The 64,784-nt window shown below is 39.2% G+C and overlaps 1 protein-coding gene across 1 annotated transcript; it reads right to left on the bottom strand.

Annotated features, from left to right (window-relative positions):
* Nucleotides 1–5,380: 5,380 nt before the first annotated feature.
* On the bottom strand, nucleotides 5,381–32,295 carry LOC145770975 (C-Jun-amino-terminal kinase-interacting protein 1-like). Its single transcript, XM_082582716.1, has 5 exons — nucleotides 32,164–32,295; nucleotides 28,181–28,316; nucleotides 27,961–28,070; nucleotides 11,286–11,444; nucleotides 5,381–5,626 (listed from the first exon to the last, which is right to left on the bottom strand). The coding sequence occupies exons 1-5, from the start codon at nucleotides 32,293–32,295 to the stop codon at nucleotides 5,381–5,383; spliced, it is 783 nt and encodes a 260-aa protein (XP_082438842.1).
* Nucleotides 32,296–64,784: the final 32,489 nt, after the last annotated feature.

Genomic DNA, 64,784 nt, shown 5'->3' with positions numbered 1-64,784 from the left:
TGTTTATCTCACGCTGTGCCTCCCGGTTGTTACACCTATGACTATGTTGGTGTCCGACGTTTTTTCGTAAACAGTTTTTCGTAAAACAATTGTTCGTAAAATCAATTCTTTGTAAAGCAATTATTCGTAAAGCAATTCTTCGGGCATGCAATTGACCGTAATACTAATTGTTCGTAAACAAATGTTCATAAAAGTTAGGCTACAACTTAAAAAAAAAACAGTTACAATTGTTTACGAACAATCAATTAGGATAGCCTATATGCTAGAGATGTGCTAATTGTGCTTAAAGACGTGCTGTACCTGTAGAGTGTAGACGAGCAGACAGAGTGTAGAGTCCCTGATTCAGAATGGCATTACAGTTTGTGAGCAGCGAAAAAGGAAAGCCAAAACTTTTGTATAGTGGCCAGCTTTATTACAAAGATTATAGTGCACTTAACGCACACGGGCAAGAAACTACTTATTGGAAACGTGAGCATTTTAATAAGAAATGTCCTGCACGAGTAACAACTGCTATGGCAGCCATTGTACAATCCAGAGGTGAGCACAATCATGCTGGAGATGCTGGTCATGTCGAAGCAGCAAAGGTTATGGAAAATATTCGTTGTGCAGCAAAAGACAGTCGTGATGCCCCAAGTTACCTCGTCTCAGGAAAAACTATTGGACTCAGTCAAGCCACGGCAGCAAAACTGCAAAGTGTGCAGAGCATGAAAAGGGCAGTCACCCAAGTGCGATTGAAGGAAAATGCAGGCCCGGCAATCCCACATTCTCTCCGTGACATTGTGCTTCCAGTAGAGTACAAGCAAACGTTTGCTGGTGTAACATTCTTAGCTTATGATTCTGGGCCTGGAGATAACCGTATGGTCTTCTTTGCCACTGAAAGAAATCTTCAGCTCCTTGCCCGTTCGAAGCACTGGTATGCTGACGGCACGTCCGAACTTGGCGTCAAGACTTTCAAAACGATGAAATTTGTGATTACTTGCGTGGAATTGCACACAATACTTCATACTAAACTTGGCTTGTGGACAATTTGTACGAAGTTACTCAAAGTAGTATTGGTAGTGTAAGCAAAGAATTGCTAAACACAGACAATTGTTGTATTCCAACAAATAACAAAAAATGCGCTTTTTCATTGTGCTTATTTTTTTGTGTCGTCGTAACTTGGTTATTCATGAAAATTTGCATTACGCACCTTCATCGGAAATTGCAAGACAAACCTTGCTGTTGCGAAAAATTGTTCACGAACAATTCACCTATCACCTCTTTACGAACAATTCACCTATACGAAGAATTGATGTATACGAAGAATTGCTTTACGAAGAATTGCTTTACGAAGAATTGATTTTACGAACAATTGTTTACGAACAATTGCTTTACGAACAACTGTTTACGAACAATTCACCTATAACCGACTATGTTACATGTGACTATGTTATGTTACACCGGTTGTTACACCTATGACGGATCTGTCTGATTCACGGTCTCTCGATCTGTATTTCCCGTTCTCCACGAGTTTTGTTAAAGTGGAAGGCCGCCGACACTGTCTTTGCCTTGCTGAGTTGTAGCTTTCATTTCTGGAGGTATGTTGATAGTGTTTGCATGTCTTGGCTGAGGTTCCTCTCCACTGACAGCCAATTTCCCGCTGAGTTCAAGAGTGCCAGGTCGTCTGCGTAAGCATATTTCCTGGAGATGGTGGGGAGCAAGTCATAGGTGTATGTGTTGAACAGGAGAGGAGCCAGGACTGAGCCCTGTGGGACGCCGTTTTTAAGTCGGCGTAGTCTGCTTCGAAGACAGCTACTGGTTGTGAGGGTGAAACTGCGGTTTTGCACATGTTCCATCATCATATGGACCATGTGTCTGTCAGGGAGCAGACTGAGTAACTTGCAGGAAAGACCGCTATGCCATACGGTATCATAGGCAGCTGTGAGATCAACAAACACTCGCCAGCCTTCTTTTTAGCCGAAAAACTGTCCACAATGTTTTGGGTCATGAGTGTGACCTGATCTACAGTTGATCGTCCGTGTCGGAAGCCAGCTTGTTCACGGGGGAGCTGCGGATCTATTATTGGTTCGACACGGGCGTTTGGGCGGTAGCTCTTCGGATCCCCTGGGGGGCTTCGACTTAGGAACTGCAACCACAAGGGCTCTTCTCCAGATTCTGGCAATTCTCAGATGGCGCAAACAGCAGGAAAGGAAGTCTTTTAACCAGGACTTTAAGGAGGCAGCAGCATGGAGTATCAACTCCGGGCATAGGTGGTCAGGGCCCGAGGCTTTACCTGGCTTTATGTGCTGGAGGGCGGCGGAAAATTAATCCGGGGTGAACTCACCCGAGATGTTATTCCCGTGTGGGGTTTACCCTCCAGAGGTCCTTCATTGAGACGGATCTGTCTGATTCACGGTCTCTCGATCTGTATTTCTCGTTCTCCACGAGTTGTGAGGCCATAGAATTTGCTGAAGAGGACATTTTTGACGAGAGGCACGTGATCTTAAAGTTAAGTTGTTCAATGTACATCATGCTATGCGGCTGGAGTGCGTGAAGTCGATTGATTCAACAGTTTCTGTCCAACAATCCTTCCTCTTTGAGTCCAGCCTTGCCAACAGGGCTGTGGCTGATCTGTTTCTGTTGGTGTTGCCCTGGGAGGCGTGGAGGAAGTCGGAGTAAAGGCTTTCGCACTCCTTATCTCAGCAAGGCATGTCGTTCTTTTGTCGGCCGCGGGGATGGATTGTTTTTCCGCTGATGTTATTGCATCACAAAAGTCCTGGTAGGCTTCTTCCACGTTGTTGTTGTGTGGGGATGGGATATACTGTGTGGCTTCGTTGCTGAAGAGGCTATAGTACTCCCAGTTAGCCATTCTGGACAGGCATTGTGAGCGTTGGAGCCGTGATGAGCGAGGGTCAATGTTGGGACTGGGGAAACTTCTCTAGCACATGTCTGTACGGTTATCAATTATCGGGGTCATCACTTGCAAAATCGGAAAAAACACAAAATTGGAAAATGTACTGCAAGTATCTGAAAAGCACTTGCCCTAGGTTTTTTGCATTAAGTCATCACCTTTATGCTCGTTGGACATCAGTTCACATTCGTGATATTGAAGCATTTGAGCAAACTGATCCCACTTTGAAAACACATTTTGCTGAAGGGAAGTTTGTGGTTGCAAAATCCGGTAAGAGGTTTTCTGCAATGGCACTTGACCAGAATTATGAGCAGTGCAATGCCGTTGTTAAAGGTAAAGGAGATATTATAGATTTGTTTCAAAACGAAGGAGCTTTGAAACGATGAATGATTTCTCAACCAATGATTGTAGAAACGGTGACAAAATTTCAAGACGAAATTAGCTTTAGTGACAAAAACTCCAATGGCTACATCACGAAGAAAGCGAAGGTTATCACGAGAGGTTTCGTGAAGAATTGATTTGTTTGGTACAAACGTTTGAAGAGCTTGGAAACCCTTTCATCGACTCGTCTGGAAAAATTTTGACAATGTGCTCAAGGCAAGCCTCCAATGATGAAGGTGTGCAACAGCTTCTAAACTTTCATAACTTTGGGAAAACAAAATTTGAATCCTTTGTATCTTCCAGTTTTCTTGAAGATGAAAAGTTTGGAGAGCCAATAACCAAAGTATCGTTAGACTTGTTCAGCAAAACGCGAACACCAAAGAAGAACACACAACCCATAGTCAAATATATATTATCCCTTCTTCATTGAGTGTTTGTTTCAAGCTATGTTCGTGGCAAATATGCTTTAAAGCTGTTATTTAAGCACGAAGTATCATTGTACCCTGTAGCATTATCTGCGAAGGGTTCTTTGAGATCTACGACAAAACCGGCTCTCCTCACAGTTTTAGAACGCTTTGGATGTCCACAATGTAATGTACCAAGTTGTAACGTCTATGTTATAGACGGTTCAGCACTCATGCAAATAATAAAACCCAGAGGTAATGTGAAAACATTTGAAGAAAACATTTTTTAAATCATTATCTCTTACGTTACTGGCAAGGCAGCAAAGAACAATCGTGTTGACATTGTCTTCGATATATAACTGGAAAATAACATCAAATATTCTGCAAGAAACAGGCAACGATCTGGATGTTACGTGGCTGTCATAAGTAATACTCGTCTTTCTCTCAACTGGTCTGAGTTGTTGAGAAATGACAGCAACAAAACTGCGTTATATCAACTGGTTCAACAAGCTGTGATAACTTCAGTCGATCCAAACTTGTCTACGATTGTTGTTACACCGTTAGATACAGCTCTTAGCAATCAAACATTGGACATGTCTGAGATTTTCTCGTGTGATCACGAAAGAGGAAGAAAACCGCTAGTTTTTTCATCTTGAATTGACAGTGTTAAGACTCAGACATTGCATAATCTGGTGTCGTGTAGGCCTATTCATTTGATTTGTAGCTCATAATTACATATTATTTTAAATTTTAAAGTGGCATGGCTGAAAGGGAAATTCACCCCTGGTAGTTACTCTTCTGGTTATACCCTTGATGACGTCATTATTGCGTCATACTGTACTGGTAATATTGTTATTGCTTGCAATTGCAAAATTGTAGGCATTTGCAAAACTCATAATGATAGTAAGCTAGTTGATCGCTTTTTTCGGAATAAACTTACCTTTGAACCATAAACAGACATAACTCAGCAACAACACTACATTTAACATTATAAAAACAAAAAACAAAAAGCGAACGTTTTCGGCTAGTCATATAGCCCTTTTCAAGCCTATAAGGCTTGAAAAGGCTCTATTATAGGCTTGAAAAGGGCTATATGACTAGCCGAAAACGTTCGCTTTTTGTTTTTTGTTTTTATAATGTTAAATGTAGTGTTGTTGCTGAATTATGTCTGTTTATGGTTTAAAAGAGTTACCTCTCTACCCAAATTGTAACTTACCTTTGGTTCCTGAATTTCAAGTTATCTAGTCTTAATAATGTAATGATGACGTCATAAAAGATGCAATCATGACGAAACTACTTTTGGGAATTGTGAAATGGTTTTAGTAACCGGTACTCCAACTAAAGCCAACAGCAAATGACCAAAATAGGTTTAAAAAAATAATGACGTCATCAATCAAATTATTTTGTGTTTGTTTTGTCTCACTTATTTGTGTGTGCTTTTTAAGTAAAAATATGCAAAAATCAAACATTTAAGTGCACAAAAATGCCGTAAAAAGAGCTGAAACGTGATTTCTGGGGAAATCCCCGATTTGGGCGTGATCAACGGACCCAAAAAGTTGCAGCACCCACTAAAATCAAAGTTGGGTTGACCAACTGCAAAAATATGCAAAAAACAACGTGTCACACGTTTAGCCTAAAGATTCCCCTAAGGGCTTGAACTAACATACAATAGCCTAATAATCTTGCCTGAAATTGGACATGCCTATCATTCGATATAAATGTCTTCAATGGGATGTGCACTGTTCATATATTTTCTGTAAAACGAAGCAAAAGCTTTTTTAACAGTTTCTGCTAGAGGTCGTGTTGATGTCTTGGAAACAAAAACGAGGCATGCGAATCGTGACGGCGATTCAGGATGACGTGTAATGAAAGCAAAGTACTTCTCGTTCTTTGAATGGTGACCACAAAAAGAGACGTTGCGCAATCGAAAGTAGTTGGTGTGTGCTTTCACCTGTAAACACAGTAGGCTACCATTTAAACGACTTCAGCATTTTATTCAAGTGAAGATCAAGCTAAACTTGACAAATTAGTTACAGTAAGTATATTTTATTAAAAAATCAAAGTACCAAGACCAGTGCTGTCAATTTTTGGGGAAAATGCACGACACACACTCCGTGAATTTAACAATTCGACTACAACTTCGGCTCAAGGCTCGCAAGACTTTTTTAACTTCTAAATTTTGGAAAAAAAAATTAATAGTCCAATGAAAGCGCATTTGATTAGACTAGAGCAGTGCTTTCCAACTAGTGGATCGGGACCCACTGGTGGGTAACGAAACTATTCTAGGTTGCAGGGTATGAGATGGAATGAAATGGAAGACGTTTTTTCCATCTTGTAGAAACTGTAGTAGCCTACTAGCCTAGTAGTCTACGTTGGAGAAGATAAAAAATAACGAAAATAGGCTACTTGAGAAAATACATCGCGGACAATTGGTGTAATAAAAGCACAAGTTAAAGTCATCATCATCGGATGATATGGTTGAAGCTAGTCCTGCGTGATTTTCACAAAAAAACACTAGTACTAGTGGGTGGCAGCCACAAAAAATTGCATAAGCTGCATTGCATGTATCAGTAGCTTGATGGCAAAAAAAAAACACGCAAGAAATTAAAATTGCAACGAATAAAATCATTCACCTTCATCCAAGTAAGTTGAGATTGCAACGAGATAAGATAATAAATTCTGCCACATTACAAAGTAAGTTATTATTGTATGTAACTAATATTGATAAAGAAAATTAGCCTAATTATGGGTAGCGACATGGCAGTAGAAAAGCAGTCAAATAAATGAACGAATAGTTCTACTACAGGAATGAGATGATAAATGAAAATTCTTTAAAGACTTTAACGAATGGCTCAACACTTCCAACAAATAATTAATCAAAGCATCGTGAATAGCAATAGATTCCAACACCTGTAACTCTTATAATCGACTTTAACGTACTTCACTCACAGCTTATCGTACAACTTTAATCTCGATTACAACTTATAATAGCAACAACTCTCATCTACTCGTATTCAACAACTTCAACTTCAATTGAACTCTAAATCAACAATCGTCTCAATATAATCTCTACCTTTATTACTATATCAATTACGCAATTTACGCCACTATTTATAGCAGGTTTGTTTTGACCAGTAACTTCAAAAATATAGGACAATGTTACGTAATAAGAACTCATTGTTTTGAACAAGTCTTCCTACCCTTAAACATCTTTCATCATCATCATCATCCTCATTGGCCATGCCTGAATAAAGCGTCGGCTACCGTGAGTCTCCACAACGATCGATTGTTCATGGTTCTTACTAAGTTTACAGAATCTTGGTTTGTCCATGTTGAAAGATTTTTGAAGATTTCGAAACGAGGACGCCCCCGCTGTCTCTGACCAGGAAGTCGCTCCATCATTACCAAATGTTCAATTCCGCGTTGGCGGTAGACATGGCCGATAAATGTCATTTGCCTTTTTTGATAACAACCTACCACCTGACAAATTGTTCCATCTAGTTGGAGAAGCTTCTAGTCTTGCACAATGCACATGTGCAGAATCTTCTAGAAATCCGTTGCATAATAAAGATTTCGCAATCAGAGGTCACTATAGGACAGTAACCGATAATAACACTTTGTAAGAATTATACAATTAAAACAGTACGCTTGGTCAAGGCACATAATGTAGCCTGACGTGAAGCTTTGCTTATTGATTGTGACAATTGGATAGTGACAAAGTAATTTGTTCATTCATACAAAGGTAACAGCTAGGTTGCTTCGGGTAGCCGCCGAATATAATTAATCTTTTTATAAAACTGCCCATATGAAACTGGAAGACCGAAAGAATGGTGAAATGACATTGAAGAAAAGATTATCATCACCTGTGGATAAGAATAGCTAAACAATGACGTCATGTTTTTTAAGTACTGAAGCAAAATGACAAGACTAAAACTTATTCAAACAAATACATCAGCTAAGATTTTTTATTCGAATAAGCTTTAACTGCTAAAGGAGGAATGGTGTGAAAACATATGTAGATCCCATTTTCAGCAGTGGCACGACTGGCTGATGATGATGATAACACTACTCATACTGTATCAACATAATTCAGTTCTTTTCCCAAAATTAACTGTTTTTGTTTATTTATACAACTGTAGCATGTTAATTTGGGCAGTCACAAAATATGAAAATATTTAAATCAAATTAGTCTTTATATGAAACTGCCCAAATTGGCATAATCCAGTTGCACAAAACTAACAAATTTTATTATTGTGTTTATTCATGCAACTAGAAAATGTTGTTTCGGGTAACCACAATATACGAAATTATTTTAATCTGATTAATCTTTTCATGAAACTGTCTAAAATTCAGGGGTGACGAACCTTTTTTCAGTCTCGGGCCACTTTGTCAATTACACATGAGTTATCGGGCCACACAACTTTTTAATTGTAACCTACTATGAAATCTTTTAGAAGCGACTCAAGATATTATTCATGAAAAGTAACAAACGGCAGATGAAAGTAATAAAACCCACACAGTTGAAATTATCTTATTTTTATTTTTTACTGCTGTATGTTTCGATTCTGCGTAAGCCTTACGCAGAATCGAAACATACGACAGTAAAAAATCAAAAAAAATCAACTTGAGCAAAAAGGATAGAGCAACAGTACTTGCACTGATAATGAAGACAATTTAATTTTCGAAGCGTTTGCTTTCATATGAGTATGATTTCTTCTTTTTTTGGCTCTATCTTTTTTGCTCAAGTTGACTAAATGTTTCTACCATTATACTCCGAAGCAACAAATCAGTTAATGAAATTTCTTTTTCAAACAACAAACAAAAGCCCATGCGAATCATCTACAGCTGAAGCTATCTAATGCAGCATTAATTGAAGCATAAAATATTAAAAAATAACATTGAAGCATTGCATCTTTTGCTTAGTGGGATTTTTGGAAAGTTTTTTGCTTGAATAAGCGTTCAGTATTAGGTCGAACAGACGATGTGGCAACTCTCAACTGCATACTATGATTTTCATCTGTCAGCCTCGACCTGTAACGTCTTTTTGTAAAGTGCATTTTAGAAAAGAACTGTTCGCATAGGTACGTGCTGCCGAAAACATATGACCATTTGAGATTGTCAAATTGTTTTGGGGCCGCACAAAATTCTTTGACGGCCGCATGCGGCCCGCGGGCCGCAGGTTCGTCACCTCTGGTCTAAATCAACATACTAGAGTTTTTTCCAGAATCAAAATTAATTTTATATATTCAGGCAACTATAGCCTAACATGTTGAGTTATGCAGCCAAAACATGAGATTATTTAAATCAAATTAGTCTTCACATGAAACTGCTCAAAATGACAATCCAGCTTCCCAAAACTAACTGAATTATGTTATTCAGCTACTGTGACATGTTAATTTGAGCAGCCTCAAAACATGAAATTATTTGAATCTGATTAATTGTTTTATGAAACTATGCAAGCCAAGATAATTCATTTGTCTCAAGCTTGATTTTGTGCATTCATACAAATTACAACTGCAACGATAAGATGTTGACTTGTGCAGCCACAAAATATGAAATTACTTGAATCAAATTCTTCTTCTTCAACAAATTGATCATGTTTGATCAGCTGTGATCTCCCAATCTCCCATATAAACTGCCTTCATTTGGTTCTGTCTTTTGTTTTTATTGGTGCTTCCGACATGCTTTTTATTCCTGTAATTTGCTTGATATATATTTCATTTTTTGTCGTCCTTTTGTTCGTTTGCCTTGCACCATTCCAGTCAACATTGAATTTTCCAACGAGTTGCTTCTTGCTATGTGTCCGAAATATCTCAATTTTCTGAGGTTAATGTTGTTAATCAGACTCCATTTATCGTCTATTTGTTGGGAAACAAATTTATGTGTTTTTATTTCCATCCAGCTTTGTTTGTTTGTTTGTTTATCTTTATCCTGCATTGCGGGAAAGCGGACTTGAGCGCTATGCATCGGTGTACGCCTTCCGACGTACACCTGACCCACGCTGCAGCCGACGACAATGTCTGTTTCCCGTTGTCTACTCTGCTTATGACTTAAATTTGGAACTACCCATTACTCGAAATCGATCACTGGGTAGAGGCAATTATCGTAAAGTTTCTTGCCCAGAGAAACAACAGCAGGTGCGGGTGGCTGGAGTCGAACACGCAGGCTCTCGACTGTGAGCCCAACGCGCTAACCACTCGGCCACTGATGCGTAATAGTCTTCTATGACACCACATTTCAAAACTTTTTAACTTTTTAATGTCACGTTTTTTGCATGTCCAAATATCACATCCATATGTATCAATTGGGAAAACGAGAGTTCGCAGCAATCTTAATTTTGTGTTTTTACTAATCGATCTCTGTTTCCACACCGTTGCAAGTGACGTCATAGCTGTTTTTGCCATAGCAATTCGCCTTCTAATTTCCGTGCTATCATCGTAAGTGTCTGTTATGACACTGTCCAGATAGCATAAATTACTTACATTTTCAACAACATTATCACCAATGTATAAGCTTAGACAAATTTCATCTTTTTTGCTTATGGCCATCACTTTTGTTTTTGTGGGATGTAATTGCACACCACATTCTTCACTTCTTGACTTGACTCTATTCAAAAGTTCTTGCAGTTCCGTTACACTTCCACCAACCAATACTATGTCCTCAGCATATCGAAAGTTGGTTATCATTTTTCCTTCAATTTTCACAGAACAACTGTCTCACGCTTTGAATCTTGGCACAGAATACACTGATTCCAGTCTATAATTTTATTTGTGTTGGGGACGGACAACTTGAAACCTGTAGAGTCTTCGACTCTTCGGAGTCTTCGACTCATGGACTTCGAGTCTTCGACTTCGACTTTCACTCATGTTGTGTTTATCCTGAGGAGACAGAAGAAATACCACATCAATATACCACCTCCATCAAAATAATATCAAATAAATTCTCAGTCAAAAGGATATGCGTAATTGCATATGCATATACTTCGAAAACTATACAAGTATAGAAATCTCTGAAAAAGTGTTAGGGGACTGGTTAGCCGTTTACTTGTGCTTCCTGTATTTAAGTAGTAATGTAACAAAATATAATTTCGGCGGCCATTTTGAAAAAGGCGGCCGAGAGAAAGGAACTGGCCACCCTAGTATCGTTAGTGCCGAAGGTTTAGTACAATGAGAACCTTATCTTATCATCCCCGGTGCATGGATCAACTATGAGAATCACCTTTACCTTTTTTTACTGTATGTCGTTACTGTATGTCGTGATGTTTGACGTTTTCTATCTTGCATCCAAAAATCTGCCTTCCGTTCCATCTTATATTCCATTCCATGTCGGGTAGAAATTTGCAGTGTAGTGCGGGCAACGGACAAGTTTTTTCTATCTTTGACATCACTGATAGAAACAATCGCGGCGGCAAAAATGTATAATTTCATGCTTTGCTGACTCCTTCAAATATTTGACAAAATTGTTCAAACTACATTACCAAATTACCAAGAAAGTTAAAATTGTCTATCTTGATAGACTAGTCGAACTTTGCAACAGAAAATACTATCGCTGTATTAAAAAACGCCACATGTGGTGAATTATTATTTATAAACACCGTCTATTCTTTTTACCTGAACGTTTGAACTAAAACACTTGCTAGATTTTTCACGTGCACCAGAGACTTGTTTCAGCATGGATTGGTCCATCATTCTAATTCCGCTAGAGCTAATACTTAAACAAACATAGGCTGGTGGCAACCTATGCAATGTGGCTCTACGTGCATGGGCAACCTGAAGGAAAGATAAGTAAAGTGATAAATAATTTTCAGAAGCTTTCTGTCACAGCGAAGCACACATACGTTGGATGAATACAAATAGATTAAAACAACCAATCAGAAAAAAGTGAAATTTTAGACCCATTAATATTACTAAAAGCGTTTTATTTACTCCATAAAAATCTTTCTCTGGCATTTTGTGTTAAACAGGTTTATTTGCTCTACTTGTGACCACTGGAACATCATATTATAACAGATTAAGTCTCGCTTTTACCAGCATGATCATTACTTATTTCAAAAGTGTAGATAGAACGATCTGTTAGAGCCTAATGCTGCGGATTTGATGTGGTGAATGGTGATAGCGGTTTGTTACGAGCTTTCGGAACACAATTTCTTTGTCATGTGCAACGAGTGGTGTTGGAGTCAGACTATTGTTGTTTGGTAAGAGCATCTTTTTTTGGCTTGAAGTAGCTGTTATAGGCTAAATGCGTGTGTTGAGTTTGTAACCTATGCTGTCAAGCGTGATTACTGTGATTTGTCAATTGATTTGGTAGATTAAGCGTCGCAATTCTTCCCTCTCGTTATTGATCGTTGGACCTTGTTTGGTTATTAGATTTTTTTTTGCTGGTCTCTGTCGTTTTTGGAAGGTGTTCTGGAGATTCCGTGAGCGCTGGAAGAGGCCGATTGGCATGTTAAAGTGTTAGATGAATCTCTTCATTTTACAGCCTGCATCGTCGCTCATAAAAGGGAAATTCGAAGTATACTGGGTTCTGTGGTGCTTGGGGATTCTGTCTATTTTGCTGGCGTTGTCATCGTCAGGGGAAGGGTTACCTGAGGAAATCCTTGGATGCATCCGTTGTCCTCGGTCGTCTTCTCTAAGTCCGTCAAGTGTGGTGTTGCTCTGTTGGGTAAAGAACATCTATCCTTTCATATCTGTACTTTGTTTTGGAGTATGGTCTTCTTGGTACTTGTGTGCAGGGCCGAGTGGAAATGGGGAAGTAGTTTAGCATTCGCTTTATTTTGGTAGAACTCTTCGTGAACTGTGCTGACTTTGTCGATCTTTATGGTGAAGTCGAGTAGTGAGATGGCGTTGTCTGCTGTTTGCGGTTCATATGTTGAAATTAATTGCCGGGTGTGCTTCGTTAACCCTTAAACTGTAATTAATGTCCTATGACACAAACAGCGATTAGGGGCCTAAAAAGCCCGATAGGCTACTAACATACAAAGAAAAAAGTAAGTTAATTGTATTTCAGTTCGTTATTTCAAGATTAGTGTTGTTTTAGAACATGATCTTAGACTAAACTTGCCTATAATTATCGCCTAAATATACATATTCTCCCTATCCTGTCAAAATCAAAGAACCGTGATAGCCTAATATAAAAAAGTACATGGAACAGCTACCGGTAGGCCTACTGTAAATACAGTAATAACATAGCAAAATAATTGAACGGTGCTAGTATGCTCAGTATAAGCAGTACCGGTAACCAATGGTTGAAAGCAGAGAAGTAGCTAGAAATAAATGTTAGGGGGCGAAAGCGGCAGCTGTTCAGGGGTCAAACATATTAATATTAGAAACAAAGAGTTTATTTTAAAATTTAGCATCTGATTCTGAATGCAACCAAACAATTATGAAACATCCTTCAACATGTAATAAAATGTCATTAAAACGTAGTAATAGTATTAAAACGTTTACTTTTTTGAGGAGAGGGAGCGATTGCGGACTGGGATTGAGATCCTCCTTAAAATATCTGGTTACGGCCTGGAATGGCTGATCAGTGTCAACACCTAACGTTTCACACATGCGACATATTTTGGTTTTCTACCGAGTGGACTTCACAAATGTTTCCTTGACATTTCTGGCTTGTTTGTTAATACTCTTCCTGTCTTTGGTTTGCAGACACAAATAACACCGCTTCCGTTTGAGCACTGTCGCAACCTCAGCTCTTGGCATACTGTACCTGCACCAGCGTTCTGTAGTGAATATCCCATTTGATCGATTTGTGATCTCTGCATCTATCAGTTGTTCTAAAAGATGTCAGAAACAGTTTTGCCTTGTTTCATTTGCCTGTTTTCCATCCGGGATAAAAAAAATCCAAATAAAGAAAAAGCAACTCTTTCAACATTCTCTAAGTTATGAAAAAAAACATCATCTCTGATAGTGAGAGATGCAAGTTTGTCATTTGCGCATCGTGGTGTTCTTGTATCTTTGTCGTCAAAACACATGAAACGTGTCAAGGGGATGAGCCGATACTACGGCATTTTAGATCTGAATTTTGAAGATCTACGTACCAAGTAGTTCTATTTCAAGTAACCAGCATTGATAACAAGCCCAATGTAAGTCATTAATTTTGTTCTATCTGTCACCCTCCTCTTTTATAGGCTACAAGATATCCGTTTTTCAGCAAAGACCAGCTCAGCTTCTTTGTTTGTGTGCGTTACAATGATGTCTAGAACTTTTATCAAATAGGCTGCGTAGCCGCAATTGCAAAGCTTGCAGAATATCAGTTATTAGCCTACTCCTGGTATTACAATTTGGGTAGAGAGGTAACTCTTTTAAACCATAAACAGACATAACTCAGCAACAACACTACATTTAACATTATAAAAACAAAAAACAAAAAGCGAAAAGCGAACGTTTTCGGCTAGTCATATAGCCCTTTTCAAGCCTATAAGAAAATACATTATTAAAAGAAATGCTAAAGAATCATATAGTATCACAGCAAAAATATGGTCAAAGCTAAACATTTGAGAAACTGCCTCGCTCACACAAAATGATAACTGAAAATTACACAGCACAACGGGTCAAGTATTTCAGAGGTAAAATTAATTGATTGTTCAGACAAGGACTCAGGCAGATTACGCAAGAAAGACAGAAGCACAAGAGATAGTGGCACAAAACAAAGTAAATGCGAGAAACACAAGACGTGATAATTCAATCAAAAAAACTGCTAAAAGGTAAGAAGCTCCGCAAGCAAATAATTGCCTGTTGAGCCCTGGGTTTAAAGATTTGATGATCAATGCCTCGTGAATCTTGGTGTCGAATTCGGACAAACACTTACGAACAATTTTGAAAGACTGCAAAGACGGTTTATTGTTAGAGCACGATTGGCAGTTTCTAATATGGTCTTTAATTGCACTGTTTTTATTAAAATTAGCTAAATTCAAATGCTCTCCCACTCTCGTCACCAAATGTCGTGTGGTCATACCAACGTATGGTCATACTATGGTCAGATGGTCATGTCGTGTGGTCATACTTTAAACCCAGGGCTCAACAGGCAATTATTTGCTTGTGGAGCTTCTTACCTTTTAGCAGTTTTTTTGATTGAATTATCACGTCTTGTGTTTCTCGCATTTACTTTGTTTTGTGCCACTATCTCTTGTGCTTCTGTCTTTCTTGCGTAATCTGCCTGAGTCCTTGTCTGAACAATCAATTAATTTTACCTCTGAAATACTTGACCCGTTGTGCTGTGTAATTTTCAGTTATCATTTTGTGTGAGCGAGGCAGTTTCTCAAATGTTTAGCTTTGACCATATTTTTGCTGTGATACTATATGATTCTTTAGCATTTCTTTTAATAATGTATTTTCTTATAGGCTTGAAAAGGGCTATATAACTAGCCGAAAACGTTCGCTTTTCGCTTTTTGTTTTTTGTTTTTATAATGTTAAATGTAGTGTTGTTGCTGAGTTATGTCTGTTTATACTCCTGGTATGTTAATGTTAGTTGACTTTGCACGTGAATGAATGATAGTGTGTTGCTGCATCCTTCCTTTTTTCAGGTGGTGTAGGCTACACTGTAGACTGCGATATACTGTACAGTAGTTACATCTCGTGCAGTGTGTATCACCAACAACTTGTGCTGATCTTTCTTCATCTGAACCACCTGCTGCTTCTTTATTCTTTTACTTAAATCTTCCTCTAGGCTAGTAGGCTACATCTGCCTCTCAATGAGAACTATCAGAGGGCACATATTCATCTCCTGACGACGTTTCGCTGTTGTCAATATCCCTGATGTTCAACTTAAAGCATTTGAAATACATTTCTATCTGCCATTTTTTAAATTCAATAAAGTAAATTAACAAAAAGGACTGATTGTTTGGAGATGTACATTGTATAAGGTACGTTGTGTAACAAGTAGATCAAATTCTAAAGTTCATTCTAAATAACAAAACGGGCCTCGGTGGCCGTTATCATAAATTGAAATGTGCTCTGGTTTTAGACATAGGCTATTAAATTTTTTGGGGCTTGTTAACTCTCGAAGTCTGGTTTTAAGTTTTGCAGAAGAAACTATTTGCGGCATTTTTGAAGCAACAGCTCTAAAAATCAAAAAAATGAAAAAGCTACCTACATTTCTTTCTTTACCCGGCCTCCCAGGTCCTATAACTACTGTTGGGTTAAAGGCGTTTTGGATGGGTACGGCTTTTCAACTGTTGACTGCCAGCAAGAAAATGTTATCAACGATCGTCTGTGGAGGGTAAAGTTTGTCTGGTTCCGAAGCGTCTGGTTTTCGAGGGTGTCCATGAAGAGTATGGCAAGGACCCCAGGCATCCGGCGTTTCCAATTGACAAACCGTTGACTGGGCTATAGAACTTCTTGAATGTGAAGACATTATTATGAAAGACATTCTCGAGGAGGAAGCAGATCTCTTTAAGGTGGAACAGGATGTAGATCTGTTTTTTTTTCCAGTCGCCAGTTGTGGAATCGCGTTGTCAAACGTTTCCTTAACCCTACTTCCTGTGATGTTTTTTGGCCAGTTGACCTGCGGACGGGGGGTCGGTTCGACACTAGCACTTTGAGCTCGTGTAACTCCAGAACTGCACAAGATAGATCAATTAAATTTTCACATAATGCAGATAATTTATCTGACAACACAGCATCGAAACTCTTTTGCAATTTGTTTAACAGCACAACTTGAAAAATCCAATAGTTTGATGGTTGGTCATATTTTTTTTATTTGACTTGAAAAATCGCTTCTTAATTACTTTATAATTGAGTGTGACGGGCCAATTTCTTTGTGTTCGACTTAATCTTTTACGCGTAGACGTCGTCCACGCTTCAATGAAATCGTAATTGGCGTCCGACTTGCGTTTGCTTGTTGTTTTGCTGGAGGCATTGTAAAAATCTTTTGCTTTGTCTCAACATTTGCAGAGAATGAGACAAAACTGTTTCAAGTTCTATGTTATAGTCTACATATTTTCAAACGTACTATCATCACTTGATATTAGAACTAAATTAAGCAATGAATTTAGTAAACATTTTATTTGTGTCAATTGTGTTTGGTTCAGTTTTCTTTTGGCAGCTGCACCTTCCTTCGCATTCACGTTTACACCCGCACTTTATGAGTTGCAATACTGCTTTAGGAGCTAGTGGATTTAAACAACGATCTGGCGTGAAGTGATTTGAACCTGCATCAAAGGTCCAACCAAATGCAGTTGGTGATGAAAGACAGGGATGGGCTTTGCTAACCTTTCTCCAAATCATGCATACACAATGAGCCCGGCGAATGTGCAAATCTAGTAAACCAGAAGTTGGTGGGAGGTGTTCTCCTTCGGCTGCACGATTGAAGAAGAGGAATCAACGGAGGTCATTCACTTTCGTGTAGAGTTTGGATCGATACAAAATACAAACAAAGCGTTCCAACTGCGAGCATACATCAGCAGGAAGATCAGTGTCATTTACGAGCATTGCTAGTGCATCCAAGATCTCATCATCACAAGACATAAATGCATTGAAGAGTAAGTCTTTGGTTCTGCCAGCAAATCTCCCAGTCTTATCGGAACCAGTCAGAGCATGAAAACCTAGAAGTGCAGAAGCACGCTTTGGTCCCAAGTTGTTGTATAGCCTATGTTTCGCACACAAATGTACCTCTTTAATCTGCCCTTTCCCGTAAGGAAAGTTGTAGACCCGGGTAAGTGTGGATACATGTAGATGAGCAACAACAAGTGATGTCTGTGTCTGGGGAACTTATACAATCAGTTCTGTTTCATTGGGAACAGTTAGAGCGTGCAGAACAATCAAAGTGTCTGCCTCTTCTTGGCTGTGAGTCAGGAGCGAGTCTGAAATATTAACATTGCCCTTGGTTTGTGTTTCCGATGTCACCAATAGTTTTTTCAGTCTGTTGTTGGAGCTCTTGCTGTGATGTACAACCTTTTCAGCTAAATACTCGGTCAGTTCTCCTTTGGTGCGGATATCTGAGAGAAAGTCCTTCAGTGAAATATTCTGGATTAAAGTGTTGTCTTTCACGTGGTAATATGTTGACTTTCCCTTGATCCTCTTTGTCCGCATCTGTTGCTAGAGTGATGTTTCGATGTACCGGTCAAACACCAACCTGATCTCGTCATACTGTGCAGTGTGTCCTGTGCAGGCTACCCATGTTACAAATTATCTGAAGAAAGGCTTCGGCAAAGTCTTGGCACGTTTTCATTTGTTCCGTTTTGGTAACTGCGTTTACCATAGCCATCCCATCAATGATGATCACTCGGTGAGTTGTCAGTTCATCTGGTGGGTCCACAGTGGTATATTCAACTGCTGTGTCTGTCATCTTTAAGGGTACTTGAATGAATGGTTATCGGGCAGGTGAGTAACAGTTACCTCATTCCTGTCAACTTGTACCCGTTGTCTGTTACTACCGGTATCCACTCCAGCTTCAAGATGACGGACTATTGATGCCTTATCATATGCCAGCAGGTGGGATCCATCTGAAGCAAACAGTGATCGAGGCACCACACCAAACTCATATGTTCCGATGCATTCCTTGAGGTCCAGCTCCGGTCGACTTCTTGATTACAATGAACCGCTGCAACAGTCTTCGCTCTTCTTTAATTTCGATTACTTTGTCTCTCATGCTGATTTTGCAATTGCATTGGCACTTTTGAATGTAAACAGTTTCTTCCTGGTCATTTTGTCCCATACGGAAAGATTTCCTTCTACAAGACGTTCAGTGACGAAACTTTCGAAAATCTGTTGCCCAATCTCATCACGCCGAAGGAAGCCGTTGGTAGCAGTTTCATTCATAACTGCTTTGGTCAGCAAATAGTAAATTTCATCTTCGTCAGAGGATTCAAATGGGTTTCCATGCTCGTGAAATACTACGCTGAGTTTGATAGCATTTTGCGTTATTCGGGAGAATTTTCCTCCTGTAAGCTCATGGTGCTGCGTTCTCTTTGCCTTGCTACCAGAGTAGTACTTTTTCTCAAAGTCATGCTGCAAATTTGAGAGTTCGGGTGCGATGAGAAAGTATATGTCCAGTGACTTTTGATTCTGTGTAATTCCAACTATGCCTCCAGCCCTCCAATAACCTTGAGTTCACGATTTTCATGTTCAATCCCGGGGTCTGCACCTATTGATGTGAATCCAGCAACACCTTTGGTTACGCAGAAATTCCCTTTCATGAATTCTGCCCAGATCTCTGGACTCTGGGTGCTTCTTTTCTGCTTGCTGCATTGTAGAAATGTAAAGTGGTAAAAGGCGAGCATAATATAAATGATTATGGGCAAAGAAGTACTTTATGAGCAATGCTGCCACAGCTTACTTTGCAAAAATAACTAAAATCACCAAAATATATTACTAGATTGAAAAGAAAATCACTAGATTTAAAATGGTTGCGAGGAAGTAACGGTCTTGCTTAAAATCGTTTGAGAACGAATGAAAATAGGGTCATAATCAACATTACAGCAATACACAGCACATTTTTTGTGGGTAGGTCTACGACAGAAAATGATAAATACATGAACGAAAAAAAAAAAATTAGATACAAAATGCAGAGACCAAGGATGGGAAGCTGCAGGCAGGTGGTATAATTGATCTCCGATAGCTCAATTGGTTAGTCCGTCCGCCCTGATAGCTCAATTGGTTATCGCTTCACTACTGGAACGAAGAAGCTTCAAGATCAAGCCGTGCTGCTTCGACTCTAGGGGTGTGCGTTTGAGCAACACATTCTAAGGACTGCTCTCCATTCAGCGGCATCCAATGGATGGAATAGTTCCCCGGCAACAACACTTCAACAATTGGAAACTTCACTCTGTCAATCTTGGTGACCGGCCCTGCGTCAGTGATTCAAAGCCTCTACAAGTATGCGAAACTGCCAGGATTAAGCTCTACAAGAAGCTTTCCCAGTCCAAGGATAAAGATTCAATCAATCTCACACCTCCTGTGGCTGATGTAACAACTTTTGGATCCAACGCTTTTAGCTTTGCTAACATACAAGAATCTGACAAATCAAATCTTTGTTTAGTTTGCTTACACAGTTCCACCAAATATAAAAGAATGTCTAAACGAAATTGCTCTTCATTGTTTTTGAGAGGTTCTTGTAATAGCAAAGCTTCACAGCTCCCACCAACAACAATTATCTTCTTTAGCTTTGTAATGGTTAGGGTGGCTTTTGTAATGGTCTTCGTGTAAGTTGTAACGAAATATCGTTTTCAGACTCAATGTCCCTTTCCATCAGACTGCTCCACTTACCACCTGTCTACTATTATAGCAGTATTTTCAATTCTATCATTAAAATATAAAATAATGACCTGTTCAGTGTTCACCTTAACTTGACTAAAAATCACTAGATTGCACCGAAAACAGCAAAAAGTAACTATGTCACTAGGTCAGTCTTGAAATCACTAGATCTAGTGAAAAATCACTAGCTGTGGCACCACTGTTTATGAGCAGGGATGCCAGCGATAAATTTCCAATAAACCAAGATCGTGTGTTCAAAAAAAACCCAGACGAGGCAAAAAAATCCCAGGTTCAGAAAGGATGTAGTAAAGCGGTTAAAAGTACCTGCATGTGCTTTTAACACCACCTTGTATCATTACGCAGAAGCGTCAGAAAGCTGCAAATAGTGGTAACACGTGTATATATAATTACGGTTACGGTAGGCTATACAAATAAGGATACATACGGTACTTATGTTGGTAGTTATTATGGCATATTCCTCTAGAGTCTATAGCCTACAGAAAAAATGAAGGTTCCTGTTCCAACAGGGCCATTGTTCGTCCACCAAGGTGCACAGCTGACATGTTCCTATGATTTTCAGCATTGCTTGGATCTATTTCTCCTAATTTTTTGTGCTTGATGATTAAGTGCTTCTCCGATTAAGAGATCCAAAATATTTCTATATTCTGTAGAAACCATAAAATACAACTTGTGCAGACGAAAATGCTCACAATGAAATTCCAGGTTGACACTATTTACCTTTTTAAGAACATATTGCAAAAAACGAGCACGTTCCACGATTTGTTCCACGATTAACAAGTGGAAGTGCATCATAAATCTGTTTTGCACCATCAACCTTGTCAGTCTTATATTGAGACTGAAAATACAAAACCAGTGCTTCCCACTGCTCTAATATGCTGTTGATGACCTGTTCTCGAGAAAGTCATCATGTTTGTGCTAGTTTTGGAATTTTATGTTGAGCTGTAACAGCAACTTTTGAGTCGAAGAAAAGTTACAAACCGAAAAACCTAGATTTACCTATATTTGAAAAAAAAACTTAAAACCCAGATGTGATCAAAAAAACCCAGATCTAGGTGGAAAAACCAAGCGCTGGCATCCTTGTTTATGAGTGATTCCAAACTCTCTCTGGTAGCCTACTGTCATTCATTTATGACGTCACAAATTATAAAAAAACAGCTCATTAAAATGATTCAATAAGTTTGCTGTATGTGCGTCACAAGTAACTTTGTTATAAAGTAGCCTATTTGCGTCATCAAGTAATTTTGTATATTTTTTACTGAAAATGAATGGGGCCAAAATTTCATTTTGGCCATTTTGATAGGGGATTTCAGGTAATTAGAGTGCACAGAAAAAATGCCACCTTAATTTTTTTTCATCTTTATAGTATCATCTGACAAAATCAAGAAAGTTTTTACTAAAAACAGAGAGAGACTTTTTACCAAAAACAGAAAGTTTTTACTTTTAACAAAAAAATACACGAAACCTTTTTTCATGACAAATGTGCCCACACTAGTAGTTCCGATATAACATTTCATAATTCGTTTTCGAGTGTTGATTTTAATTTTGGGTGCTTTTCATGTCCTTTTCGTTCTTACAAGTTGTGTCTTGTTATTTCCATTCTTTTCAATGTTTCTGTATTACATCTACCATTTTCAGTTATTGTGTGTCCCAGATAAGTGAGCTAAGCTTTTAACTTGTTCTACCAGATTTGTGCCAATATTAATATTTAAACTTGCTGAATTTTTATTTCTTGTAGTAATCATTGTTTTTGTCTTTTTTGTGTTAATTTTCATGTGATATTCCTTTCCAATTTTGTATATTTTTTATTATTGTTTAAGGAGCTGATTCAGATTCAGCTGATTCCACTAACAAGACAGTATCGTCTGCACACCGCAGGTTGGATACATTCATTCCTCCGATGTTGATATCCTCCATCCTAAACAATCTTAAGACCATTTCAATATCAAAGTTGAAAAGACATGGAGATACAACAATGACGAACACGCTTCATATCAACTCCACCAGACAAACCACCTTTCATCGAAATATACGCTTTATGTGTCGAATATAGATTAGCTATTAGTCACAATGTTCTCCTTTGAAACCTAACATATATTTCCGGCCAAACATAGTATCAACTTATTATTAACTCAATCAAAAGCCTTTTATACTCTATAAAGAATGTATAAACATCTTTGTTTATTTGGTTGTAGCGTTCACATATAGTTCTCATATGAAAAACTTCTTCTCGTATTCCCTTTTCAGGCATAAAACCACTTCAGGTTTCGTTAATTTTATTTTTAAAGATTTGTATTTCTTCTGAAAATAACTCTGGGCAAAAATCTCAGTATATGACTTATCGTACTAAGGGTTCTAAATTCTGTACACTGTGTGGCTTTTGGCTTCTTCGGCAGTCTGACAAGAATGGATTTATTCATTTCTAGTTATATGTGACTAGTCATGTAGATGCTATTAAATAACTTATAAACATGTTTTAGTCCTTTACAGTCCAGAAACTTTATGCAGGGCAAAAAATAAAAGACAACCTGTAAGGCATGGAGCATCATTAACGGGCTAACTAGCAGGTCCAGCCAACTGCTTGGGGAATGCCCCACTACATCCAACATCTAACCTTAATCCTATGATAATATAGTGTGTATTTTCACTGCACTGATATGTAAAGGCACTTCAGCAGACTTTCTCACCAGTTTAGAAAACAATACCAATGTCACCGAGAGCAAACACAGGTTTATCAAGTAATAGCTCCACCTTTGCTCGAAATGAAAGCCAAAAGCTCTAACGATTTCTAATAAAATAAAATACTGGCAACGCTCATGAAGCGTAGGCTAAGGTCATTCAAGACATTCCTGAAGAATGCATTGCATATAGGAGTTTATCTTCCGCTATGGTATCACTGATCAAATCTAGTCATGGAGATCTATCAACAAAATACAAAAAGTGGTACAGATCGTACTTTGGAATAATAAATTATTGCCCCATGTGACCAGAGACAGAACACTGCTTAACCTAATTCATTATTTTTATATCCTTTTGAGAAAATGGATCTGCATTTCGCTCCTGAAAAAGTAGCTGGGAGAGACATAAGGCAGACTCACTGGCTGCTACTAACCTTTAAAATGACTGCACAAAGAAGAGCTTTTGGAAAAAGTTAAAGCAATTAAAAGTAAACATATTTCTTGGCCTGTTCAAGTTAGTGATCTTATTGGACCTGACAAAATCGTAAAAAGGTGGAAAGATTATTACAAATCTTTACTTAACCTTGAATGTGATACTTCAAATAAAAAAGAATTGTAACTTATGGTTTGATCAAAGTACATGAGCCAGGCAATCCCGCGAGACCGGTCGTTTCCATGATTGGCACTCCGGAATATCAACTGGCAAAATTTCTGGACAATATCATAAAACCGTATATTCCCAACACTTACATGCTAAATTCGACGAAACAGTTTATGGAAAAGCTGAAGGAATTTAAATGTCCTCCGAATAGTGTTATGGTGAGTTTCGATGTGACATCGCTATTTACTAACGTGCCGCTTCGGGAAACCATCAATATTATTTCTGATCACATTTTTAATGACAACCAGCCGCATCGACCACTCATTGAGAAAAAGGATTTCACAAAATTGTTAAATCTGGCCAATGAATGTATGTTTATGTTTAATGATCGCTTGTTTAAGCAGATCGATGGCGTCACCGTGGGTTCTCCACTTGGTCCAACTTTATTTTAGCGCACTTAGAAACGAAAATGTTTGAAGTATTCCGTGATTTTTACCCTAAAATGTATGTACGTTATGTTGACGATATCTTTGCAGTTTTTGACAACGATCAGTCTTGTTTCCAATTTTTAAACCTTTTAAATGCTCAGCATCAAAACATCTAATTTACAGTTGAAAAATCTGATGACACTATTGCCTTTTTAGATGTTGAAGTAACAATAAATCATGACTCGTTGGCACACAAATCTGGAGAAAACCCACCAACACTGGCCTATTTTTAAATTACAACGCTTTTTGCCCAAATAGACGGAAATCTGGATTAATCTTATGTTTTTTTTCTCGTGCCCGTTTGGTTTGCTCGACGGACTTATTGTTCCACAATGAAACTAACAAGTTGAAAAATATGCTACATTTAAATGGATACCCGTCATACTTTTTTGATAAAATATTGAAAGCTTTTTTGGATACGAAACCGAAAGATAAACCCGAAGAAGACGATTTTAGCAACTTTTTTGATGTACCATTCTTGGGAAAAGATTCGGTAAGATTTTCAAAAAATCTAGCTAAAATTGTCAAAAAGAAATTTGATTGTGACATTTACCCTGTATATAGAACGTTCAAAGTAGGCAGATATTTCCAGCTGAAGTCGCCTACGCCCTTTGCTCTATGTTCTAATGTCGTTTATAAATTCAGTTGTTTGCGTGATGCAAGCCTGACATACATCGGTATGTCAACAAAACATTTATCGACTAGAGCTGGGGAACACCTGAATTTGAATTCTGTACAGAAAAGCGCAATTAAAGATCACATTTTTTCATGTACAGAATGCCAAAACAACGTTTCTATCAAGCAATTTGAGATCATGTCCAGAGGCAGGTCTGAGTATCAAACTAAGATCTTGGAAGCCTTGTCCATGGACGTCACGTCACGATCCACTTTTGAACAGACAATTGTATGCTTGCGGCTTGTCTTTCTTGCTCTCTGTATTTTAAAATTAGTTTTTTCGCACCTTGCCTATCTACCATATCATGTGATCTGTTTAACACCTTTTGATGCAGTTACCTTTGATTCTCGTGGAGCCTATCGTTGAGTTTGAGCTAGTCAGAAGTACTGTGCAGTTTTTTGTCTTTTCCTGTTTATAGATTTAGTTTAACCATTGTATTTTATTCAGATGTAGTTAAGTTGTATGTATATTATTCCTGAAGAGGACATCTTGTGATGTCGAAAACGTTCGATACTTAATTTTTTTTGCGTAGTTTTGTGTTTCTATAAGTAATAAACTTGAAGATGTTAAACTTGATCACGTTACTCGGCTTTGTATGCCTATGGTTCAAATAAAAAAGAATAAGATACAGATAGGCTACCCACCTCTTTTCTCAAAATGAGTTTTCCTTGTTTCATTGTGATGTTAGTGTAATAGGTAATAATCTACGAACGTTTTCGGCCATACTTAAGTTAGCCCTTCTCAAGTAACGAAAATAACTAATTTTACAATAACATCGACATTGAAAATAACTGATCTACACAATGAATTAAAAAACGAAATGCACAAGAATGAAACTGCAAAGCAAAGAAGAAAGGCACATCACATGGTGGTTAATTAGGCGAGGCTAAAAACCGCATCACACAACAAATTATGAAAAAACGTTTAGAAGATAGGAAGCACCTGCGGCAAACAACTGCGTATTGAGGCGAGCATAGCAGGATTTTATGAGCAAAACCACGTGGATTTTCGTATCAAATTCGGTGGAACATTTACGCACAATTCTAAAAGACTTCAAGGATGGTTTGTTGTTTGAACATGTTTGACAATCGAATATATGCCGTGTGGTTGCTTGGTTTTATCTGTCTACGGTTAAAGAAAGTCACCTCTCTACCAAAATTGTAACAGGTATAATGTTGAATAAATTGCCTTTACATAGTGCTGCTGGTGCAGATGGAGTATATGCTGAACATCTTCGGTATTGTGATTGGAGCATTAAAATTTATCTCAGTATCCCATTTAACTTGTGTCTTCTTCATAACTACATTCCTAAAAGCTGCCTCAAGACACTAGTTGTCCCTGTGGTAAAAATGCTAATGCCAATATTAGTGAATAGTGATGTAGGCAATTACATAGTTACATACCTATAGCTTTATCCACGACTTTTTCCCAGCTTTTTGAACAAATAATTCTGAATTTTATTTCGCTTTTCTTGTGACTAGTGAAAACTAATTTGGTTTCAAGTCTAAGCATGGCACTGATAATGGGCACCTTTCTCTTGAAACAAGTTATTTCTTCATATGTAAATCACAACGCTCCTGTTTTTGTTGCTTTCTTAGATGCAGAATGCCTTTGATAGGCCTTTGATAGAATTGACCATAATAAGCTGTTTAAACAACTGTTTAATAAGCTGTTTAAACCGCCGCTACAACCGCTACATGTGGTGCAGAAACTTGGAACCTTACAAAGAAATTAACACTTAAACTAAGAACTATGCAGAGAGCACATGAACGAATCATGATGGGTTTAACATGGCGAGATAAAAAGACTGCCGAATGGATCAGAAATCAAACGAAATTGCGAGATATATTAAGCACAATCAAGAAACTAAAATGGTCCTGGGCAGGTCATATAGCAATATATCAGGACAACAGATGGACTAAAAAATTAACAACATGGACACCACGAGAAACCAAAAAAAAGAAAGAAAAACCAAAAGTGAGATGGAGGGACGACATTGACAAACAATGCAATAGGCCTAGCTTACAACCAATTGGTACCAACTAGCACATAATCATGTAAATTGGCATGAAAAGGGGAAGGCTTACGCTCTGATGTGGGCTCTCACAGGCTGAAAATGATGATGATGAAGCTGTTTAATAAATTAAGTGATCGAAATGTGCTACCGTATTTTATTCTCTTACTTCGCTCTTGGTATTCAGACCAAACGATGAAAGTAAAATGGGGAAGCTTATTATCTGAATCGTTCCATGTTTCAAAAGGGGTGAGGCAAGGTGGTGTTCTGAGTTCACATCTGTTTTCAATATATGTTGATGATTTATCAATTCGGTTGAATAAAGTCAATGCTGGATGCACACTGCACAGTTTGGTCATAAATTTTTAAATCACATTCTTTTTGCGGATGACCTGTAAGATCTTATAAATGTGTGTAAAAATTTTGCAATTTAAAAAAAAAAGGTGTTTAATGCTACAAAGTCTGCTGGAATGCTTTTCTCTCCTCGCAATTTTAAATTACCATCTCCACCTAAACTCATGATTTCAAATCAACTCGTTGCTTTTAAAGATAATAGTAAATATCTTGGTGTTCATATCAACTCTTCTTTAAAAGATGACAATGACATAAACACTAACAGGCAAACAAGACATCTTTATTGTGTTGGAAACAAGTTAAGGGTCAACTTCTCGAAGTGCTCAATTTCTATCAAAAACCTGCTTTCAGGCGCATTGTGTTTCTTTTTATGCATGTCAACTTTGGTGTAATTTCTCTCGTACGTCTATCAATCATTTGGGTGTTGCATACAACGATGCCTTTCGTATGTTGCATGGATTACCTCGTTACGCTAGTGCCCGCACTATTCAATCTGAACAAAATATTTTGACCTTTGATGCAGTACTTCGCAAATCTATTTACAACTTTTTATGTACATGTCAATCTTCTAAAAATTGTTACATAAATGCTCTCTGCAATTCTGACGCTCTTGTCAAATCGTGGTATTTCAAATGTGCCATTCGCAGCTCACTCCTTAACAATTCTCCGCAACAGCATTATCTGTTAACTTAGTGAATATGTGACTAACCAGGTGACTAGTGAATAGGTGGCGCCCACGTCGTTTTTTACAAAAAATGACAATTCTTTGTAAATAATTGAATATTGCAGATGAAATTTAAATACAAACCTAGTAATTTCTTTCAACTTTTAGACAATACAAGTCTTCTTCTTTCTAAAACAGTCAGACTCATGCAGTTTGGCAAACAAAAAGACCAGATTTATCTAATTATCAAATGACGTCAAAAATGACGTCACAATGCCCGAGTATACTCGGGTTGGCAGGAGTAGTGTCCGGGTTATTGTGATTATTCTTGTATTGTTTTTTTTCTTTGTCTTTTTGCATGCATGGCAATTAATATGGACTGATTGGTCTGATGCAAAATAAATAATAATAAAAATAAATAAAACTTCTACAGCTTGTTTCACTCTAAAAGCAAGATCATCAGAAGGTCCTTATTCAAATAGACTAATTCCATTTGATAAAATATAATAAATTATTGAGTGATTAGGTATTGAGTGACGCAACTACTGTAATTAACTGGCATTTAACAGACTATTGCCAAATTCTTAAAACATACCTGGTGCATTGCCTGGCATAAGATATCGTTTCCTTTATGGGACGAAACTTCAACTGAACCGAGATAGTAAATGCTGAATTGCTCGCTTACTTCATCTTTTGTGCCATACTCTGAAAAAAATACATCAAATATCCTTGACCCTTGGAACAAAGACTTCAATAACCGTTTTTTGTAAGTTTAAATAAACCTAAATACATAAAAGGGGCCCTGTCAAAAGTACCGGACAGCCTGTCCACGTCATCCATCAAAGATTGCGCATAATACGCTGGGAAGACTCCATTCTTGCCGTTTCTCATGTTGATGCCTTCATACCAAAAGTCGTCTGCTTGATTGCTCACGTGTAGAGGATCATTGATCTGTTAAAATAATGCTATAAAAATCTCGATATGAGCTTTGTTTAGATCTGCACTATGCTATTACGTTAATAAGTTAATACATAATCTCAGATTTGAAATCCAATGAAATATTCCTGAGCAGGTTTAAATCCTGCTCACAGCACCACGTTTCATGCTTGTGTTGCAAAGCTAAGAAAAAAAAAGAACCAAATCATGCACACACGACAGTACAGGAGCGAATGTCTAACTGTAGACGAGTCAATATACGGAAAAAAGGCACCTAACCCCAAAAAATTGATACAAAAGGTTTTTCAACAGATTCTGTTACCAATGGGCATACTAAATAACATACTAAAAGTCTACCAAAATCGGACCTCCAGAAAGGGGTCATTTTCAAGGAAATATACGGCATATTTCTAAATAATTTTGCGTATTGGGTAGATGGTGGTATTCAAGTTGTTATTGCTCTTGTGTTTGTGACATCATAATCACATGAATGCGTGCATAGTCGCATCACAATGCAAGCGAAGTTATCGTTGTTAAAGTCAAAAAGATTTATTCAGGCAAAGTCACTCAGGGCTGCCAGAGCTTGTTTTTTTAATGCACTTCTGTGGTTTTATTTTTGAGTCTGGGGTTTTTGGACCATAATTTATAGGCTTTCATTTTGCTATTTTTAGGATATTTTAAGTGCTAAAACGCTAATAGTGTTAAGAAAGTTAGTTACGAAAAAAAGCAACATTTTTTCGCGACATCGACGCGATATTTGCTGCATAGTTTTATTTTGACCCTCCTGGAGCAACATGCTTGATGACGGTTCACTCCTTCACCGCATACCATGGCAGCGTGGACAAAGCTATGGTGAAATAGCACGGTCATATGCTGATTTCACCATCCGGCAATATGGATCCGGTACGACCATTGTGTTTGACGGCTATGAAGAAGGGCCGACCATTAAAGACAACATGCATCAAAGAAGAGGACGTAATCTTCATCTCGTTGTCAACTTTACAGCTGAGATTATGTTCACAGGCAAGAAGGAGGAGTTCCTTTCACAAGATGCCAATAAACAAAATTTGATTTGGATGATAAGTGATAAACTTCGGGAACAAAATTGCACCGTGGTAAATGCATCTGAGGATGCTGATGTAGAAATTGTGAAGGCCGCAGTGGAGACATCTTTTCTCCAGACAACAACGCTGATTGGAGAAGATACCGATCTCCTTGTGTTAATTGTTTACTATGCACAAGAAGATAGTAAGGGTCTTTATTTCAGGTTAGACAAGTCCAAAGCTGATGGCAGTACCAAAGTATACAACATCAACCGTTTGAAAAAAATCTTTGGACATGACATGCGTTCTGAGTTGATATTTATCCATGCTATGACTGGCTGTGACACTACGTCTCGGATATTCGGTGTTGGCAAGAAGACTGCTTTTCGGAAACTTGTGCATGGAGATCCTGTTCTTCGGTCTTGTGCTAAAGCATTCACTGCCCCAAACCAGACCACAGATTCCCTTGCGACAATGCGATACAACACCTTCAGCAAGAAAGTTGTCTCTGCTTCATCATTTGTAACGCCCGAGCGTCTGCCACCAACTGAATCTGCTACCCAATTTCACTGTCGTCGAGTTTACTACCAGATAATGGTCTGGATGGGAAAAGCAGAGAGTATGGATGTCATGAATTGGGGGTGGAACCTGCAAAAGAATCGGCTCATCCCACTTATGTCAAAAATGAAGATGCTGCTCCAGACAGTCTCTTGAAGGTCATTCATTGCAACTGCTCCACTGCCTGTAAGACACTCCGCTGCTCCTGTAGAGGATACGGACTACCATGTACCGCTGCATGTGACCCATGCCAACTGCAAGAATGTGACAATCCACATAACAAGTTTCTTCTAGACGAGTCGGAAGATGATGAATAGAGACAGCCGTAGGCAATAAGACAACAAACGGGCTGATCACCCTGGTTTATGATTTACCTTTGTAGCCTACTGTTGTAATTCCGATGATTTTCTGCATGTGTCTGTGTCCAGACTTTAATGGTACGCCATTATTTAGAACAGATTGATCCCCTGTATTCATCTACTGTAGGAGGCCAAGTATGAGCCTCCTGTTGATTGCAGTTTTTCTTAGATGCCTGTATTGATAGTACCTGTTATGCCGCATGTAATATGCTGTTATGATAATTCCATCTTATTAGGGGAGATTGGGGATACTACGGACGTATTTTCGAGTGTTCTGTTTTCGAAAAAATGTTTTATTTTAAAGTGTACTGGAAACCGTTTTGCACCAATACATATGGAATTTATTCAGATGAAAAGTGAGGAGTTGTCTCTGAAAATTTTACCACTATTCGGCTTAACAAGCTGCCAAAAGTATAGAAACTGAAATGTTGGAAAACCACTTTTCTCAAGCTCGTGTTACGTAATGGAAGTCAAGATGATTTTGTTTGCGGTTTATCTCAAACCTCAAGTGAATTTGCTAATATCGTGCTCTGCTCTGTCTGATGTTGGCCTATCACTGCGTCCGAAATGTCCCCGGGCTCCCCCAGGTCGTATATTATATACAAATCATATGTATCTCAGTAAATAATTAGCCTATCGTAATTTAACCTATTTAATTCGATTCATTGACCCCAAAAACTTAGGGATAGACACCTAAACCACCTTTCTAGCTTGAATAACAATTGAGATATAGGCAATATGACATCCCGGCGGCCATCTTGAAAATGACCCCTTTCTGGAGGTCCGATTTTGGTAGACATTTAGTATGTTATTTAGTAGGCCCATAGGTAACAGAATCCGTTGAAAAACCTTTTGTATCAATTTTTTTGGGGTTCAATCTTATATTGACTCGTCTACTGATTAAATCAAAAGTCAACAACGACTTACAGGTTGCAGTGAGCGCATGAATGCAGCTTCAGCAGAATCAGACATTTCTTTTGCTGATTGCAACCAGCAGTACTTCCAACATGTTACTGCAAATGCTCCAACCGTATTTACACGTGTTAAACCAAAACAAAACCTAATGGAATTATTGTGACATAACAGAAACACTTAGTTGCCGCGACGGGACAGGTAACCCAAGCCACATTTAAAAAATAACAATAGGTTTATAACAGAGGTGTCCAAACTATGGCCAGCAGGTCAACTGCGCCCGCAGTCCAGTTTTTATTGCCCCGCGGCAAATTTTAAAAATGTAATGGAATATAGCCCGCATAAGAAGTTTGAGCTCAACTTTGTTGCACTTCTCAGCTTCAACACTAGATGTAATTAAGAAAGAAAAACTTTTAGCGTGAGTCACCAGAAATGGCAGCATCCAAGAAACAAAAATTAGCAAGTGAGTGTAGAAAATTTCAAACACGTGTGGGAAAATGATTATTTTTTCAAGAAATGTAATCTCGTCAAACACATGCGGAAAAAAACGTTAACTACAAAGCCTGTTTTTAGTGAGAGGGTTGTCCGTTTGAGCAAAGCAATGGTCCGATTAAGTGAGGAAAATTGCACAAATATCAATTTAAATTCGGGACCAGCAAAAAATGGTCCAATTAAGCGGGTAATCCGATTGACGTGGGCCAATTAAGCGGGGTTGATTGTATAATTGAAAGCGTTTCGTAACTGCCTTCTCAACAATATACAGTCTTGAAGCTAAGACCGAATTTTAAGGATAAAATGAATAAAAAATGTAATGCTGCCCGCCAAGACTCACGAGTAGCAAAATGTGGCCCGTGGCTAAAAAACTTTTGGAACTCCTAGTTTATAAGACCAATGGCGCAAGTTATCGGCTTTCAAGTATATTTGAGGCTTGCTCCTGATAATTTTACAAAATCAAGTAAAGCAAGATTAGGATGATGAAAAATTTATCACCTCAAGTTGGATTTCATCTTGATGACGTGGAACAAATTTAAACAAAGCTTTGTGCGTTTGTTCCTTTATTTTTCCATTGAAATAACAAAATCCAATCTTGTCTGGATCTTCAACGGCTGAAAACCAAAGCATTTAGCTTACTAAGGTACAATAGAGGAAAGTGCCACACAAACACAAATAAAAAAAATTTGATTTTTATTGGCACCTTAAAAGCAACATGCTGTAAAAGTTTTATCTCACAGCACTAAAGGAGTATAAATAACACTGGTCAGCACAAAATCTTGTACCTAGAATGTTAGACCTGTTTTGGAGGAGGCATATACAAAAATGCAAAAAGGTATAGCGAAAATGCAATCATTTTTTACCATCAACTTTAGTTTTCGAGATATGGTACACTTGTCGGCTGCGTAGCCGAATGGTGAGAACGTCTGCGCGTAGTTCGAAAGGACGTGGGTTTGACACCGCTCCAGAGCACGCGGCTGTGTCTCGGCAAAGACACTTAATGGCAAGCCAAAATAAGGGGAGTAGCTGACTCGAAGACTATATGTCACTTCGCTGCTGTAGTGTGTTGCATCGCATCTGTGATCGCAGTGTACTGTATGTTGTCGCGATGGGCGCAAATAAAAACACGATAATTATTATTATTGGTGCCATGTGGCCTACAAGTTCACAATAGTTGTTCTTCATGTAATTATCTCAAAAACATTCCATAACCAGCACAAATTCGTTCCAGGCAGCCACGTGTATTTTGCTTATATGACTTAGGCTGCGTATGCGAGGTCAGGAACCAGTGGAACAAAATAGCTTTTTCTTTAGTAACTTAAATAATTTACAAACAATGTCTACCAAACCACATTTTTTATATAGTTCCACAGTTTACTCACAATCTCACATCTTCAAAACATTTTAACAAAAAAAATTCATATTTTGATGTTTATTTTTAAGTTTTAAATGCCGCACTAAAGTGTCCCACTCGTAACTAACCTAAGGGAGCAGTGGAACACTTTAGAAATGCATTTAATGCAATAAGAAACTACTTGCAAATACAAAACAGATTTTACATTGCTTTCATGTATGTATTTGTGTGTTACAAGGCATTGTTTCGACACCTTACATCAAAGAGACATTGAAATAAACAGTATTAATTAATTGCCTCCACAAACCTCTCAAACGTACAAAACAAACACTACTGAAAACAAAATAGAATACACAATGGAGTTATTTAAATGTCCCATGACTTTTTTTAAGAGAAGGATTTGTTAACACAATCATAATATGTATACGCTTATACTGTCCACAGGTCCTTGAACAAAATGTCCCACTGGTGCCTGAACCCCATTTTGAAATATTTTAGCCTCTTAGTCCGAAACTTGAAAAAAATAACTTTGCAGTTTTTTCTTAATGGAAGTGCAAGTTATAAGGATTATCTCAAATCTAAAACTACTTTCTACAAAGTACCAAAAATACAAAAAAATCTAACCACTCTTGTTTATATTAAGTGCAAAAAAGTCTTTTTGATATCATTTTTAAACTACAAAAATTTTGACGTCAAACTACACTAAGCAACATTGACTCAACACAGGTCACCGATCTCCCCTACTGAATACTGATAATACTGGATTTATCAGCTGCTTGATTTGTGGATTTTTAAAAATTCACCTGATGTAATCCTTTCTTTGTTTATCACAATTGGTTGTAGCCTACAGGTGTCGAAAGCATAGGCAAAACGTCTCTGTTTGTTTAAAGTGCAACTGCACGATGACTTTGGCCGCACTTTATCTGAAAGAGCATGTTTCAATCTATAAATACCAACCTCGCGCTTACATTTTATGTGTATATTTATCTCAATAAAAATTATCAAAACCATGGTTTTCCACGCGCTTGTATTTTTGGCCACGTTCCTGCAATGGGATATTGTATTACGCAACACATCGGATTGTGACGTCACTTCTAGACAGACCTCGAAGCGACTATCGGTTTTGCAAGTCCTTTCGTTGTCTTCGTCCTAGACTCTAGAGTCTAGACTCTAGAGGAAGGAGGTTTTTTTTTTCGCTGCTTTGATCCTGTTGCACGTGCTTTTTATGTGTGCAATCTCGAGTTTGAAAAAATAAGCCAGGTCTGTTATCTTATCGATAGAGATTGTTGGTTAAGGGACCGACCAAAGCTGTCATAGGCCCATAAGGAAAGCATGCGAAGTACGGTACGTCTTAACCAATGTTATGTGACGTTCTTGTAAGTTTCAAATCTTTTGTTCAAATGTATCTCTTGGAAAAATGAACTTTTAAAACAAACTATTTCTCTAGTAACTTCGTTTCTTAGATTATATTGTAGTTCTGAGCCAAACATTTAAAATGGTGGTAATTTGCTCTATCTGTCTCACAAAATCCGTTTCTGGTGCCAAGGCATAGCATCTTTTCACTTATAAGCTAGGTGGGCAATTGCCCACCTACTCCCTTCTCTTGCCTCCCTAGTCCTTTCTTTGCCCCCCTAGTTTGAAACTAGCTGGGCAATTTTTAAGACTTAATTTTTGTTTAAGTTTGATCCTAGTTTTATCTTAAAACAGCAAGTCTGTAGTTTTTCTGCATTCTTATAGAACACTTCACCTCTGCGATCTATCAGCTGAAAACGAAATAGCAACACTGAAAACAGCAAGAGGAAAATCCAGCGTTTTTAAGGTCTGGTGACTTCAGCTGTTCAAGTCAAATGTAAAATTTAGCTGACTGGGAGTGGGTTAGCGCTGCCATATCAAGGAGCTGGACGTTTAGTCTATTGGAATGTCGTCAGCTTCTTCACGAAGTAGAGTTATTAACAAATCACTTCGAATAAAACTTCTTTTCGGTCGAGGTGTTTTGCCACTCTCATTATCGCACTTTCCACCAAAGTAGCCGATGTCTTGTAGGGCCGAAACGTTGGGACGAAAGATCTCAGGGACGAAACATCTGGCACCCGCGCTGTCAACCAAAACCAGTATTCTGATGTGAAGTTGTTGTGATGGCCTAATTAAGTTATAGAATGCGCAGCAGTACCAGTAGGCTACCGAACGTGGGAATTCGTTGTATTTCATTGCAGCTATTTTTATATATTTATACTATAGCAACACAGGGTGGCATCACGAGATGCCTACATCATTTCTTACTAACAAAACCTGCCTTTCAACGCAACTACTTCGCGATTCTCACAGCTTTTACCATCAATGATTCATAGACCCAAGAAGCTGACTTGAGAGGGTAACCCCACCCCTAGTCCTTTTCAATTTTGATAAAAGTGATTCAGAAATTGCTTCTTAACGAAAAATGATGGGGAATATGTTTTGGTACGATGGACATCGTCGTACTTTTATATTTTTAACTGGCTATAGGGCTAAAATTCAGTAGCCTATGCAGGGGTCCGCAAATACTGGGTCGCGACCCAAATTTGGGTCGCGAGACCATTCACAGTGGGTCGCAAAACGGTTTAAAATTACCATAAATATAACTTGTATGGCAAAAATAAATACAATCATATAGTCTTTGATGTGCTGAGTTTCGTACAATTTGGTAGGCTACAAGAAAATTTATACTTTCGATTGTAGTACAGTAGTTAAGCCCACGGGGCCACGGTTATATATATAGCCTGGAAGACAGCTTGAGCCAGGGCATGAAAACTCTCTCAGCTTAGGCTATCTCCAGAACTGGCGACTGAAACTTAGCGAAAACAAAACTTTGGCGGCAGCTTTCCACCTATAGCCTACAGTCGGGAAGTTGATCGTGAGCTACATGTTCAGAACAATGGAAAACCTCTGACCTTCTGCCCCGAACCAGAATATCTTGGGGTGACACTAGACAGATCGTACACATACCGCCACCATTTGGTGTCACTGTGCAAGAAAATGACATCCCACGCTGCACTACTCAAGCGCCTGGCAGGCCACAGCTGGGGGGCGAGGGCTGACACTTTGCGTATAGCAGCCTTAGCCCTTGTTTACTCTTCAGCAGAGTACTGTGCACCTGTTTGGTGCTGCAGTGCACACTGCCATAACATCGGCACTGCCATAAACAGCACCCTGCGCACAGTTACCGGATGCATGCGTCCCACATCATTGGATAATTTTGCCATTCTCGCTGGCATCCAACTTTCTGAGCTTCGTCACGAAGAAGCCACTCTGTTTCTTAGCGGACGGGCACTAAAGCCTAACCATCTTCTCCACCACAAGATCTCTGCTTCCCCAAACCAGCACCCCAGTCGACTGAAGTCAAGACAACCATTCGTGCCAGCCGCTCAACTTCTGATCGACGCAGCAGATGAACTTCATCTCTGCGGCTACTTGGGCGGACTATAAATGGAATTCTGAAAGGAAGTCAAGTACCACCGGACTTCATTCGTTCATCTCCAACGCCGACACACGCCCCATCCGCCTGACACTACAAAGACAAGCATGGGTGCACCTCAACCGTCTTCGTACGTGCGTCGGGCTTTTCCGATCAACCATGCGCCATTGGGGAATTAGCCTCTTCCTCCTCCTGTGAATGTGGTGCCGAGGAACAGACTGCAGACCACATCATCAATAACTGTACCATCTTCAAGCCACCTAACGGAGTGGAAGGTCTGCGTGTCATGGGTGATGAAACTAAATACTGGCTGCTCTCTAATAGCCTTCCAGTGTAGTCCGGGAACATCTTGAGTCTGGGCTGGTAAAAGGATAGAGTAGACCCTCGGCCCCAGAGGCTTGCACGACGACGAAGCGCACGGTTAATAGGTCCACCCGCTTATTAAGCCCAATTTGGTCCATTCCGGAATTACTGAAGGTATAGGAGTGGTAGAAAATTGTCTCCCGCAGCCAAAATTGTCCGGTCCCGATGTGGCCTTAATAAGTGGGGACGACCGTATTAGAATTAATATTAATTTGCAAGTGTTTTGCGCAAAATTATATGCTTCCGAAACGTTTGGGTCGCGAAGACTTCGAACGATTGCTTTTTGGGTCGCACCAAAAAGTATTTGCGGACCCCTGGATAGTTCCGTGGATTTCATTTTGTAACTCTGTTCATTTACTTCTTTCTGGTTTAAACCAACTGAATTTTCTTGTTCTTTCTAGGTAGCTTATGTGTAATGATGCATTAGAATTAGCAGGTCATGCCGGACTGAGCAATAATGTTTTATCAGCTTGTTGATGTCTCGCTGCCAGTTATTCATTATTGTTATTGTATCAGGGTCATCAATTTTAACGTTACAAGAGATCCAATTCAAAAACTGGCAAAAAAGACAAACGTGGCCTATGGAACCATGTTCACAGTTCTCAAGGATTGGAAGATGAGCCCATTCAAACACATGAAGAAACAGTTGCTAAATGCCAATGCCATTGAGAAACGTTTCTCCAGAGCCAGGATTCTGCTCTCACGCATTGAAGGAGGAGGCACGCTGCCAAACCTTGTGTTAGCAATGAGAAGAAATTTGATGTCCGGCATCATTTTAACAATCAGAATGATCGTGTTTGGTCACAAGAGGTGGTGACGTGGAACCCAGGGTAGTCACTCGGAGACAAGGGGCGACATGAATGATGGTGTGGGCCGCAGTCAACGAATCAGGAAGGGGTCCATTAATTTTTGTGGACCAAGAAAACTACCGAAATGATATTCCTGAGGGTTCATTGTTGCCTTGGGCAAAAAAAAACTTCAAAAAACGTAATTGGTCATTTCAACAAGATTCTGCCCCTTCACATGGAGCTAAGAGAACGCAAAACTGGCTTTCAGCCAATGTTCCGTCTTTCATTTCCAAGGAAGAATGGCCTCCTTTATCCCTAGACCTGAACCCCCTAGACTGGCATCAGATCTTACCTGGAGAGCAAGGTTTTGGCTAAACACCACCAAAGTTTAGAAGCGCTGAAAGCTAATCTGAAAAAGAATAAGCCAAAATACCTCAGAGTTATTCATGACTCTTGCAGGTCCTTTTCGAAGCGTCTCTGACTTGTTATCGACGCAAATGTCAGACACATGGAGTAAAACTTGTTTTTTTCTAATTAAGTTTTTTATTTATTTGACAATAATACTATATGTTTATTACTCAAAAATGGTCTACCATTTGTTAAATACAGTTGTTTGAAGTTATAACATTAATTACTGATGACCCTGCTATGTGCAGATTGCTCTGCAGTTTGACAAAACTGCAACATGATCTTCTAAATTTCCAAAAGACATGGAAAATGCTTCGCAAGACTAAAGAACAGCCAGGTACCCAAACCTTAGTCATCAATGACAAAAGAAAAGAGATAGGGCAAGCTGCATAACAGGTTCTGCACTATTTTTTATTTTAAAAATAATTTTTTATTAGGCATAACAGTTGGAAGAAAGCTTTGCAGCTTTTTTCAATTGAACTATTTAGATTATAAAAGTGATCAAGTAACGTTATTGGTACTCTTCACATTTTGAACTATTTTATTTCTTTGACAGTTAAAGAATGAACAGCTAAATGGAAAGCTTCAGCATAGGCTAGGCTACATCTAGAACTTATGGGCCCACCATTGACCTTACTTATAATATCCTTAATGTTCCATTCAAGCAGATTATCAATTTGTGTTGAGTAGCCTACCTCAAATTTTGTGTAAGATTTTAAAAGTCTGAATTACCGAAGTTTGTTTTCTAATTTTCATCAAAATGAAATACCAGCTCTTTAGAAACATCTAATTCTACAAAGATTCAACTCACTATAATATCTATGCAGTTGTGTTTCATATAGCCTAATCATAGTTGTTTCTTTTTACTTTGGTAGGCCTACAAGAGACCTCTGCAACTATATGTTGCTAGATTAAATTTTATTACATTATTATTTATAAAATATTGTGGGTTGGGATGAATATAGGAATCAATTATGATCTCAAAAGTCTAGCCTAAGTGTAATATGTCTTTTTACCCACAATTTTTGCCTGAGAAATCTACATTTGTACATGTTTTACGCTCGGAAAAAATGCTCTTTTCCCATCATTTACGGGCGAAAACTGCTCTTTTTAATATAATTCGCGCACTAAAAATGCCCTTTTTTGAAAATTTGCCCACCTAGTCTCAATTTGTGAAAAGATGCTATGTGCCAAGGTGACATTTTTTGCCTTCTCTAACGATCAACGTTTGCAAAAGTGGTGCAAGTTTCCCCTCAAGTCCGTAAATGGAATGGAGCCTTCCCTAGCAGTGTTATCTGCTCAAATCACTTCTTGAGCAGGATTTTGAAAGTTATCTTGAAGTTAATATGGGATTTGCAAACGCTACATTCTAAAGAAATCTGGTGTTCCCACCATAAAATGTACTTCTGCTACCTCTGATGCTTCGCTGCTTCTAAGCTGGATAGAGATCATCGAATGCAAAAGCGGACAATACAAAAGGTTTGTAGTTACACAATAGAAGCTATAGGCTGCATATCCTATTTAACGTTTTTAGGCCTACTTGTTTTAAATTTTATGAACATAGAATGTGCCATCTGCTCAGAACGATTAAGAAGTTATGTAATACCGGTACCACTGCTATAGTCTAATTAAAACAGATCACCATCTTGCAAAACAGTAGGCTTACTGTGTTGCTTACTTACTTTGACATAACACCTTTTACCTCTAAATTGGAATTAACAATTGTCTAATTGGAATTAACATTGTCTCTTTCATCTGCAGAAAATACCCTAGCGACGATAGAGATTATGCTGGGTTCAGAAACAGCCCCAAGCGTTGAAGCGTTATCAGCTCATTTTTGTACAATACAAAATCTTTTCGATATAACCAAGTTTGCCAGTTCCAATCTACGAAACTAGCCTCCGGCGATGGGCATCGCAGACCACTCCTGGCACACAGACATCAAGAACTAAATTTGTATAATATTCTGGCTGAAAGATGCGCCTTTATTATAGATGCCTTATAAATTTGCGCATTCACTAGCAACCAAGCTGGCAACCTACCAATCCTCTAGCAACCAACCAATCCTCTAGTTTAGTCTCCACTAAGTTCGACTAGAAGTGACGTCATATCACTAGGTGGCGTAGACGAGTTTACCACTTCCAGGTAGCGTGAGAGAGAAGCGCTAAAGAGCGTGGGAGAAAGGTCGGTTTCTTGGCTGTGGGCCTCAATTGTAAACAAGTGAGTTTTGCAGCCCGTACCGGATGTCTTGGCAATGCATTCCAGCCAATGTTAATTCGATCGTGCAGTTGCACTTTAACTGAAATACTGTACTGCTCTAAAGGCTAACACTAAACCCTATATTGAGTGAAAATTTGACGATTTTCTTTCTTGAAACCGTCGATTAATGAACAAACTTTTACACACCTACTTTTATTTCTAATATTTCATCTCGTTACTTTGCTGCCCAGAAAACGCATATGTAATTTATGTATATTCGTATTCATTACAAAAAAAAGTTTAATAAACTTACACATATTTTCCACCGGTAGTCATCGTACCACAGGGTATTTATCAAGGATTTACATAATTGATTTAAGAAAACAAATCAATAGCTTTTTTTCCGAAGTCTGAACCTTAACCCATTTACGGCCGGTGTCCTTTTAAAAGGGCATCGTTTTGATGCATCAGCATTGCATCATCCTATTTTGATTGAATCATTTTGGACTTGCTAGTAGTGGTTTAGGGTCTGTTTTGTAAGGTGTTGATAAATATTTGAGAACTGCGTACTTTTTCTGGATTTTGTGAAAGTTTGAAGATTGTTGAAAAATGAGAAGAGGCGGAAGAAGTGAGGTGAGGAGGAACATGCAAGTTTTATTGCCTATTAGTAGTAGATATGAATTCTGTCTTTTCATAGTTTGACACTCTACAATATTGTGCTTCCTACTACACTCTAATTTGTGAAAGGTTTTGTTTCTTTTATTTGTTTATTTTGCTTTATATTTATTGTTGCCTTTTAAAGGTACACCGGCCACATGGCCAATTTTTTTTTGGCTGTTTGTTACACTGTCAAATGATATTGAACATCATATAAAAGCAGAACATTGTGCCTATGGAAGACTTAACCATCGTTTTGTCAACAACCAAAACCTGGACATTATACCGCCGTGACATCAAATGTCTTGAAAATCCGCACAAAAATTATGGTCTTCCGGGCAGTCGTTCTATCCCACCTTCTCTATGCTTGTGAAACCTGGACATTATACCGCCGTGACATCAAATGTCTTGAAAATTTCCAGCAGAGGAAACTGAGTCAAATGCTAGGCACTTGTTGGGAAGATTGTCTCACCAACGAGGCAATCCTTGATCGCGCTAGGTTGCCCAGTTCAGAAGCCACCATATTGCAAAACCGCCTTCGCTGGAAAGGACATGTCATGCGAATGGACCCAACGAGGCTTCTACGAACAATGCTTTATGGTGAACTAGAGACAGGAAAAAGAACCCCCGGAAGACCAAAAATGAGATACAAAGATCAGCTGAAAGTCCCCCTCAATCATGCAAAAATTGATCTGAATTCATGAGAACAACTTGCTAGTGACAGATCACTCTGCAGAAAAAAATCTAGGAAAGGCACGGAAATTTTCGACAAAAAAAGGATACAAAAAGCCCGAGAAAAACGAAACACTAGAAAAGCTAAAATTACCACGTCCTCCACCCTCCATACAATGTGACTTTTACCCACGACTTTTCCATCATAGACTGGGCCTCCAAAGCCATGTACTGTACGACATCACCAATCACCATCCAAAGCCAAATTCGATTTGACGACGAAGCCAATGCTCGGACACGAGTTGGAGCCGACGACGATGACTGTCAATGGCGTATAACTAGGGTTTGTGCCGCCGGGGCGGACCATGATTTTTCCACCCTTGATTGCGTGAAGTAGGAGCTAGCAAATAGAATTCGAGCCAAATCCGTTTCAAAAAAGAATTGTGCCATGCATTTTCGTTTACAATTGAAAATTCTGCAGCCTGCAAGCTGCCGATCGGGGGGACTGCCTACTGGGGGGACCGACCTCCCACTAGCTACGCCGATGGTTACCGTGATTATAATACGTTTATACAATAATTTTGAAACGTCCTTCAAAAAAGATTTGAAAAATTTCTACTGAAACAAACACCTGCTTCTGTTAAGGTATCGCGAGATTTATGTTTGACCATGTGGCCGGTGTCCTTCAAAAAGGTAAACAAAAAATGCATCAAAAAAGCAAAAATCACCAGATTTTTTTGATCTAATTAAAAAGTTATGACAATACAACTTTGTGGCTGAAACTTCACTTAAAATGAGCAACGGGAACTTGTGGCGGCTTTCAATGGTTCAAAACACTTGAAAAGGCTAACACTCACAATAGTATTTCAATAAAATTTAATTTATGTCCTGAACATAATTAGCCTACAATATAAATAGATGTCAGCACAACTAAAACGAACGAAAAATTACATATTAATTAGATAAAAATTTTCATGACATTCATATTCTTTTCTTTATTTCTAGCTACGTCAAATTGTAGTATTCGATAGTTGCGTTTTTGCCAAAACAATGAAGAAAAGGAAAAATTTGAGGAGTGTCATTGAAAATTTTCATAGTACCAGATCGCCTTTTCCAGTTAGTTTTTCCCACTTTTGATCATAATCGATTTATATCATTCTTTCATGCTTTTTGAATCGCTGTTCTCTCAACTTCATAAGTAATGGTAGGTTCATCAGATACTTTTGTTATTTCTGATAAGTTGTTACATATAAGAACAGGCACTTCAATTGAATGAGGAAAGGGACCTATTTCAGAATTTTAATCAGGGCACGTCTATCAATTAATTGCCTTTACGTTAACCATACGTACTTAACAGCCACCATTATGATCAAAATGATGGCCGCTAACCGTTAAGGTCTAGGCTACAAAGGAACTACCCTGAATTTATACATTAGAACACTTCTCTATGAGAATAATTTTGATGATGTAGGCCTGCAGACCTTACAAAACTGATATTTTACACATTTCTTGCATTTACGATGTCTTTGATTGCTTTTAATTCAAAAATCAAATAAATATCAACTTTGTTTACCATCTGCAAATAACTTGCCTTAAAAATCTTTTAATGCTTTCTGGTCTTGTTGAGGTACCGGTACATGAAAAACTAGGTAAAAACCGGCGTCACAGGGAGTACGGTTAGACCTGTTCAAAATTCTAAAATTTTAAACTTTCTTAGCCTGTTGCATTGTTTCCCATGATTTTGAAAATGAGAAATCCAAAAATGACAATAATTTTGCTCTTAGAGAATGGGATACCCTGCCTCAAGATGCCTAAACATTTCGATTTTTACCAAAATCAACAATTTTTGACCTGATTAAGCCATGATTCTGACGGTGGAACTATTTATTTCATTTGGGCTTATCCGAGTAATTTGAATTACTGCACTTTGATGAGCCAAATTTACATTTCATTTTACTTTTTCCTTCTCCCATAACTTTTTCAGCACATTCGGTTTATTATGTTCTGACGACAAAGGACTGACGAATGACTAAAGAGAGTCAAATGAAAAACCTGCAGCTTCAAGCTATGAGCAACCTTTCACTTGTTATTTTTAAGTTTTGTACCACCAACTAACTTTTCAAATGCATCACTTGAGTAGCTCAGCGTATGAAATCTAGGCTACGGACAAGCAAATGGGAGGCTACGGACAAGCAAATGGGAGTTTCAATTAAAAGGACATCCCTTTGTGGATTTTCATCTAGCAGAATTATGATTATTTCATCCACAATCCTGTCTGCTCTTTAGGATCAGGGCTTCTGCAAAATTGTACACAGTCGACAGTGTTTTTTTTCTTGTTTTCCTGAACCATAACCCATAAACGTCGCCAGATTCAACTTTCATTTTTATTCAATGTGGTCAAGAAAATGAAACATCTTCTGACAGGTGTCAAACCCACAACAATACTTGATATGAACGACTCGGTTACATGTCTTGTAATGCTAGATCAGTTTGTTTTTATTTCTGACAATCACAAAGAAAAAAACAATATATGACAAACATAGCAGAGGTACTCTTCAGTTAAGCTTATTTAAAGAGAATTACTGCAATATCTGCTACCTGATCGAAATCGATTTTTAGCTATTTATGATTGAACTGACTCGTGTGAAAATAAATTCCTTTGCAGTATTACATGTGGGCATTCTTTGTAGTATTTGAGAATTTGCTTGCAAGTTCTTTACACCATGGTTTTGAGGACTTTTTACTTTACCAAAAACAATGCCCAACACTGCAGCAACGATTATGTCCAGCCTACACTGAAGCTAACTATAACATTTCTTTTTTATCCAGGTCTTCCTCTAAGCGTTTAACAGCACTCTAATGAATTCCACTGTTGCTAGCATAAGTATCACCAACAAACAGTGGCGGCTCGTGCCATTAGTCTGGGATCCTGCGACAGAAGATTTCACCCCATAAGGTACAAAAGGTTTGACCCCTTGAAGTTACTGGGGTCAACCATGTCACTCACAAAAAGTGTAGAAGATTGACCCTACCGGGTGGGTCTGGACCTTAGAGCCCTTTAAAAAGCCCCAAAAGGGGGGTTATTTTACTCCATAGGGTACATGGATCAAACTTGGTCAAAACGAAGTTCTATGTCAGGACATCACAAAAATATCAAATCTAACAATATTTTCTGGTGGAAAGGTGATGTAAGACCACCCCAAAGTGACCCCCCAGGAGGTTAATTTCACCCCATGAGGTACATGGACCAAAGTTGGTCAAAATGAAGTCTTATGTCAGGACATCACAAAAATATCAAATCTAACAATATTTTCGTGTGAAAAGGTGATGCAAGATGCCTTCAAAGTGACCCTCCTTAATGTGACCCCTCGGAAGGTTTATTTCACCCCATGAAGTACATGAATCAAACTTGGTCAAAACGAAGTCTTATGTCAGGACATCACAAAAATATCAAATTTAACAATATTTTCGTGTGGAAAAGTGATGTAAGACCCCCCCAAAGTGACCCTCCAGGGGGTTAATTTCACCCCATAAGGTACATGGACCAAAGTTGGTCAAAACGAAGTCTTATGTCAGGGCATAACAAAAATATCAGATCTAACAATATTTTCGGGTGGAAAGGTGATGTAAGATGTCATCAAAGTGACCCCCCAGAGGGTTTATTTCACCCCATAGAGTACATGGACCAAACGTGGTCAAAACGAAGTCTTATAGGACACCACAAAATATCAAATCTAACAATACTTTCAGTTGGGGAGGTGATAAAAGACCTACCCAAAAGTGAATCTCCTCCTGGTTTAATTTACTTCATCCCTTACTCGAACCAATCTTGGTGTAACGGAAGTGCGATGCCAGGAAAGTACGAATGGATTAAATCTAACAATATTTTTATATAGGTTTTGGTGAAATACATTCACAAGCTGTCCCATGATGCATGAAATGGAACTGTATTTTACAAAAAGTTTTTGTATAAATCATATTCAGTCAATCGAAAAAAGGCAACAGGACATGACAATACATGGCTTTGTAACACCAAAAACAGAAAGTACATAAGAAGCATATACATATGGCAGAAGTACTGAAATACCCACTGAAGCCTATTCCATTGTCTCTCAGCCATGTGGACGGAACAATGCAACAGACTCCTAAAGCTGCAATGATGAAATATTTAGAGTCACGAGTTTCAACAACCCCTCCTGAAACAATAAATGCAACCATTATTGATGCTTCCTTTTTTCTGCATTTGCAGATGCACGCTGCTCTTCCAGCTACCTTTGGCGCAATAGCTCGCTTTCTTCTACAGAGGATTCTACTATCAGATGGCGATACTATTCATTTTGTCGTCGACAAATGGCCTTCGATTAAAGATTGCAAAAGAGATTCAAGAGCTTCATTATCGGCAGCATATCATATCACTGGGCCAGCTCAGAAACGTCCAAGTAACTGGATTCAAGCACTCAAACACAACAGTTTTAAAGGGTCTTTAATCGAGTTTCTTGTTAGCAGCTGGGAAGATGACAACTTTGCTCATTTGTGGCAACACATAACGCTCTTTGCTAATGCTGGTGATACGTGCTACCGTTATAAAGTAATAGATGGTAAAGTTGTAAAAAATGTAGAAGCTACACTGTGTAATGACCATGAAGAAGCGGACAGTAGAGTGTTTTACCATTTAGTAAATGTACCAGCCCCAAGCAATGTGGTTATCCGCACGTCTGACACTGACTGTCTTGTAATTGGCCTATAGGCTGCTATGAAACTTTTTATCCTTCGTTAAAGATATGGATAGAAGCTGGGTTGCAAAGCAATAACACGCAGCGCTATATCAGCATCAACCAGCTGCATACCGCACTTGGAGCGACGATTTGCAAGTGTTTACCTGCATATCATGCCTTTACAGGTTCTGATTACACCTCGTCATTTAGCAGGAAAGGGAAAGTGCGGCCGCTGAAATTACTCCAAGGAAACCACAAAGCGCAGGCAGCTTTTAGCCAACTCGGACAAGACAAGGAAATTAGTGAATACACTACCATCGCAATAGAGAACTTTGTGTGTAACATGTACAAAAACAAGAAAATTAATTATGTCAACGAAGTCCGTTTACAAATGTTTTTAGACAGCTACAAACCCAAAAAAGAAAATGAAAGGATATCATGCATACAGAAGCTAGATAGTAGTACTCTACCACCTTGTTCACGAGTACTTCTCCAGAAGATAAGGCGCACACATCTTATCGCAAGACGGTGGTTATCTTCAACTAGAAGTGAACAAGGAGCAACATCGCCACTAGAGTATGGCTGGAAAGAAGAAGGAGGTTGTTATAAAGTAGTGTGGTTTGAAGGTGAAGCTTCACCTACATCTTCAGATGTCTGCGTGGAATCTGATCCCATCCAGGAAAGTCAAGAAGGTAAACAGCATTGGATGTCGCTTGGGTTACCCTTTATAAATATAAAACTTTCTCCTGGTCTATCCGTCATTTACTTTCTGGACTGTAAACATTAGCCAAAACTGGCTGTAAAGTTTCGTTTTAGGAACCTGTAACCAATAGTTTCTGCAATCTTGAGAGAAATGCCTGGGTGCACTGAATAATTAATAAATGTTGAAAAAATAACACCTTTTCCAGTTAATAGTAAGTTGCAATGTTGCATTATTCGAAGAAAAATAGACGTCTGTAAAAGACAATAAAATTACTATGTTACGCATATCTGTAGTGCGTAATAGCAAATGTTTCGTACTGTCTTTATTTCTTTTCTCTGTATATAACAGGAGAATTGTATGAATCTGAAGAAGAAGATGAAGAACGTGAAAGCAACAGCAGTGACAATGAAAAATAAAGAAACGACCGTTTACATTTACACAAACAATCTCTGTTTATGAATGAACAGTTACAATAACTGATTGGAGATATGAAGCAAATGGCATTAAAGACAAAAATTTACTACGTTAGGTTTATGGGTTATTTATTGTAGCAGCTGGAAAATGTTTATTACTGCCTGAATTAACGTTCCGAAATGATTCATTTCGAAACGTTTTGATTTGGATAGTTAGTTGTCCGATTAAGTCAACATTTAGTGGTCCTATCAAGATCTTGGATAAATTTTCTGGCTATATACTTCTTATGTACTTTCTGTTTTTGTGTTACAAAGCCATGTATTATCATGTCCTGTTGCCTTTTTTCGATTGACTGAATATGATTTATACAAAAGCTTTTTGTAAAATATAATTCCATTTCATGCATCATGGGACAGCTTGTGAATGTATTTCACCAAAACCTATATAAAAATATTGTTAGATTTAATCCATTCGTACTTTCCTGGCATAACACTTCCGTTACACCAAGATTGGTTCGAGTAAGGGATGAAGTAAATTAAACCAGGAGGAGATTCACTTTTGGGTCGGTCTTTTATCACTTTCCCAACTGAAAGTATAGTTAGATTTGATATTTTGTGGTGTCCTATAAGACTTCGTTTTGACCACGTTTGGTCCATGTACTCTATGGGGTGAAATAAACCCTCTGGTGGGTCACTTTGATGACATCTTACATCATCTTTCCACACGAAAATATTGTTAGATTTGATATTTTTGTTATGCCCTGACATAAGAATTCGTTTTGACCAACTTTGGTCCATGTACCTTATGGGGTGAAATTAACCTCCTGGGGGGTCACTTTGGGGTGGTCTTACATCACCTTTCCACCCGAAAATATTGTTAAATTTGATATTTTTGTGATGTCCTGACATGAGACTTCGTTTTAACCAAGTTTGATCTATGTATCCTATGGGGTAAAATAACCCCCCTTTTGGGGCTTTTTAGGGGGCTCTAGGGTCCAGACCCACCCGGTGGGGTCAATCTTCCATACTTTTTGTGAGTGACATGGTTGACCCCAGTAACTTCAAGGGGTCAAACCTTTTGTACCTTATGGGGTGAAATCTTCTGTCGCAGGCTCCCGGTCTACCAGTAGCCTATAGTAGTGAGAACGTCTGCGCGACGTTCGAAAGGACGTGGGTTCGACACCGCTCCAGAGCACGCCACTGTGTGGCAAGCCAAACTAAGGGGAGCAGCTGACTCGAAGACTATATGTCACTTCGCTGCTTCCTGTCGTCTGTTGTATCGCATCTGTGATCGCAGTGTACTGTATGTCATCGCAATGGGCGCAAATAAAAACAAACGATATAAACGATATAAACAAATAAAAACGATTATTATTATTATTATTACTCTTGCAATTTGACAAGGATTAAAAGTAGAAATACCGCAATGTAGCGTACTAATTTTACTGTCTTGTCTTACAAAGCAATGAGCTAATCTTTTGTGTTTAATAGATCATTATAGCGCAAGTTTAAAATTTCAGAATGACGCCTTAATAATTTTTATGACGTCACTATGACGTCATCGTCAAAATTAAATCTGAGGTCTCGTTCTGTCAGAATACACCCATTGAGAAATTTCAAAAGATTTGTATAGGTTGCCTTGAATAAATAAAATGTGTTTTCACCAGTAATGGGTCTAAGTGCTGCTTCTTAATCATCTTTGAAGTGAAGCATTGGATGAAAGTGTTTTCAGGTGAGATGAATAGTTCCACCGTCAGGATCACGGCTTAGCAAGTCAAAAATATGTGATTTTGGTTAAAATGGAAATGTTTAGGCCTCTTGATGAAGTGTATGCCATCATTTGAGAGCAAAATGGTTGTCATTTTCGAAATTCTCATGGTCAAAATCATAGAAAACATTGAAGGGACTAAAAAGTTTGAAAATTTTAGAATTTTCAACAGGTCTAAAGTACATATATCACATCTCGTAACTCAAAAATTAGAGCTGGCTGGAGAAAACTGATTACCTTTTTGAAATGAACGCCCCCAAACATACCTTAAGCAAGTTCAAACATTTTTGGCATAATTTTGTTCATGCTGGCTAGTATAATTATTTACATATCTAGCCTATTTATTATAAAAACTAAACGAAGGAAGGCTACAAAACAATCAAAAGTACAAGCAAGGGAGACTGCTATAAAAATATATCTGAACGTGACTACAGCGTTAAATTTGTTGCTGCCAATATCTTCTCATTCAAAATTTGCAACTTTGCAATACCGTACCATGATTTTTACTTTTTTAAGTTTTCTAAAATTTTCAAAAAATGATAGAGCTCTGGTAGAGAGTTCGCTTGTTGTACCATGTGGTGCTTAGCTTCGGATGTTTATATCCCTGGGCAGTTTGCGGGACACGGGTTGTTTTGTTTGCCGAAAGTGAGTTCTTTTTTGTGGGAGAGCAGCGAAGACCTGAGTGCTGAGTTGTGGCTTGGGACTGGTTTCGTTTGTGGTTGTGCGATTGTTTTCGTTGTCGTTGAATCTTTTTGTGGAGATTCTGTTGGTTGATCTTGCTGTGTTTAGAGTTGTGCGGATTCTCAGTTGATTAAAACCTTAGATTGTCTGTTTCATGAAAACCAGAAATTGAAAAATCAGTGTGATTATGGCTACAAGGATCTGCTGGCTGCGTTCCTCCAGTGATGTGGTCAAGACATGGAAGAGTATTCCTGATTAAACTAATTTTGTTTGAAAAGTATTGGGTAAATGATTCAGCCATTTCTTTGAGCCGACTTTCCAGTTGGATGAACACTTCTGTTACCTTTGTCCATCAATGGTTTAGAAAATTTAAAGAATTGTTTTTGAGTTTTGTTTTCACTGATTTGCTTAAGATAATTATTATTATTATTTATTTGCATCAGGCACTAAAGAGACAGGCCCATATTCATAAACACAACACAAGTCACAGAACACACACGGTTACATATATAAGCAAAACCTATGCGTAGGCCTACATAGTCACGTTATAGTGAGACGCATAGTCAGAAGAAGCATAACACTCTGAGGTAAAAACTGCAACTAACGACTTGTTAGATGACCCCTGACAGTAGTTGACAAAATTAAATATACTATTTCGGAATAGGGCATGAGACGTAGGAATATGATGGTACGTCTGAATACTACTAATACTAACACGCCTTGGTAATTTATGCTATGTTCGAAATGCATTATTGTAAGCCACACGCAATTTATTCATACTCGAGGATAAGTATCTGGCCCACAGTTGACTGGAGTACATAGGTAAACAAAACGTGCGAAATAGTACATAATAATTTTTCTTGGCTTCAAATACTAACATGTTTACATATTTGCATTGTTATTTGTAAATATCCCGATGAATAGATAATTCAGCTTTTCCAATCTGTGTTCAAGCTTTTTACGAGTTTGTTTTTCTTTCTTGAGTTTCGTAGTAAACCAGAAAGAACAGATTCTGTTCTCAGTGTAAGCAATTGGGAGCAAATGGGAGCATGATCATTAGAAATAGATTTAAGAGATGAATTTATGAATTTATCAACAATAATGTTTGTGTGAGATCGCACTAACATGAAGTTTAGTGTGTGGCCTTTTACATGAGTTGGATCATTGATCAATTGTTTTAATCCAAATGTAGATGAAGTATTGTTAAATTGCCCAACATCCACTGAACGACTATTATCAAGATGCAAATTTATATCTTCAGTAACAATAAACAGACACAACCTCTCTACCCAGTAACAATAATTTCATTATTACATAAAGACAATTGTTCCAGATAGTTCGGCCACTCATTAAAAAATTACTTGTTTTAAATCCTTTTTTTTTTATGGAGGAAGGAAGTCGATAAATTACACAAATTAATATTGGAGTTTTACCATGCTTTGAAATACATTCCATATGTTCAAACTGAGATAACTGATAGCTAACTAACTTTTACTCTTGTTAAGTTTGACAAAGACATTGTACAAGAAACCAAGAAACCACCATGCTTTCCTTGAGATCTGGGAACATGCAAAATGTCATAACCTTTAGCAGTGAAATGTCACTTAACACATTGAACTTCCTAAGCAAGTTTTAGTTAGGGCACAAATCAATTTTAGAGTCAAAAATAAAATCGGTAAAGGAGAGTGCTTTATTTAAGGAGAAATGAAATTTACCAGAAGTGGAAAATGTTGGACTGGAATAAAATTCGTTAAGTTTAAGTCATTTCATTTTTGATGAAAAGCTACATGCCTACTAGATGATTTTGTGCATACAACCGAGATTGGTCTTCTGAAACACTTTCCTGCTTTCTTTCGTCTCCTGGTTGGCTTAATTCTGTTGATTTTCAATTTTGTCAACTCATTTCAAGCTGTTTTCTCTGAGGTGTATCTTACTTTTCAATTGATAGATTTTTTACTTTGAACAAACCTTGTCCTAAATAAGCTGATTCCTGAATAAGAATATAGCTCCTGCAGCTTTTTCTTAGCGGCATTATGGTGTTCTCTTGTGTCTTATTGATGTCGTGAAAACCTGAAGGCCTTTCGTCCCTGTAGTTTTGCTAAAAGTGAAGTGTGTCATGATTGGGAATTTGAAACGCTAGCTAACTATCTGTGTGCTTCTTGGGAATTTGGAACGCTAACTAATAATTTGAGCGCATTCTTGCAATCGGCAGTAGTTTGATACATATACAGTACACGTAGGTTTACGTATTTTTAGCTTTGTGCATCTGCTGCATGCCACAGTGTGTTTGTGTGTCGTGATTAAGTGCATCGCTTGGAGCATTTCAACCAACACATCTAGCGTTGAATTTCATTATAATTTTTTTGAGTCATTGAGTCGTGGCATCTTTCAGTCAGTTTACCACGCCTTTCTTGCAGTTATGGTACCAGTTCAGTTGTGGTGTCAGTTTAATTTATGTTGCGAGTCATGATTTGATTCAGTTCACCAAGTTCTGTTAGTTAGGCATTTTTCGGTTGCAACCTTTTGAGTTAGTGCGTCCTGATGGTTTGAAGAGTTCTTTTCTGCAATAAACTCATACCTGTAGAGATCCTGACATCATTCTCGCATCATCCTCACCACCGATGTGCTAGGGATGGTGCTGCAATAATTTACAGCTAGGTATGAGCGAATGCTTTGGATTACTCGACGTCCGCTACATATACTGCTGTTTTCTTGATTTAAATTTTTCACGCTCAACATCTGCTGCAGCCATAAGAAAGCGCAAAACAGAAGCCAAAAGTTAAAAAATTGAGTTGAAGAATGATAATCCCTTGACTTTATAAGAGCAGCTTCATAATTTAAAATTTTCAACCATACTACATTATATTACAACCTTATGCAAATAGAACGTTTGTGGTTCATTTATGTTATGCTTAATGTTTATTCACATAATCATAATCAACACATAAGTATGGTCGGAGGTAAAATGTCGTTTTGACTTTGTGGCTACTGGATAGCAATTCGAAGACAAATGTTCAAATAGCATCGGCTGCGACAAGGTTTTCAGAGGTTGCAAGGTTCCAAGATCTACATTAGGGCTGGCTTAATTTCTCCAAAATGGATGTTGACGCTGGCATGATGTTGCATGAAATCCTGCCCTGATAGACATTGGCACGCTTTTGTATGTTCTTCCTACTAACTCGATTGAGGAATGACATGTTTCTATGCTGTTGAGGCGGATTCACACTGGCGTCGTTATCACATCGCAAGCTGCTTTTGACGTCATCACGACGCCAGACGCTAATCGAGTATTCACATTCAACATTGCCTTTTTGCTTCAAACATCGCGATACTGATGCGACAGAAAGACGAGAAGAACCGCTTCAAACGACGCTTGCGACAAAATAGAATCGATCATAATTTGTCAGCGTCGTATCAGCGCGGATAAATATGGAATAGTTAAGTAAAATTGTTTTCTTCGGTCTTGATTGTGTATATTATGGCTTATTTTGTAGAGTCTGTAGATGTACTGATGTATTCAAAATGTTTGGCTTTGCGGTTGTTATGACACATTTCTTTTGCAACATATTTCAGTAACGTATTCTTTACGTGACTAAATAGATAAGTTGCAAAGTTAGCAGCCAACTACCAACTGAACTCGAAAGTGTTTGCTCGCAACAAAGAGCAAAACCAAACGCAACTCTGTGTGGTCACAAATCGTAAAGAGACATTGCTGCTCCATAACAGTTACCTATTGACCTGCACTCCGATGATGTGCGACTTATTTAAGGCTGTGCTGTGGCCAACAGACCTGCAATGCGTTTATAAAAAAACTTGGGTGTATTTTGCACTCGATAATCTGGCATGCAGGCACAGGCTGCAAGCCAATGTTTTGTCTCGTACTCTGACCTGCACTCTGATGATGTGCGACTTATTTAGGGCTGTGCTGTGGCTAATAGGCATACAATGCGTTTATGAAAATGCTTGGGTGTATTTTAACACCTGTGGATTTTGCACTCGATAATTTGGCATGCAAGCACAGGTTGCGCGGGAATGCTTTGTCTCGTAAATGTAATCTTCTATTTGCTTATAATTTTGATATGTAAGAATTGTTTTGTTTTTATGATCGAAAATCATAAAAATATGATGTTAATATGAACGGCTCCAAATATTATAAAGACAACAAACTATAGCAACTACACAATATGCAGCCTTTTAAAACAAATTTGCATATGAGACATCTTATCGTTGTCACCAGCGATGTGCGCATATCATCGATATCGTTTTAGTATCGTGTGCAGTGTGAACGCAAGCATCATTGTCGGGAATGTCTGGTCAGACCGTCACCTCCGTGATAACAAGGCCAATTGTCCGATTGTGACGTAAATGTCTACGTCACAGCTAGTGGATACACTGTGGTTTACTAACGACAAGCAGGTAGCCTATCTTGTTTTTTTTTTAACTCGACTAGAGACCAGTTATGCAATGTCCTGTTATTCGAAAACACAAACTTTTATGCAATTTGTTTTATTTTTAGTACACACAACAAGCATGACTAGATAAACATCAAAGCATGCAGTGAGAGTAGCAAAAGAAATTTATTAATGCCGATAAAAGTGGAATATACAAAAGCAACACAAAACAATGATACGACAGTTTCACATTGGTTGAGCGTTTGACAATGTTGAATTAATGTAAAGTTAAAACTCAGTCATCATTCCTTCATCATGAAATAAAGATAGTAAAAGTTCAGACAAATTTCATAGCGCAATAAAATATACAAGCACTTCAAAACAGCCATACTTTGGCCACAAAAAGTATAAATTACTTCAAAGTTTGCAGTTTTCTTCTTTTGGCCAATTTATCACTGGTAAGTTTATCATTTCTTTTAAAACAATAATTATTTAAAAGAATATTGGTGCATGCCCACAGAATCATTTTTACTAATTTGTATTTTTCATGCCCTTTTTCACACTTCTTCTCATGAAAAAACATAAAATCGTGGTCTTCCAAAACAGTCAAAATACAATCAATAGGATGACTTCTGCGGGAACACGCTTTTTGAAACTAATCAGTTTCACATAATTTATTAATTACAACATACGCCATCAAAACAATATAAACAATATCGGAACATGGGTACAATAAACTTCCTCAGCTAATGCGTTTTATTAATGAATTTTTGATTTAACTGGCATCACCGTGAGGACTAACTACTCTCTGCTTGCATTCAGAGCAACCCAACCTTTTAGTAACAGCATAACAGCAGTAACCAGCAACATACGTTATAACCGGCATGTAAGTTTTTGATGAAGAAAAATCGTCTTGACAAACAGTAACTGAAGTTGCATATCTACTTTTTAATTTGTCACTAAACTCATCCCAATTTAGCAAGAACTTTGAAAGAACTGTTTCCCGATTATTTAGTCTTACTTTTAAAACAGAAAGCAATCGAAGCTTTTTTTCACACTCATACACCTGATGCAATGACATGACACATCATATTGGGGGCCAGCTAACTGGCGGTATTGCCCAAACCTGGCCTCTAAGGGGTCGGTTTGAAATTTTCCCAACAATAGCCTACATATAATTTGCACCTAAATCAGACATACAATATTCCGATACCTTTAGAAGAGCCTGCATTGTGTGTTGGAGAGCAGAGAGTGTTTCTCTAGTTAACCTCCCAGCTGTAGAGGTGAGCTTCCATACATCAAGCCAGTTCAAAAAGTAAATCAGAAAGCTCTTGGCTTCTGAATCTTCCAATATGAGAGATTGCTGATATATATTATTCAGCCACTGTCCCTTCAACGATGATTTAACGTTAATGACATCCCACCAGGTAGTGATTATTCTTATGAAAGTACTGGTGTCGTCATAATATGATATGTTAAACTTTGCACCAAGGTGAATCAAAGCTTCCGAAGTGAAATTACTAAATACTTGCAAAGCCAGTTAAACGTTTTGTAGCTCCAGACGTGAAGGATTTAAAGCTTTCAGTGATAACCGATAAGAAAAGTTAAAAATTGAATCTTCCTCAAAGTGATGAATCTCTTTAAGGGCGTTAAAAGATTCTTGACTTGATAGTTTCCTTGACAGTTGGCACACAACATGAATGAGCCATATCTCAAGCATAAACTTTCACTTATGGTGTATTAATAAGCTGTAGACGAGAAATAAACAGATTAACTATTTAGCAACTAACTTTCCAATATGAACTTAAGTTTAACAGTACAAAAAGTTATAGGTCTACAATGTGATTTCATATTGCTTGCAACCACCTTACTAACGATTTTATTATTATAACCCGTGTGCAAAAATATAGAAGCTTATTAACACACGTTTTAGCTTATTACCTTGCACAGCAACAACCCCAATTTATCAACAATAAACCTATGAACAAAAGATAAATAAGTATTGCTTCTAATAGGCACGCAAACGTTTTTCCGTATTTTTGTGCCTGTAACGTGCTAATAACGATAAACGGCAATGTAAAGATGGCTTAGCCTATATTCAGCAGTTTGCTGCTGGGCTACACACTACTTAATCAAATCCTATTTTCTTGCTAATCTAATGAAATCCAACAACAATAGTTCAACGATCGGAAAACTTCACCTTGCTAAATAAGCCTTTACAAATAGCTATTCGAAACTACCAGTAGCCTAATAACTTATCAAAGGCTTTGTCAGTCAATCAATCAATCATTTTATTTTTCGTCATTAACGCGTCCGGGACAAAAAAGATACTAACTACAAAAATCGATATAAACCTACCAGCACGTTAACGAACGGGAAAAGGTGGTAAAACCTTGAAAGGTTTAAAACGTGCCTGAATGAAAAATTATGTAGTAGGCTATATATCAGTAGTTAGCACTGCCACAAAACCCAAAAAACAAATAGCAAAAAATGAAACAAAAACAGTCCGAGGATAAAGATTCAAAACCAAACCAAGGTACGATTATAGCTTAATAATTTATCGATGTTCCAAGACCACTATGCTTAATTAACTTAACTTGCTACACACGAATTGCTAAACGTTGCTACCTAAACACATTCTGTGTTTTATAGAGTATCACCTGAACATTTTTCTACAGCAGCACAGCCTAACTGTGGTCATGTACTTCAGCAATCTGTATCCACAGTGTATGACGTCACAATCGGACAATTGGCCTTGTTATATCGGAGGTGACGGTCAGACCATCAGACTGTCTTTTCAAAATCGGGAAGCACCCGGGGATTCCCCGATCATTTTGTTGTCGTTTGTCAGTGTGAATCCGCCTTTAGATGTGAAAGTTTTTACAGCAAGACCAACACAATTGATTGTTCTAAAATCTTCAGTTTCAAACCCTTTGCAATGTTTTCACTTACATGACTGTTGGTAGATCCAGTATCCAAGGAAGCGTTGACAGGTGTACCGTTTAGCTTGATACGAAGTGTAGTTTTGTTGTCGAGGTTGAGACCGGAAAAAATTCCCATGATATTAGAACCTAGAAATGTAGCTTAAGTACTTTCGGTATCAGGAACCTTAGAGCGGCACATTATTGCAAAGTGCCCTTTCTTTGTGCATTTAATGCACGTAACACCTTTGGCTAGAGCTAGACAGTTTCGGCGTGTATGCAGCTTGTTTCCGCAAAAAAAGCACTTTTTATCGCCCTCTGCTGTTGTAACGGCACTATCAAGGTTTATCTCACCGTCATTAGCTGTAGAGTTTCCAATTGCTGTAGAACGAGCATGCGGATTATTTACTATTGATGCTGCTGATTGAAGACCACTATCGATTTGATTGGCATTTTTGCGAGCACCTTCTAAGGCTTGCGACTTGTCAATCAAACGTGGTAGCTCTACGATTTCACCCTCCAGCAGTCGATCGAAGTCGAGTATCTTCTCGCAATGAAAGCATCTCGTATCGCTGCTTGCTTGTACTGAGTTGCTGTGGCTGCCTGAAAGTTGCAGTCATTGCTCAGACGTTTTAAATGTTCCATGAACTCTTCCAACGGTTGTCCCATCTGGCATCTGTTGTTTACAGGTTGCAAGCGAATACCGAGCGAACACTTCGTTCGACAGCTTAACATAAATATTCCATAGTAGCGCGATAGCGGCTGTATAACTTTTGGGTGCACTGATGATTTCGAATACCGAAGCAGCTACATAGTTGAAAAGCACATTTAGTTTCTTCTCTTCAGATATTCATTGAAGGTTGCTTATGTAGCTAGTGAATGTCCGGTGCCAGTGGTAGGCTACCACTTCCTCAATTGTAGGCTCAATCAAGGTCAGCGTCAAACCTTTCGGGTCTAAGACATTTGTCCTAGCTACTTTTGATTTTAGTTTGATAAAATGTTATAAACTACATAAAAAAACTTACTACAAGCTTTGTCAATCTCAGAATTTGAACAAAACTATAACAAATAAATCAACAGTTAAAGGGGGGGGAAGAACAGTCACCTTCACGCGGTCCCCCCTGTAAGTAGCATCATAAAAAATGCGAAACGAAGACTGTCAAAACCGAACCTCGACCCGGAACGTTCAGTACAGGACCCCACGAGAACCGCTCTTTTCAGAGCGCGGCAGTTCCACTGTCGACAAGTACCGTCGTCCCACCATCTTACAGCTGAACGCTGAGGGCATCACATCCAGCAAGATTGATGTGATCGAGCAGCTCGCTCATAAGGACCGAGCTCTTGTCATCCTCCTCCAGGAGACCCACTGCACTTCTGCAGACAAGCTAGTAATTCCACACTACTCACTAGCTGGGTTTACCCAAAGCAGGAAGCATGGCCTTGCCACGTTTGTCCATGAGAGCTTAAACTGGACGCTTGCAAACTCCTCCGTCAATGAGGAAATAGAATGGGTTTGTGTGATCATTGAAAATTACAACATCATCAATGTATACAAGCCACCATCCTCACACCTGAACCCATCATCTATACCCGCATTCCTCTCACCCAGTATCTATGCTGGTGACTTTAACTGCCAGCACACCGACTGGGGTTACAAGTACATCAACAGCGACGGAGAATGCCTGGCTGCTTGGGCTGCAAACAACAACCTCGCCCTCCTTTACAATCCAAAAGATCCAGCCAGCTTCTGGTCCGGACGCTGGGGAACGGGCACAAACCCTGACCTGGCCTTTGCAAGCATGGACACAGACAGCTCTCTTCCTGACAGACGTGTGCTAGAGAAGTTCCCACGTTCCCAACACCGACCTTCGCTTATCACTGCCCCTAAGCTTGTCTCTCCCATCCCAAGTGCCCCAGTGAAGCGATGGAACTTTAGAAAGGCCAATTGGAATCGCTACAGCCTCATAACCAATCAAACCGCGGCGGAACTACCCTCACCTTCTACCGCCAATGTGGATGAGGCTTACCAAGACTTCTGCCGTGCTATCAAATCCGCAGCTAAACAAGCTATCCCTCGCGGCCGCCGAAAGAACTACACGCCGTGCTGGGATTCAGAGTGCGAAACTTTATACCGCTCTTATATTCGTGCCTCACCAGGTGCTGCCTCTATCTCAGTCGCAACAAGACTGCTTGATCGGCTGGACTCACGGAGGCTAGAGCGATGGAAAAACACCGTCAACACTATCGACTTTACACACTCTAGCCGAATAGCATGGAGTACTGTCAACAACCTTACAGGCCGTTCAGCACGCCCTTCCCGCCAATGCCCCGTTACTTCCAATAACATCGCATCAGAACTTGTGAAAAACGGGACGTACAAAATAGGCGACCGCAAGTTCTCCAAACTTGTAAAGAGGGAAACGTCTGATCTCTGGAAAATCCCAACACCAGATGAGGAAAGCATTTCTGGTGAATTTACGTCCGATGAGTTCACCGCTGCCCTACAATCAACTAAGACCCGTAAGGCCCCTGGTCCCGATAACATCTGCCCCGAACTTGTACTCCATGCTGGCACCGCCATGAAGTCTTGGCTGCGCAAATTTCTGTCTTCCTGCTTATGCCAACTCAAAGTCCCCAAAATTTGGAGACGAGCCAAAGTAGTCGCGATCCCTAAGCCTCATAAGCCACAAGAGGATCCGAAGAGCTATCGACCTATATCTCTTCTCTGTATCCCTTTTAAAATCTTCGAACGTCTTATCTACACTAGAGTCGAACCAATTATAGACCCACTCTTGCCCCGGGAACAAGCTGGTTTTCGACGTGGAAGATCTACTGTAGACCAAGTCACTCTCATGACTCAAGACATCGAAGACTGCTTTGAGGCAAAGAAGAAGGCTGGTGCTGTGTTCCTTGACCTCACAGCCGCATACGACACCGTATGGCACCAAGGCCTCACCTGCAAACTCCTTAGCCTGCTCCCGGACAGGCACATGGTCCGCATGATCATGGAGCTCGTTTACAACAGAAGCTTTACCCTCACCACCGGAAGTGGTAAACCAAGCAGGTTACGACGCCTTAAAAATGGCGTCCCTCAGGGATCTGTCCTGGCCCCCCTTCTGTTTAACATCTACATCCACGACTTGCCAATCACGGTATCCGCAAAATACGCCTACGCCGATGATTTGGCCATTTTACACTTGTCGAATCAATAGGATACATTGGAAGAGACTCTAAACCAGGACATGTCGACACTTTCGGCATACCTCCAGAGATGGAGACTGAAGCTCAGCGAAACCAAAACAGTGACGACAGCCTTCCACTTAAACAACCGGGAAGCGAAGCGTGAGCTCAAGATCAACACCGATGGAAAAACCCTGCCCTTCTGCCCAAACCCTAAATATCTAGGGGTAGTCCTGGACAGGTCGCTCACTTACCGTCAACATTTGGAGTCACTACGCAAAAAGATCTCAACACGCACAGCTTTGCTAAGGCGTCTGGCCGGCTCAGGCTGAGGAGCCGGAGTCGATACCCTGCGCATTGCCACCATCGCGCTAGTTCACGCTCCAGCAGAATACTGTGCACCTGTCTGGAGTCGCAGTGCCCACTGCCATCAAATTGACACTGCCATAAAGGACGCCTTGCGTATCGTGACAGGATGCCTGCGACCTACACCATCGGAAAATCTCCCTGTCCTTGCAGGCATCCAACCAGCTGAGCTTCGTCGCGAAGAAGCTATCCTGTCTCTTTCTCGTCGCGCTACGAACCCCAACCACTTGCTCTACTCAAGTCTCTATGAGTCTGTGAACGAGAAACCTCAGCGACTGAAATCGAGACACCCATTTGTACGTGCCGCACAACTCCTGATGAAAACTGCTGAAGACCAATCCATCAGTGCGGCTAACTGGGCGGACCACCAATGGAGCTCGGAGTGGAAGAAGAACTCCTCAAGACTCCAAAGTTTCATCTCCGACACCGGCAACCACCCAACCGGAATGCATTTGCCAAGGAAGGCCTGGGTGCGGCTCAACCGCCTGCGTACTGGCGTCGGACTATTCCGCTCGAACATGCACAAATGGGGGATGGCCCCATCCGCGATTTGTGAGTGTGGCAAGGAGGAACAAACCGTAGACCACACCATTTGTAATTGCGCCATTTACCATGCGCCAAATGGTGTGCGTGGTCTGCGTGAACTGGATGACAAATCAATTGAATGGCTGCTCGACACCTGCCCAAACATCTAGACCGCGTCGCCGCCACTGCCCAAGGGTGGTAAAAGGCAGAGCCCCTCGACCCTTGGAGTGGCGAAGAAGGTTCAAACGAAGAAGAAGAACAGTTAAAACAACTCTAAACGTACTATTCTGAACACAAAGCCACTGACTCAAACATCGGCTACCTTTCACCAACAATAAATAAGAGAACTCAAAACACACGAAGAAGCGTTTGCAGTACGCCGCTGCCTAATTTAAAAAGTCTTGCATAATAACAAAAGAACGCCAAACTCAAACGTCAATAACAAAATGTTCCAGACAATTTTTCACCAAATCAAACGTCATATAAAAACCGTTCAGCTCTACTGAATATTACGTCATGGAAGTTGCTAGAAAATGTGCCAAAATTGCACATCGTTCATAAGACTTGTGTCAAACCTGTTTGGACCTGTTTGGGCCTGTTTCAGTTTGAAACCTGTTTAAACAGGAAATATTACATCAGCTTTAAACACCTGTTTGAATGACTTCATAATTGTCTTCCATTATTGCGTCACAGAACTGCATATGTGAGTTTGAGATATTGCTATCTATTCTGGTCATTCGTAAAATGATTGTTTGAAAGTTGGCCGCACATTTAACTGTTGGCTTAGTGCTTGCTAGCTGGACAAAAGTTCCGTCTTTTATCCAATTAATCTGTTCTGTAGTGACAGTTTTTAGAGGTGTACGGCGTTGCACCCCTTCGTTTTTGGTAGCCGCGGGCTAATTTTACAGAAATACACTGTTTGAAAAGAAGTTCAAGTGTGTGTTTCTTCGGTCATTACATGCAGACGAACGGATTTGGGAATCTTATGTTACAATTTTCCCACGAAGAGATTATGGTTTACCGCTGTGACCATAAAAAATAAAAGACGAAGTTTGTTAGTTGGTAGGCCAAGAAGCACTTAGAAGCAAAAAAATAAAAGACGTGTTTGTTGTCAGCTAGTGCAGAAGAACTACTTAGAAGTACAAGAAATAATAAAAGAAGATTTTGTTGGTTGGTAGTCTACACTCTTACAGAAGCAAAGAAAAGTAAAGACATTTCTTCTCAGTTTGGTACTGAAGAAAAATAACTTTGACAATCATTGGCAAGAAAGAAGATTAAAGGCAATCCATCTGTGCTTGAAGATTCAAGTGGAAGAATCCAAGCAAGTTTTGTGGACTTTTGGACTTCATACTCGTACAGCTACGGTATCGTGCATTAAATTCTTTTTTGTATTTTTACGGTCTTTGCAATTAAGTTTTTTATAACTACTGTAGCCTAATAATAATTTGTGTGCTTGTGTAACTTAATTTTTTAATTGTTGAATTTAGCCCCAACATTTAATATGTCTACACTCGGTGGCGACAGGGACTCGACCGCCGTCGACTCGACTGAGTTTAGGCCTGATGATGTTCTTTGCGGTCGGGCAGGCCATTCTGGGGAGGGACCCAGTAACGATGAGGCTAAGTCAGTTCGAGAGGCCCGGCATCTTAGACGGGATATTTTGACTTAAATTGGGAAACTTTCTGTAGCCCTAGGTTCTTTGAGTGATAAGCAGGAACTGTTAACTTTTAGATCTAAGTTATCTACTTTAGAAGAGGAATTACGGCATTTCCATGCTCTCTTGAGTAAAATTTTTAACTCTGCAATCTTGGCAGAACTTCATGATAGGGTAGATCCCGAATTTAACTCGTTAAAAAATAACTTTGAACAAAAAGTAAGTGAGTTCTCAGATATGTTGGATGCTGACATACATCCTGAGGATAGCGCCTCAAATGTAAGCACTAGGATACCTACGAGTTCGTCTCGGATAGTGGCACAAATTAACCTACAACTAAGACGAGAGGAGCTCCAGATACAAGCTGAGGCCGAAGCAAGAGCTGCTGAGGCCATGGTGAGAGCTGAGGCCGTACGAGCAGAGGCTGCCGCGAGAGCTGAGGCCGAAGCGAGAGCTGCTGAGGCCGCCGCGAGAGCCGAAGCTAGAGCTGCTGAGTTCGCACTCAAAGACGCTCAGTTGAGGGCTGAACAACGTAAAGAGGTAGTTTTAGCTGAATATCGTTCTGAGTTGGGCTCCCGGCGTAGCTCTAGGAAGGGCTCTTCTAGGCATTCCAGAAGTGAACATCAATCACAGTTTAATTTACATAACCTTTTCCAGACGCCTGTTCAATCCGTAAGTGGTCCAGTACAATCCACACGTTTTCAAGCTGTTTCAGGAGGTCTCGGGGCCGCGGCTAAGGGTCTTCCGAAGGCTGTAGAGCCAAGGTCTGCAAATTACAACCGAACTCCTCCCCCAGAGCGTACAGGTCACGGGGCCGCCATTAGCAGTAATGCTTTGCCCCCTTCACAGTTTTCTGCGCCGCTAGTTTTTGATCGCCCAGCTACACGTAATTTGGGTGGTTGTGAGAGGCGTATCGCGTCTCCTGATTTTAACGTGTGAGAGGATCGTGATCGGGCTGTGCATGTGACTGAGCCCACTCAGCCCCTTAAGGGATATAGCTTGTCTTCTCCCGCTAAATCGAGTTCTCAACAGCAGGATTGCTTTGTTGAATACCAAAATAGTAGGACGTTCTTCGGTAAGGCGGCCTTGATTGGTTACGATGGTAATAATATGCCATTTATCTTCTTTAAAAATCGTGTTACGGCCTTAATGGCAGCTTCGCCCTTCAAAGGAACTCGTTTGACTTTGTTACAAGCAGCTTGTGTTAGAACAGCTGCGCAAACGATTGCTAATTTGGTTTCTGACACCCCTGGCTTGTCAGAGGAAGACAGGATAGAAATGTCGTTAGCTCGCTTGTCCCAGCGTTTTGGAGTTCGTGGAGGTCTTTTCGCAGAACCAGAAATTAGAAAGTATCGCTATGGTAGCAAATTGACTTCTATCTCTTCCAGTGATTTGAAAGAGTTTAAAGATGAATTGTCGCAGTGTTTGCTTTACGCGCAAGCTTATGGTCAGCGTGATAAATTAGAAGGACGTTTTGTTTTGGATTTGGCTAAGCGACTCCCGTTTGACGCTAAGCAGCGTTATCTTGACTTTTTAGGTGATCAGTATGGTGGCACTGATGAGCCTACTTTTCAGAGTTTGTTTGAATTTGTAGTACGGGAGGAAACGCGCAAGTCGACTGATTTTAGCATTATGCTAATGGGCGATTCTGGTGAGTCGCAGCATTTTAAAAAGTTTGGCAAAGGAAAATTGCCTTCATGTCCGGTTAGGCAGACGTCCGTAAAACCCCATGATGATGTGATGTCAGGGAGTTCGCAGTACTCGACTGTTGTTGGCCCACCGCGCGGTGGTGAGGCTAGACGTAAGAACCTACCGGCATGCATTTATTGTTCGTCACGTGGTCAAGTTGAATATCATTTTTTGTCTAATTGTAAAGAATTTTTGCGCTTGACACCTAAAGATCGGAGAGA

The sequence above is a fragment of the Aplidium turbinatum genome, chromosome 5 (genome assembly GCF_918807975.1).
Source record: "Aplidium turbinatum chromosome 5, kaAplTurb1.1, whole genome shotgun sequence".
Taxonomy (NCBI): Eukaryota; Metazoa; Chordata; class Ascidiacea; order Aplousobranchia; family Polyclinidae; genus Aplidium; species Aplidium turbinatum.
This window is presented reverse-complemented; position numbering and strand designations above follow the sequence as displayed.

Bases quoted from the DNA above. Each gene is read 5' to 3' on its own strand.
- LOC145770975 (XM_082582716.1), bottom strand. From the start codon at position 32,295: ATGCTTTGGTTTTCAGCCGTTGAAGATCCAGACAAGATTGGATTTTGT. The intron at 28,071-28,180 runs GTACTTTTGACA...TATTTTTTTCAG, and splicing joins TGACGTGGACAGGCTGTCCG to AGTATGGCACAAAAGATGAA. The intron at 5,627-11,285 runs GTAAAAAGAATA...CTGTGTTTACAG, and splicing joins GTTTTAGTTCAAACGTTCAG to GTGAAAGCACACACCAACTA.